The sequence below is a fragment of the Aegilops tauschii genome, chromosome 3 (assembly GCF_002575655.3).
Source record: "Aegilops tauschii subsp. strangulata cultivar AL8/78 chromosome 3, Aet v6.0, whole genome shotgun sequence".
Lineage (NCBI taxonomy): Eukaryota > Viridiplantae > Streptophyta > Magnoliopsida > Poales > Poaceae > Aegilops > Aegilops tauschii.
In genome coordinates this window covers 41913903-41985991 of record NC_053037.3, presented here as the reverse complement: position 1 = coordinate 41985991, position 72089 = coordinate 41913903, and positions in this window count along the sequence as shown.

The following is a 72089-nucleotide window of genomic DNA, read 5'->3' as shown; positions in this document are numbered from 1 at the left end:
AGCCGGCGCGGCCGGCCATCATTCGGCGGGCTTCAGCGATCGCCGACTACACCGACACCAACGCCTTCGCCCCCGAGGTTGACGACAATGGAGTCGCCCAGCCGGAAGATTGGTTCGGGCTGGACCCGGCGTACGGCGAGGACTCGGCGGAGGAAATCGATTCCAGCGACGAGGGCGAAGAGGAGGAGGAGGAGGGTGAAGACGCCGAGCCGGCTGGTGGAGTAGCCGGCCAGCCTGACCGCGCCTCCAGCAATACGTCGCGTGCGAGTGCGTCTCCTGCCGCGGGAGGTGGTCAAGCCGGGACCAGCTAGGCGGCCACTCCTTCAGCCGGCGAGGCCGCCTTTACCGACCAGCTCGGCCTTCCTGTCGCGCCTTAGTCTTCTTTCTTTTGTTTTCCTGTCTTGTTACTTTTGAACAATGTTTGGTTAAGTCTGCACAATTCCACCCACTGGGTGTATTCAAACTCAAGTCTGTTGCCGGCCTGTGGGCGGCTTTATGTATATAAGTTATGCAATCGGTCTTCCCTTGTACTTTTGCTTTTTGTCCTTCTGCTTTTTTCCTTTGCCGCCCTCCCTTGGTTGCCGCCTCCCTAGTCAAACAGTTGCTCTGCAATCTGTAGCCGGGGAGTGCCTGGCCGATTGGGGAGGGGGAAGTACTTTTAGCTCTGCCGGACTTAAGCTAAGTTTTCTAGGAAGCCGGCCAGCCGGCTGTTTTGACAGTCGGCAGGCATATTTGGAGGCCGTCTCTTTGCTATATAGGTTAGTTGTTCCCTAGCCATTTTTCGTGTGGGCGTCCTTTCTGTCGTTCCTCTTGCTAGTTGGACAGTCAGTTCTTTGAGCTGCGACTTTCAACAAGGGAGGACTCGGGAGCCGGCGCACTACTTTGCTGACTTTAGGAAGAACTTTCGATATAGCTCAAGGCGGCCAGTCCCCGGGCCGACTAGTCGGACCCGGTGCCGGACAAAAATTCAAAATGTAATAATACATTCATGGATATGACACTCGTCATTCATAGATAAATAAAAGGCAGTCCCCGAGTACTGTTCGGGGGGCCTGTTGGTTTTTACTTGATACAAAAAGGGGAACGTGATACATACTGCTTTTCAGCTGTAAAATCGTCTTAGGAGGTTTGCGTTCCATGGTCGCTGCGACTCCTTGCCGGAGTCGTCTCTCTTGCGTGCTCTTGGTTTTTGCGCGTCGATCAAGTAGTAGGAGTCGTTGCCGAGTGCCTTGCTGACGACGAAAGGGCCTTCCCAAGGGGCCGAGAGCTTGTGCTGGCCGGCTGTTCGCTGGATCAGCCGGAGCACAAGGTCGCCCTCTTGGAAGGATCTTGGCTTGACCTTGCGGTTGTAGTAGCGGCGCAGGCCTTGCTGGTAGATGGCGGACCGGCTGAGGGCTAACAGCCGGCCTTCTTCCAGTAGGTCGACGCCGTCTTCTCTTGCTTCTTTGGCTTCCTCCTCCGTGTGCATGGTGATCCGAGGCGAGTCGAACTTGATGTCTGTTGGGATGACGGCCTCGGCACCGTACACAAGGAAGAATGGAGTGAAGCCGGTTGACTTGTTGGGTGTAGTGCGCAGACTCCAGAGGACAGCCGGCAGCTCTTCGAGCCAGCAGCCGGCCGATCGCTCCAGTGGTACAACTAGTCGGGGCTTGATGCCGGAGAGGATAAGTCCATTTGCTCGCTCGACCTGGCCGTTTGACTACGGGTGGGCAATGGACGCTAAGTCCAGTCGGATGCCATGCGTCGCGCGGAAACGTGCCAGTGCGCCTTTGGCGAAGTTCCTGCCGTTGTCGGTGATGATGCTGTGCGGCACGCCGTACCGAGTAGTGATGTCGGTGATGAATGTCACGGCAGTCGGCCCGTTCAGCTTCTTAATTGGCTTGGCTTCAATCCACTTTGTGAACTTGTGCACCGCAACGAGTAGATGTGTCAAGCCACCGCGGGCTGTCTTGAAAGGGCCCACCATGTCCAGTCCCCAGACGGCAAAAGGCCAGGTGAGGGGAATGGTCTTGAGGGCAGAAGCCGGCAGGTGTTGTTTGGAACTGAAGACTTGACATCCTCTGCAGCTCTTGACTATTTCTTTAGCATCCTCCAAGGCAGTCGGCCAGAAGAACCCATGGCGGAAAGCCTTGGCCACGAGGGATCTTGAGGCGGCGTGATGGCCGCATTCGCCTTGGTGGGTGTCTTTGAGGATTGCCACTCCTTTTTCTGGCTCGACGCAACGCTGGAAGACTCCAGTGACGCTACACTTCACGAGCTCCTTGTTGATTATTGTGTATGCTGCGGCTCGTCGTTGCACTAGTCTTGTTGTGACCTCATCAGCCGGCAGCTCTCTGCTGACTAGGAACTTGAGGATAGGCTGGGCCCATGAGGGAGCTGTGACTTCTTCTGCTGTTAATGTGGCCACCATGACTCGGGTGGGTGGGTTGGGTGTTGCATTGGAGTCGACCACCGCTTCTTGTGTCGTTGCAGTCCCCGGGCCGACTGCTGTAGTCCCCGGGCCGGGTTCTGAAATCCCTGGGCCGGGTGCGACTACGTCAGTCCCCGGGGCAGTCGTCGAAGTCCCCGTGCCGCTTGTGGGGTTTCTTGAGCCGGATCCGGCTGTTTCTGGCGCAGGCGGTACGAAGATGGAATCCGACTCTGGAGACGGCTTGATGGACGGCTTGAGGAGGCGCTGGAGGGAGACGCCAGTCGGTATGGCTTGTCGGGTGGAGCCGATCCGTGCTAGGGCATCTGCTTGGTCGTTGTCGGCCCTTGGCACGTGAAGGAACTCGCACCCTTCGAAGTATCCGCTCATCTGCTGGACGAGGAAACAGTAGCTCGCCATGTTCGCGTCCTTGGCGTCCCAGTCGCCAGATGATTGCTGGATCACCAAGTCTGAGTCACCGTAGCACAGGATCCGGCGTATGCCGAGTTCTTTGGCTAGCCGGAGCCCATGTACGAGCGCCTCGTACTCGGCCACGTTGTTGGAGGCGGCAAAGTGGATCTGCAGCGTGTACTTGAGCTTGTCGCCTTTGGGAGAGGTGAGGACGATGCCGGCTCCCAAGCCGGTGCGCATCTTGGACCCGTCAAAGTGCATCCGCCAATGGGTAGAGTCGGGAGCCGGCGGTAAGTACTGGGTCTCGGCCCAGTCGACGAGGAAGTCGGCCAATGCTTGCGACTTGATGGCGGTGCGGGGTTGATAGAAAATCGTGTAGGGCGCCAAGGCAATGGCCCATTTGGCCACCCGGCCGGATGCATCCCGGCTGCCTATGATCTCGGCGAGCGGGGCAGTGCACACGACCGTGATGGGGTGCTCTTGGAAGTAGGGCTTCAATTTCTTGGCAGCGAAGTACACCCCGTAGCACATCTTCTGGTAGTGCGGGTAGTTTTGCTTTGAGCTGGACAGTACTTCGCTGAGATAGTAGACCGGCCTCTGGACCAGCTGGGCTCGGCCTTCCTCCGGGCGCTGGACCACAACGACAGTGCTGACGACTCGGCTTGTCGTGGCGATGTAGAGGAGCATGGGCTCCTTCTCAGTCGGCGCAGCCAGGACAGGCGGAGTGGTCAACATTTTCTTCAACTCATGGAAGGCTTGGTCGGCTTGATCATTCCACTCAAAGTGAGTGGACTTCTTCATGAGTCGGTACAGAGGGAGAGCCTTCTCTCCTAGTCGGCTGATAAAACGGTTCAGGGAGGCTAAGCAGCCAGTGAACTTCTGCACATCTCGCAGCTTGGCGGGAATCTCCATCCTCTCGATGGCCTTGATCTTGACAGGGTTGCACTCAATGCCGCGTTCGGAGACCAGGAAGCCTAGCAGCTGGCCGGCTGGCACTCCGAACACGCACTTCTCGGGGTTGAGCTTGATCTGGAATCGGCGCAAGTTGGCAAATGTTTCTTTCAGGTCTTCCAGCAAGGTACCGCGCTTCTCTGTCTTCACCACAATGTCGTCTACGTAGACGTGGGCATTTCTGCCGAGTTGTTTCAAGAGACATTTCTGCATGCAACGCTGAAAAGTGGCACCGGCATTTCTCAAGCCGAATGTCATTGTCAGGTAGCAGAAAGCTCCAAAGGGTGTGATGAAGGCAGTCTTCAGGCGGTCAGCTGGGTCCAACTTGATCTGATGATACCCTGAGTATGCATCCAAAAAACTTAACAGCTCGCATCCGGCTGTGGAGTCTATCACTTGGTCAATCCGTGGCAAAGCAAACGGATCCTTTGGGCAGGCCTTGTTCAAACTTGTGTAGTCTATACACATGCGCCACTTGTTATTCTTCTTCAAAACCAGAACTGGATTGGCAAGCCATTCTGGAAAGAACACTTCCATGATGAAGCCGGCTGCAAGGAGCCGGGCTATCTCTTCTCCCACGATTCTTCGCTTCTCTTCTGATAGTCGGCGGAGGGGTTGCTTGACCGGCTTCGCATCAGCTCGGACATGTAATTTGTGCTCGGCGAAATCCTTCGGCACCCCCGGCATGTCCTTTGGGGACCATGCAAAGATGTCTCGATTCTCACGGAGGAAGTCGACGAGATCGCCTTCCTATTTACTGTCCAAGTTCGCCCCAATCACAGCGAACCTCTCCGGGTGCTCCGGGTCTAGAGGTATCTTCTTCGTCTCTTTGGCAGGTTGGAAGGAGCCCTGCGCATCACAGTCCTTGGGGTTGGGGGACAAGGCCGGCTGCTTGCCGGCCATGGCCACAACCCGTTCCAACATCTTCTTCTCTTCCGCCACCACGAGGGACTCGGCCAGCCGGCTGCTGGCCATGGCACACTCGATGGACTTCTTGTAGTCGCCGGCTACCGTGATGATCCCCTTCGAGCTCGGCATCTTCATCTTCAGGTAGGCATAGTGGGGCACAGCCATGAACTTGGCCAAAGCAGGTCGGCCAAGTAGTACATGATAGGGGCTCTCCAAATCCACCACCTCGAACCATATTGCTTCCCGGCGAAAGTGATCTTTGTCTCCGAAGAGAACATCCATCTTGATCTTGCCGATTGGAGAGCAAGATAGGCCGGGTACGATACCATGGAAGACGGTGCGGCTCGGCATGAGCTGCTTTGCTTTGATGTTCAGCTTGTCCATGGTATCGCGGTACAGTATGTTGATACTGCTTCCGCCGTCTATCAGGACGCGGGAAAATCTGGCAGCTCGCCTCTCCGTCACAAGGGTGACGTCCAAGACCATAGCATAGGAGCCAGGCGAAGGCATCACCTCTGGGTGGTCGGCCTGGCTCCAGCTGATGGGCTTTTCCGACCAGTGCATGAACTCGACGGTGCTAGAGGCGACTGCGTTTACTTCTTGGTGCTGCCGGCGTCGGCTGCGCTTGTCGTCGACTTGACTTGTGAAGACGACGTAGGTGTCGTGCGCTTCGGGGAACTCGTCTTGGATGGCGCCGACTACCGGCCGGGCCGCCGGCTGCTGGGGAGCCGGAGGCGGCGGGCCGGGAGGCGGAGGCGGCACCATCCCTTCGCCCTTGGTGATGCGGGTGAGCCAGTGGCATTTCCGTGTTGTATGGTTGGACGGCTTTGCGCCGTTGTGGAACTTGCAGGGAGCATCGAGTGCTTGTTCGTAGGAGAAAGACGGCTGCCAGGGCGGCCGGCCACCCTTCTTCTTGGGAGCGGGCCGCTCTTCGGGCTGCTCGTCTTCAACTGTGCCCACCTGCCGACTGGAGGAAGTCGGCATGGGGCCCTTGCGCTTGTGGTCGTTCTGGTAGGGGCGCCGGTTAGGGTCGCCAGCCGGCTTCTTGGGAGCCGGAGCAATTACTTTCCCCGAGGCGTCTACTCGGAGCTCGGTCTTCATGGAGGAGTCGGCAGTGGCGTACATGTTAGCGATGACTAGTAGCTCGTCGAGGGTAGCCGGCTCGTCGCAGAGGAGTCGGTGCTTGAGGAGGGTGCCCTCTCGGCACCCGGCAGTGAAGTACTCGATGGCCTGGACCTCGTGCACTCCCTCGCAGGAGTTGCGGAGCTCGGCCCATCGCATGAGGTAGTCGCGGGCCGATTCATTGGGCCCCTGGACGCAGAGGGAGAGCTGGCGAGGCTTGGGAGGCCGCTTGTAGGTGCTGGTGAAGTTGCGGACGAAAACTTCGGTAAAGTCCAGCCAACTGTTGATGTTGTAGGGCTTGAGGCTGTTGAGCCATGTGCGCGCCGTGCCCTGCAGCATCAAGGGGACGTACTTCACGGCGACACGCCGATTTCCGTTGGCGATGCTGACAGCTGTGGAGTAGTCGATGAGCCAATCATCCGGCTTCACCGAGCCGTTGTACTTGGGTGTGTCTCTGGGAAGCGAGAACCCTTTGGGGAAGGGCTCATCGCGGATGCGGGGGCCAAAGCATGGCGGGCCGACATCATCTTCTTCTTCTAACGCCAAGGACCGAGCAAGGCGGTTGATCCTGTGGCGGGCGTCATTCTCGCCGACTCCTTCTCGGCGGCCGAGTCGGTCGCCAAGAGTCGGATGTGTGACAGGTGGTGGAGTGAGGCGTCTTTATCTTCGAGGCGGGGGAGGGGGCAAGTTTCCCTGGTGCTCTACAGCTCGAGGGCGGCCATCTGCGTCGCGCTCGATGGTAATGCGAGTCCGGCTGCAGCTGGCAGCCGGCTCCTTGTCTTTCTTCTGGCGCGCGCCGCTCACAGTCGGCGAGCGGGACGTCGCGGCGTGCTCCCAGCGCGGGGGATGGCTATCAGCTCGGGCGCCGGCTTCGTGCCGTTCTGCAGCCGCGTCGATCAGCTGCTGGATCCGTCTTGTCATGTAAGGGAGCTCATCGGCTCCCAGCCCATTGAGCTCCTCTGCAGCCGCCTGAGCGGCTCGCAGATTCTCGAGCGGGGTGGCGTAGACGGCGCGATCTGCGCCCAGCATGCTGGCAACGGCTGCGCCGCGCTTCTGGACGAAGCCGGCTCGGCTCGGGCCGCTAGGCGGCGGCGTCCCGAAGGCGGCGCGGTCGACTTCGCGCTGGTGGGCCTCGGTGAGGCATCTCATCGAGGCTATCTTCTTGCCCTCCACGATGAGGGCAAGGTGGCATGCCTCCAGGGTCTCGGTGTCGGCGTCGGCCGGGATGGGGACGGAGAGGTCGTGCATCGCTGCTTGCTGAACGTCGTGGGCATTCTCGCCCGAGTTGGAGACGTGGCTGATGACCAGCACTTCGGGGACAGCGCTGCTGCCGCTGTCAGCTCGAGGGAGGGGGTCATCGAAGACCACCACGTCGGAGGGGTAGGCGTCGAGCGACGCGGTGTCGGAGTCGATGAGTATCAGGTCGGTGGAGCCGACCGACTCCATGTCCGCAGCGGGCTCGCTGGAGACGTGAAGTTGGTCGAGGAGGCTGACGAGGCGGCTCTCGGGGTAGTCGGTGCCTGCGTCGGACGCAGGCTCGTCGGAGATGCGAGTCTCACCAAGCAGATCGGCGAGACGGCTCGCTGCGCAGGCGTCGTCGACGCCTTGCAGCGCGTCGAGGCAAACGCCATCGGGCGCAGTAGGCTGGCTGCGCTCGTGGGGGAGGAAGAGGGTTCCCGTCCAGAACAGGTCTCCGGACGACGGTGCACCTGGCCCCACGGTGGGTGCCAAATGTCGGGTGGTTGGTGCGACATATGCCAAGGGATGGCTTATCATTGTGGGAGGCAATAAAACGTCGCCGGTGCCCGGAAACGGGATGAGGCGAAGATATGCACGCCGGCGAATCTTACCCAGGTTCGGGGCTCTCCGAGGAGATAACACCCCTAGTCCTGCTTTGCGGGGTCTCCACATGATCACTAGATCGATAAAGGGTAGCTACAATCACTCCTAGAGCTGTTGAGGTCAAGGGAGAAGAAGAGCAAGGCTAGCTCCTGCTTCTCTCTATCTATGGTGTGTGTGCTATGCTTGGGTCGAACCTAGAAGCGAACCCTTTGCATGGGTGCTCCGGGGGGTTTATATAGGACTACCCCCCGGGGGTACGATGGTAATCCGACTGGGAACTGGTCCCAGCCGTCAGTGTCTACGCTCGCCGGCTTCTCCGCCGGCTGCTGGGTCCCGCCGGCTGCTGGGTCCCGCCGGCTACCGGCTACTTGGTCGACAGGCCGGTCCCACCGTCTAGGGTCTTGTCGGCGGCTGCTTACTGTAGCCGCGCCTCTGATGATGAGGGCTTTGTCGAGGTGAGCGTGGCTACAGTGGGCCGCCTCGGGGGCTATCACTGTAGCCTCACCTCGTCTTGTCTCCTTAATGGGGCTCCTGCTTCGAGGAAGAGAGTAGCCGGCTTCTGGAGGCCGGCTATACTCTTGGCCGACTAGGAAAAGCCGGGCCGCCTTCACGCCTCTCTCTGGCGGAAAGGGCCCGCAGTCCTTGGGCCGTACAGGAGTGGGTCGTGGATGACGTCGAGGCTAGCGTGGCTACAGTGCCGAGCCGCACGGGAGACGTCCACCCCGTACGGCCTCCTGTAGCCATGCCCGCCTCGGGCTTCGGGGGTCGTGGACCGCACTGTGGCCTCACCCCGTCGCGTCGCCGTTATGTGGGAGTGGTTGCGGTCTTGGCCGGCTCCTAGGAGTCGGCTTCTTGGCCGGCTTCTTGGAGTCGGCCACCCTGTAGTCGCCCTAGGGAGGAGTCGGTGAGGCTGGGTCGTCTTCCGGGAGTCGGATTTAGTAGTAGCCGGCCAGGGAAGGCGGCCCAAATGCTTGAAGTGCTTGAAGGCCCAAAGGCCTGATAAATTTTTCGAAGAGCCAGGGGTAGTCGGTTAGGCTACCCGTGGCCACTTACTCCGACACAGATGCAATTCAACATAATCAGAAGCAATACAAACTAGACATCATACGAAAAACGCAACCACGTATAACAGTTCCAAGTATGAGCAAGCACCTGTGATGGTGGAGTAGGGGAGATGTGCTCATCATGTACACGTATGTTCTAGAAACAGGAACACGTGTCATATTCACAGGCATTATGTGTAAAGTAAGTAGATGCAATTCAAGTTAGAAGCAATACAAGGTAGACATCATATGCAACATGCAACCACATATAATAGTGTCAAGTTAGAGCAAGCACCTGTGATGGTGGAGTAGGGGAGATGTGCTCATCATCTACACAGCTACGTTGACTGTCCAGCCTTGTGTTGTCTTGCGAATCTTGTTGGGAGGATGGCGGAGTAGAATCTGTAGAGACCCCCTGTTTGAGTTGCTCCGAAGGACCACCATCATCCACTGCCGGACTAATTTCCTTCAGCTGTAATGATTTTGCATTGTGAAGTCAAACCGATAAGAAAAAGGAATAAAATTCGCTCTTCAGAACTCATTCATGCATGATACTGACGAACACTACTCGGATGAAAGGCAAACACATGATGCGAGGATGGAATATGTATGAAAAACATGATGGTGTGACATATTCACACCTATGATGTGGTAACTAAGCAGAAGGCATTTCAACAAATTAGAAGCACTACAAGCTAGACACCATATGAAAGATGCAACCAATATCACTCTGCCAAGTTCAAACTGTATGGCGTTTCAACAAATTAGAAGCAGTAGATGCTAGAAATCATATGCAAGACACAACCAATATCACAGTGGCGACTTAAAGGTGCCTTATCATAAGTGACTGATGCGGGATATGCAAGAATAGTAGTCTGATGTAGAAACAGGAACACATGTCATATTCACAGGCATTATGTGTAAAGTAAGCAGATGCAATTCAACAAAGTTAGAAGCAATACAAGCTAGACATCATACGCAACATGCAACCACATATAATAGTGCCAAGTTAGAGCAAGCACCTGTGATGGTGGAGTAGGGGAGATGTGATCATCATCTACACAGCTACGTTGACTGTCTAGCCTTGCGTTGTCTTGCGAATCTTGTTGGGAGGATGGCGGAGTAGAATCTATAGAGAACCTCCGTTTCAGTTGCTCGGAAGGACCACCATCATCCAATGCCTTGCCAATTTCCTTCAGCTTTATTGATTTTGCATTGTGAGGTCATACCGACAAGAAAAAGGAATATCATTCACTCTTCAGAACTCATTCATGCATGATACTGACGAACACTACTCTGATGAAAGGCAAAGTCATGATACGAGGATGGAATATGTACGAAAAAATGGACGGCTTGACATATTCACACCTATGATGTGGTAACTAAGCAGAAGGCACTTCAACAAATTAGAAACACTGCAAGACACCATTTGGAAGGTGCAATCAATATCACTCTGCCAAGTTAAAATTGTCTCGTCATAGGTGGCGTTCATCAAACTAGAAGCAATACATGCTAGAAATCATATTCAAGACGCAAACCAATATCACACTGCCAACTTAAAGGTGTCCCATCATAAGTGACTGATGCAGGATACACAAGATGAGTAGTTTCATGTAAGAACATGGTGTGATAGACAGATATAGTATGTACCAAAAACAGGAAAGCGTGTCATATTCACATGTATCATGTGTAAGCTAAGCAGATGCAGTTTACACTAATTAGGAGCAATACGAGCTAGACACCATATGCAACATGCAACCAGATATTACACTGCCAAGTTAGACCAAGCACCTTGGATGGTGGAGTAGGGGAGCGGAGACTTGGACCTTGTAATGCACTATCAGTACAAGGAGAATCGGTACAGATGCTCCGTTTACGTTGCTGCAGAGGAACACCATCATCGCCTTCCTTCCTCTTTTCCTTCCTTTTTCTTGATTTTGCCTTGTCAAGTCAAACCCACAAGAAAAAAGGAATAAAATTTGCTCTTCAGAACTCATTGATGCATGATACTGACGAACACTACTTTCATGTAAGGCAGCTGCATGATACGAGGATGGAATATATATGAAAAACAGGACGGTGTGACATATTGACATGTATGATGTATAAAGTGTAAACTAAGCACAAGGTGCTTGAACTTGTTAGAATCGATGCAAGCTAGAAACCATATGAAAGATGAAACCAATATCACTCTGCCAAATTAAAAGGGTGCCCTAACAAATGTATTTGACCAAATTAGAAGCAATACATGGCAACAGGCTAGAAATAATATGCAATATGCAACGAATAAAGGTGACTCCTCGTAAGTGATTGATGCAGGATATAGAAGAGAGGTAGTTTCATGTAAGAACAAGGTTAACACATAGATGTAGTGTGTACCAAAAATAGGAAGGCATGTCATATTCACAGGTATAGTATGTAAACTAAGCATATGCAATTTACCCTAATTAGAAGCATTACAAGCTAGACACCGTATGCAACATGCAACCACATATCACACTGCGAAGTTAGAGCAAGCACCTGTGATGGTGGTGTAGGGGAAGTGCGGTCTTCAGGTACAGAGCTACATTCAATATCTTCATTTAGGCTTGCTGTTTCTTGAGAATCATGTGGAGAGGATGAAATTGCATTCTTTATAAGAGTATTGCGTCTCATATTAACCCACGCGCGTGACTGTCTCATCATAAGCGATAGACGTAGGATACACAAGAACAGTAGTTTGATGTAAGAACATGGTGTGATAGGCAAATGTAGTATGTACCAAAAACAGGAAGGCGTGTCATATTCACATGTATAATGTGTAAGCTAAGGAGATGCAATTTAACAAATTAGGAGCACTGATGAGGGATACACAAGAAAAGTAGTTTGATGTAAGAACATGGTTAATAGAAAGATGTAGTATGTACCAAAAACAGGAAGGCATGTCATACTCACAGGTATAATGTGTTAACTAAGCAGATGCAATTTACCCTACTTAGAAGCATTACAAGGTAGACACCATATGCAACATGCAACCACATATCACACTGCCAAGTAAGAGCAAGCACCTGCGATGGTGGTGTGGGGGAATTGCGGTGATCAACTAGAGAGCTACGTTGACTATCTTCATTTAGCCTTGCTATTTCTTGAGAATCATGTGGGGAGGATGACACTGCACTCTTTAAACGAGTAGGGCGTCTCACAGTAACCCACTCGGGTGACTGTCTCATCATAAGTGATTGACGAGGGATACAAAAGAGCATTAGTTTGATGTACGAACATGGTTAATAGACATATGTAGTATGTATCAAAACCAGGAAGGCATGTCATTATCAAAGGTATAATGTGTAAAGTAAGCAGATGCAATTTAACCAAATTGGAAGCAATACAAGCTAGACACCATATGCAACATGCAACCACATTTGACAGTGCGAAGTTAAAGCAAGCACCTGGGATGGTTGTGTGTGGCAATTGAGATCATCAACTGTAGAGCTACGTTTACTGTCTCCAACTGCTGACACTGCACCCATTAGAGCGCTGAAACGCTTAGTGCTTATCTTCGAATTACACTGGAGCGACTTCTGTCTTTTCTTTTCTGCATTCATCAACACTGCGTCAGAGTCTGAAATACCCATGCATAAAAAAACAATAGTGTGAGTATGGGTGAAGTGTGTGCACAATTAGTACAGTGTAAAGGTAGCAGATAGCAGGTCGGTGAGAAATAAATGACGGGAGACATATGATAGCTCTACAACATGCATGGCACACTAAATTAGTACAGGATTCTATGAAAATAACAGTCGACTGAAAGCAAATAGGTCAGTCCATTTTTGCTGCACTGTCCGATGTACAAAGAACGGGCAGATCGCCTTCATCTACCTCCAGCCAGTCAGTGTTGGCGATCTTCCTCGAAACGCCAGCGACCACCGGCCCAGTATTCCTCCCCTGCCTCCGCCCTCCCCTCGACCTCACCGCACCGCCGTGCTTGGCAGTGCCCCCCCCCCCCGCCATCCATTCAAGCCCCGCCGACCTCCAGATCGGGCGCAAGCAGCTCCTGCACCCCACACCCCTATGATAGACACCGATGCGCCGCTTCCCCGGGGAACAGGTGTACTAGGTGCTCCGCGCGCCTAAGCGGGTGCTGCTTCTTTTAATTGCGGTTCGACTGACCCTGAATTGAAATCCAGGCGGGCTAGTGACCTCTAGCAAAGGTGAAATAGTAAAAGGGAGGAAACCTTGTGCATTTAGTATCACGAAGAAGATGCAGTAAGAAGCGCTCTACTAGTTTCTTTCATGGGATGAATACGGTGTGAGCGAAGAAGTAAGATTTGCACGAATAAGGGAAGAGGAGTACCTCTTTCTGCTGGCAGTGCTGTGTCCTCCTTCTGTTTTTCCGACGATCTTCTTGTGTTTCGCCGGAAACCAGAAGTTGTGGAGGACGGTGCAGCCTTGGAAGAACCCATGGCCAAGTTGTTGAGTGTGGTGCGGTGGTCGTCTGTCGGCGGCGGGGAAGCAGATCCAAGGCGGCGAACGACGGTGTAGCGGGAACAGCTCCGGTGCGGTGGACGGTTGCGACAGTGGAGCCGCAGCAGTGAGGCGCAGGACGGCGTGGTCGGAGTGGTTCTGGTACGGCGCACGTCGGCGTCAGCGTCGTGGAGGCAGCTCTGCCTCGGCTTCAGCTGCTAAGTCCTTGAGGGCGTTGCGGTTGCGTTGGACGATGATGTCAGGGTACCGGCTCCGGCGTGATGGAGGAGGCGGCGGTGGATTGGCCGCTAAGGGGTGGAGGACGAAGGAGGCTGGGGTTTCGCCGCTGGTGGAGAGGGCGTTTTCGCGCCCACGGAGTATGAATGGGGAAACGGAGGGAGGCGGGGAACTAAGGGGGAACAATGTTTCAGTTTGAGACGCGCTTGTTTGAAATTTGGGGAAAGTTACAAACTTTGCCCCCATCTAAAATTTCGGACATATTGCGGGTTGGGGGTAGGATAGTCATGTCAGGTGTCCCAAATGTGGGCGGGATATATTTCAGCCGAGCGCATGGGTAGGCGCCCACGGCATATGAATGCTTCTCGGAGGCAGTTGAGACTGGCGTCTTGGTGAAGTTACAAACCTACCCTGGTTTAGACCTTTGAAAATCGGGCCGATAGGCTACACGGGCCAGAGTCAGGACGGTAATTTCCTACCACCAAAACATTAGTCTCGCGCGGTTTCGGGTGACCAGAGGCCTATTTGGCGCTTCGTTCAATATTTGGGAGCAGAAGCATTAACGTTTTCGGTTCTCTGGAATTGAACTTTCAGGATTTGTCAAACTTCACAAATCTTTACTCTTGAAAATCCTAAAGCTACGATTATTTTGGAATGGAGGGGTACATTTGAATATACATTGTACACGAGTATATATTAAAAAATATGCAACTTACCTCAGTTCATGCATGGTTCCAGATATAATCTCCTTGGTTGCAAAAAAAAAAGTTAGATATGCGTATGAATATATATAGCATGTTCAAACTCACAACAAAGATTGATGCGCCCTTTTACATCTGATTTACAAATGCCATTATCTTGGGTTCAAATAGATGAATGCACTTCCTATGAATTCGAATCTTCAAAACCCCCTTTATGTTGAATTCGACATGTATTCTATTTCGTAGCTAGCAATTTGGAATGTATCCATGCAAGTGACAAATGTATAAAGTGCTTCACACTAACAACATGGAGTGCACTAATTAATGTTTATATATGAATTGCAAAAGCATCCATTGCCTGTATTTCAAACCGCTCTCACTCTATGGATCGATAATATGAAATAAACACATGCACATACTAGAATTCAATAGAGTATGGGTGTCTGATAAACCAATTTTCGTCCATACGCAATTTGCAAAATTCATGATCTCATCCAAAAATAATAATGCCATTTATATTTTAATTTAATGCGTAGAACCGCCTTTTACACGTAGATGCACTATGCCTCGCCCCGTTCTCACAAACGCGTTATATATCTCTCTATCTAACGCATAAGTGCACACACTTTATATGCATCGGCATTTCTCTTTCACACATGCTCACAATCTCTCTCAGGGTGTCGGGGTGTCTCACGCACATGCTCTCTCTGTTTCTCTCTCTCTCTTTCTGACTACGATGTACCACTCTTTTCACTAATCTCAGTTGGAAAACACTATTTCTCTCACATGCATATATACACATGCACGGTCTCTACTAGCCCTCTATACGCACATATATGTGCCTACGTGTCTCCCGCACGCACATTATCTTTAGGCCTCTCTCGCACACATTGCCCCCCCCCCCCCGACACACCTCTCTCTTAGTAGTTGGCAGATATGATTTCATCATATCATTCGGTAGGATATCCCTGGCTGTTAGGCTGGATGGTAATACGAGGTTAAGTTTTACCCTAGTTCGGATCGGACCCTTGCAGTTGAAGAAAGAGCCTACTCCTGGTACTGTATATTAGTGATAGGGGTGTGTACAAAGTACACGTGAATACCAGGCATTGTGCGTGTGTGTATACTATCGACGAACTAGCCCCCAAGCTTGTATAACATACTAAGGGCCTAGGGTTACAAATCATATATAGTCGGCTTATCACCAGTGGGGATAGAGTCCTCTGCGACTCTAGTAGCTTCGTGTTGTACGCCGAGTCCTCCACATGGGTCTTCGTATAACACGTCTCGGTCCAACCTATATGTGGCGCAGGATGGAACCGACCCATGAGTCTTCATGTTGACCCACCACAACTAGAAATGATGTGCCCACCACACCACACACGCAATCGGCCACTAAGAAAATAAGCATATACAATAGTACAACGGTATCTAGCTCACGATACGTCTCCATATTTTGTTGATGACACTGACGGACTTTGCATTTGATGCGTGCTCCGTATTTTGTTGACGACACTTACGGTCATTGTATTTGAAGCGAAAGCACGATATGGTCACTGGACTTCAGAATAAGCTCATCACGGTCACCACATACATTTTGCCGTGCTAACCAACATGTGGTTGGATGGTTAGAGGACAGTGGTTTCTCGAGCTCACCAAGGTTAAAGTCCCGGTGCTCGCATTTATCTTGTGTTAATTTCAGTATTTTCCGGCGATGTACGTTCAGTGGGAGGAGACGTTCCACTCGACTACGAGGCACCTATGGTGACTTCGTAAAATCTCAAGATCATATATGCTGGCCCACTCTCTCGAAGGTGCTCATAGGGGTAGGGTTCGCGTGTGTGCGCTTATAGCGGTGAGTGCTTGCACGTATATATGAGCGCTTGCGTCTGTACCGTGTTAAACAAATACATATCATGATTATACGGTCACTGGCTCACCCGCACAACTCCATATTTTGTTGATGACACAATCAATTAACCAGTCAAACATTCCACGCGGCGCAACTAGTGTTGCATCACCGGGGCGCGTAACCGTGGGGCCCACCTGTCAGCTCGTATATGAAAGAAAGAAATGGTAGTTTGAGTCTGTACTGTGTTAGTAAAATAGGAGTATATTTTAGGGTGATCATACGGTCACTGGCTCACCATACAGCTCCGTAATTTGTTGATAACACGATCAATTGACCAGTCAAACGGTCCACATTCTGCAGCGCACATTACCATAGGGCCCACCCGTCAGCGCGTATATGAAGGACAGAAATGGTAATAAATTAGTGGTCGGTGGGTATTCGAAGTCGTTAGACCTCTGGTTGGCACTCACCGGTGGTTGGGGGGGCGTTCATTGGGCGGTGGGGTGGGGATCCCCGGAGAAAAAGCTCGGCGGGGGGGTGGGGGGCTACAGGCATGGCCGGTGCGGCGGCGGACCGGCGGTGGGGAGTGGTTTCGGGGAGGGCGGGCCGGCCGCGGGCGGCAGGGGCTGGTGGTTCGGCCGGTGGTTGCTGGCGGCTCAGGGGGGTGGAGTTTGATGATAAACTGGAGGCCCTTGATTTCGTATCCAACGGCTGGAAAATCTAATGACCAGAGATGAAAAAGTCAGTCGACTGACGTGTAGCCTCACCCCGCACGTACACATGCACGCACGCAAGACACGCACGCATGTAGGCATGCAACACTGACACGTACACACGCACGCATGCTGGCGTGCAACACTGACACGTACACATGCACTCACGAACACACACACGTACGCACCCATGCACGCAACACTAAAATGTACCCTTGCACGCATGCAACACTCGCACGCCTGCATGCACACAACACACGACGCAAGACACACGCTCAACCTATACGTGCATGCACCCTTTGTTAAGGACATGGATTGTTACGGGTATTAATCAATCTTATCTGTGATAAGCAGAACATTGATATTTGCAGCGGTCTTTATGAATCACAACATATCGAACGGGCTATCAACATAGTAGGCTTATCTACATGAAAAAGATGACGTCACACTCAATGAACAATCATCGGTTTATGAAATGCCCGCTTCTGACCGCCCTGGCCCACCAAAGGTTCCTCTGCTGTGCGCTGCCTGCGTTGGGTCACTGACATGCAGGCCATGCACCCAAAGAGCCCACACGTCAGTGGAAGAACGGCGCGGTGTCCTAGGTCAGAGTCGAGGGCGCCACTCGCGGCACGCCCGGCTGAACACGCCTCCGTGCCGCATTCAAACGCCTCCATGAAACCCGCCCGTGTGGAAGCCGAGAAACCCACTCTGGACACACGTCCGTTCATGACCGGGCCGGCGTTAAACGCAACGCCTGACGAGCTCCTCCCGTTTGCCGTCTATTTAATCTCCTATTTAAACGAGGCCAAACGCCGGCCAAGAATCGCACACCTCCGCCGCTCCCCTATCTCCTCCACCATTTTGTCCACTCTTACAATGCCTTACGAAGAGTAGTTATTCCACATCCAAGCCGGCTGGGTAGCCCGCCGGATACGAGCTATGCAGCTCGCTGATCCACCTCCCTCCCCTCGCCCGACGGAGCCAGTTGCCGCCCCAAGCCGGCGCGCGGTTCAGCAACTCGCCGCTCCAGGCCAGCTCGACGAGGAGCGGCGCACGGGCGTCGTTGCTGTCGTCCATGCCGCCGCCTCGTACCGCGTCTCCCGTTTCTGTGGCCGAGACTCCCATGCCGGCGGCCGCGCCATGCAAGCAGCAACAGAAGCCGGGTGCGCGGAGAGCGACGAGTCGGTGGCCAGCGCCTCCGCGTCCGCCGCCATCATCGAGGAGAAGTAGAACATGGGAGGCCGCCGCCGCTTGGGTCCCATGAAGGCCACCGGGGAGGCGACGCCGGCGTACACAGCAAGTGTCTTGCCAGATCCATTTATTGCGAGGACCTTCGTCGACCCCGCATGGGCTCCACGGAAGAGGGGAATGTTAGGATGAACTTGAGCCGGTGCCGGCCATGGCGAAGTAGTGGCCGGTGATGAACTCGAACCGGTGCCGGCCACCATCATCTTCTGCACCAGCCAATGTTATCAGTTGGGCAGTGGGGAAGCGAGCCGTCCTTTGCGCTGAAGCATATACCTCAGGGGCTCCCGGCAGTCCGGTGATCGTGCTGCCGGACATGAGGAACACAAATCAATCGGCGGGCGACCATTTAGGCCAGGTATTATATACCTGTGCTGTCCAGAACTAGCACCACGTAGTTCATTTGAATGTAATGAAATCCGTCATGTTTGTATGAAAATGCGGTATTTTATATGATTTCCGTCATTGTTTATATGAAATATCAGTTTGTCTATGTGTTTGCGTGAATTTCGTCTGGTTGGTTGAGTTGCTGTCATAATGTGTGCGGCTACGGTTGGTTGGCATAATTTGTGGGTCGCCGGTCGGTCTGCGGGCGGCTCGGGCGGCGTTGTGGGACAAAAAAACACAGCTCGTGCGAGCTCGTCTCCAACGTGCGCGCTGGAGGATGCATGACAGCATGAGCACCCGAGCCATTCCTCGTTCATCGGTGGCAAAGGCACCGGTGGACAAAAGGGTCGCCAATATTTTGGCTACCCCGGGCAAGATCCAAATAGCCCCTCCCAACTGATTCAAATCCCTCGTTCGCCGTGGAATTTTGCCATGTGTTTTTTTCATGGACTATCAAGATGCCCGTGCATTGCATGGAACATCAAGATGCATTTTTTTACAAACTCCCGCATGCATGCAAGGGATAATTAATGTCCTCCTTTGCTAGTACCACGAGGCAGACACCATTAATATTGCATCGATTAGTGTTAGTGGCCTTGTATATCTGCAAATTGTAATTTTGATAGTGGCCCCTTGTATATAAAAATGGAGGGAGAAAGATGAGAGATAAGGTGAGGAGGAGTGGGGCGTGGTGGTGATTGGTGGTCGGACTAGGCGGAGGCATGGGGATGGATGGTGCATTATGTCTAGGTTTGTATCTCTCACACACACACCCACGTAGGTGGGGGACATGCACGAAGAGAAGAGGTGCACGCACGGCGCATGTACTCCCGTCTCTTTCCAACCACACACGCGCGGGTACACGGTGGAGCTCATTTCTGTACGAAAAAGGCAGCCCACGTGGTAATTTGGCACGTGTACTGGTTGTCCACTTGGTGGAGGGAGGATCGTCTACCACGGGTGAACAAACAAATTGCGACTTGACGTGTTATGTTACATTAAAAAAAGAGGCAAACCATGTGGGGCCTACCTTAGAGGCAAGGCTCTATACACTGGAGTACTTTTGATGTGTCCCGTCAACTCGCAGAACGAGGAGAAGCTTGCTTAGTATGCCGTCTCCCCCGCCCACGGGCGCGGTGGCTCACAGGATGAGGTGAAGCTTGCTTACGAGTAGTAGTAGTAGTAGTACTACTACTGTACGCCTTTACGCCCGCTCCCTCGCCCACGCGCGCGGTGGCTCGTAGCACGAGGAGAAAATTTTACTACTCCCTCCGTTTACTCCTTGTCCCTACTACGTACTTTGGTTAGTACTCCCTCCATTTACTTATACAAGGCCACTATAAAAAAAATACATTTTGCATCTATACAAGGCCACAAATAGTAATCGAGAGAAAAGTTACTACTCCCTCCTTTCCAGTTTATGGCTCAATTTCAAAATCTCTCCAACCAAGGTAGACGGTGAGTGGTCGAATTAATTTCGTAGTTTGCACAAGTAATTAGTACACTCGTTTTTCTCAAGAAGTTATGTTTACCGAGGCATTAATTAGAACGAATGCATGAATGGCCACTAAATTTCCATGAACTTGTACATGCATTGGTTAGTTTCCTCTTGACACTGCTTGCGTCGGGTGATCTAACGCACCTCGAAATCCAACATGTAATGGTACTACTACTAGTATAGTAGAATTGAGACTTATCAAACGGAAAAACGAATGTTTTTTTAGATGAGCCCTATAAACCCTAGTGGTTACGTACTCCGTAAAAACAGATTTTTCCAAAACTAAGTCGCTCCCTTTCATGAATTCTGTAGTATACTCCTCCGTCGACGCTCCCTTTCATGAATTCTGTACTTCCTGTCGCCGACATGTGGGACATATAGCAACCGGGTCGACGTGTCAAGCACCAAAAAACAGTGCAGAACAGCAGGGGGACGCACCCCACTCGTACCGGCCTAGTAGTAGTAATGAGCAATGAGACGTCAAATCACAATGCCGCACCTTCCCAGACGGACGAAGCAACCATTATTTCACACTTCGGTTCGCCATCATCTCAAACCACGTAGTATTGCTTCTGCCTCAAGAGGGACACGCGCATCGCCTTGGTACATCATGACACGTGGGACCGCATGACAGGCCATGCTCCCCGCCGATCGCTCGGTAAAATCACCTCATTTTTACTATACTTCCTCCATATCGGTTTACTACATGGCATGCACGTCGTTCTAGGTTGAGAATTTAACTGGCTATATATGTGATGAACAGTACTCTAGCCTTTTAAAAAACTGTATACTTTTGTACAGTAGTACTATCGATGGATTGCGCCATGGAGCAAAAATTGAAATTAAAAAAAAGGTGGTACATATAGAGAGCGCTCGTCGCCAAATTATGCATATAGTACTATTAAAAAAGCTAGTACGTGCTTAATTGGGGTGCTAAATTCTATTAAAGAAATACTAGTAGTATGTACATACTGAAGAGTTAAAGTAATGAGAAGAAACATAACACAGTTCTGCTGGGGGCTCAGCACAACACACTCCTCACATTAAACTAAGCACACCTGAAATTAAACTATGCAACTAATCCGGTAGACACTGCATTAGAAGTTTAGAACCACCATGAGCAACGACACTGCCACCTTACTCGGAGTCCTCGTCCACGTCCTCGACTTCGTCCTTGTCCCTCTTCCTCTTGGCCGATACTTCTTTGCTTGAACCGCACACTTGGCTATTGCTCTTCATCCAACCCTTGTAGATATTGAAACAAAGGTAGCCATCCATTGCAGCGTAGTGGATGTGGTCTATATCTAGTACATTCCGCTGCCATGCATGACGATGAAACGTGTAATGAGGTTTCTCCAGTTTACGGTACGAAGGATGAACCATGGCTCCTGCCAGGGTCAGCATTGAAGGCTGACAAGAGGGCACCAGCCGATTCTTCTGGAGGTCGAAGGGGTTGCCTACAACGAGGCCTATCCGACCCAGGACTTCTTTGTCGTTCTTAAAGTCTACAGTAACGAATTTCACTGTTTTGTCCTTGAGGAAGTTCTTAAAATCCTGGCACTCAACGTCGGCATGGCATATGTGGTAGACCAAGCAAACGTTATGTACGCAAACCTGGATCACGGCGGGCTTCTTCCTCTCTTCGTCCTTTAGATCCTTCTCTCGTCCCAGGACTGTGGTGTACTCAACATCTAGCCCAGCGACCCACTCATCATCTGAGTTTTCAAACATGCATCTGAAGCAAGAAAGGCATCCTTTCACCGTCGCGGAAGAACGGGTGTAGATGACGTCGAACTCATCGCCGGTGATGGTTCTAACCTTGTACTCACCGCCGATCATGGAGATTTGGGACGCCATGGATTTGGGAGGAGGGTTAGGATTAGTGGAACTGCCGCAATGTGAATGGACGGGACGACTAGGAGCGAACCTCCGTAGTATTGAAGGACGTGCGGGGACGAGTAGGAGCGAACTGCCAGCGTGCGAACGGCAGGGTAGTGGCTTTCCATTCTCCCATGATACGGGCTTCCGAGAGCCCTTTGATCTGAGATCGAACGGTTGCATGGCGTGATTCTAGACCTATGGGTGAATATCCTATCCTGGAGGGTTATTCTGCAAATTTTCAGCAACTTAGCATGCGACCGTTTGATCTCAGATCCAAGGGCTGCCAGCAGCCCGTATCATGGTCGCGCCTACCACGACCGTCGCGTCACTCGCGCGGTCGCGCCCTTGGAGATTTAACACGGTGCGTTAGGCTATCTGATGTTGGCATGTCATACATAGTCATCACTTAGTCACTCATACTACAACAAGGTTGGCTATAAGGTTGGCTATAAGTGTAACTTTTTTTACTCCTCTCTATCTCTTTCTTCGTACTCCCTCCGTCCCATAATATAAGAACGTTTTTGACACTAGTGTAGTGCCAAAAACGTTCTTATATTATGGGACACAGGGAGTACTAGTATTTATTGCATTTGCCAAGGAGTGACCTCTTCCAATGAAATGGTGTTGCTAAGTTTGCTTCATTTAATTAGCTATAGACTCAAAATTGTCTTTTCACCTAGGTACACGCGCTTAGCACCATTTCTTCCTTGGGTCACCAAACTAGTCTCTCTCTTCTTGATTAACTTGCCACATCAGACTTTATGCCTATGTGGCAAGCTTAAGCACCTGTAGGAGCAAGTAAAACTAAGTACAATAGTGCACTTTACATGGCATTTTTGCATATGTGGAGGAAAGAGAGGCAAGGAAAAAGTGGAGAAGTGGGCTCTCATGCAAGAGCCAGCCTCTACTACATGGTGGAGCATTGGGAGAGGCACCTGTATGGAGGTGGTCAGGAATCGGGAGACTCACGCCGGTCGTAGCGCCGCAGTTAAAATGATAATGGCAAGTCAAATCACGGGGCCCCACCTGTCTAGCAGTAACTCGCTGTCAAATCACACAGCCCTATGTTTGCAGCAGCCTACTCCCTTGTCCTCTCGCGTCTCTGTCGAACCGACTAGGCGGAACTGCCCCGCCCACCGCGCAGGAAAAGCCCCGCCCTCGACTTTTAAATACAACTACATCCGCTTAAGAATCCAATGATATACTTTTTGTGACATAGTAACTCATATTTAGTTAGTCAAATGGATGACCTAGAACTACGTGCAGGCCCTATAAACCGAGACGCCTAAAAATAAAAATAAAAACGAGACGGAGAGGGTAGTTCAGCATGTATCTTTTTAGATCAATATAGTCGGGATTCACCAAGGAGCAAAACCAAGTGGTAGGTTGCTCCTGTCGTGTTGGCGTAGTAACTCAAGTAGGGTCAGTCCGCACACGAAATGGCGACACACTTAACAGGACCCCTTTGGCCGACATGTGGCACATCCACCATCTTGTTCCACGTGCGGTGCACCAAATTACAGTTTGGAGCAGCGGTTGGAATTGGAGGCACCCCGGTCGTAGCGCCGCAGTAGTAGAAAATGAGCGATGAGGGGTCAAATCACAAAGCCCCACCTTTCCCGCATTAAGCTGGACGGACGAAGCAACCATCATTTCACTCTAGGGCGCAAGAGTATAAAGAAAAGAGAAAACAATGATGCGTGCGGCAGCTACCTAGGGCACCCTCGGGTAGGGGTCTCCACTACAAATCCTTTTTTTAAAGCGCCTCCACTACAAATCGGCTTCTCCCTCGTCCTCTTGAAGAAAACCGATGATGAGTGCGGCGGTAGGGTTTGTAGGAGTACTACGGCGTGCGGGGCCATGTCGTAGTAAACGGGTTCGAGTCGACGCCTTAAATATGTGTGGGCCGCTTGGTTTTACGGGAACGAGGCAGCATTTTGGGTTCGGGGACCAGTGGAGATATAGTACGTACAAAACATTGTGGGCGTAGGTTCGACCGAAAGGCAATGATGCATGGGCCCTGCATTTTGATATACCCGGGGCCGCGTGAAATTTGCTACTCTACTCAAAACTAGTAAGGTACACATGTATTGAACGCATGAGATTTTGAAACCAAATTACAAATAAATACACACTATAGCATGTAAAGCTTTGAGTCATATATGCATGATGTAGATGTTCGTTTAGTTCTTATAGTTCATCTCATTCAAAATCAATTAGTTTTATAAAAATGTTAAGATTCATGGGGTTGTGCAATGTAAATCATAAAGTAAAAAACAAATAATGGCAATTCATTTAAAAAATAATCAATTATGATACAGAAGATTCTAGAACAAAGGAGAAGTGCTTGTGTTTTGAGGTTTGTGCATTATGCTTAAGTTCAACCATGGAGTCTTCTAAATTGTACATGTGGCAGATCTGGTGGAATGTTGATGATATCCAACGGCCAGTAGTGCTCGAATTTGCCTATCTCTGCATTGTCGGGTTAGCTTCATCCAGCGACCATCTTTCAAAGTTATTGGCACACTATATAGGTCTTGTGCCATAGTTGCATGTTTTGGAAAAAAGCTACTAGTGGGTTGTACTATCTATTTAGGAATAGAAGATGTATACATGGAAGTTGTAGGGAAAGAGATGACATGGAGCATCTCAATTCCTATGAGTAGGGATTGGAAAAGAGATGTCATTTGGTTCACATCATAGGAACTTTTCTATTGAATCTAGAGATGACATGTATCTCAATTCCTATGAGGAGGGATTAGAAAAGAGATGTAATTTGGTTCATATCATAGGAACTTTTCTATTGAATATACGCTAATGTTTATTTTCCTTTGAAATTAAGGGAGTATAGGAATCCATTCATATGAACCAAGTGGCTCTAAAGCTATAGAAATGATATCATGTTTATTTCCTTTGAAATGTGGAGTATATGAATCTATTCCTATGAACCAATTGGCTCTAAAGGAAAAAAATCCTATAAAAATCATATCATATAGAGTTCCTATGATATTCCTCGACACTAAAGGATGCTTGAAATTGCTGCGGGTGATACGATGGTCTTTCTTTGTAGACTCCTCACCCATCTTTATAGTTACCTCTCGAAGATGAATGAAATGATATATACATGGTATTCTACATGTGCAATTTGGTACACGAAAACTCGGTAAAAGTTAGCGAGGTTCAAATTTTCAATAAAGCTATATGCACTGCATTTCGGAACGGAGGGAGCATACGGCAGTTGCTAACACTCACGTGGAAGATTTGTGTGTAGGAGGAGTGGCTGTTCTGTTAAATGACATGGCAAAACTGACATTGTCGGATGCCGATCTAACGGTTCTTACGGCGTTCGTCAGGAAAAGGCTTGTGGCGAACGTTTGTCGGATAATGATTTACGGACACATGCATTGCATTGATACGTGCCCCCCTCTCTCTCACGCACACGCACCCTCACGAGTCACGACTCTCCCGAGTCCTCTCGCAGACTCGCACGTCGCACTCACCGTCTATCTGCAGGTAGACATCACGCACATATGTGCCCTTCACACCCTACCCTCAGAACTTCTAAAAAACAAAAGACGGCACGCACATTTTATTTTAGCTCACACGTCACACACTTATACTATTACTCTTGCGGCGAACGTTCTTTGGGCATAGTATATTGTACTCTCACGAAGAGAAGCGGTGCACGCACGCACTAGTTCTCTCACACCCACTCGCGGGTACACGTAGGAGCGCATTTTTTGAAGCTGGTACAACAAAATCACTCCACTATATATAAAAGCAGGAGCCTTAGCGCTTGCTTTACTAGGGTTCCTCTCGTTCACTCTCTCATGCTCTCCAGATCTAAGCAACACATAGGCGGCCACACTCGCTCTCTCAGCTCACGGCTGGTCACAAATCCGGCCGGACAACCTCGACCGGGGCAGGGGTGTAGGTGCATCGTTCACGCTGTCGGCAGCGGCGAGGGAGGAGACCAATGGCTGCCCGCGCGTCCCGATCGGCGGTCGTGCCGTTCTCTCCGAGAGAGCGCCGGCTCGGGAGGGCCTCCGACCCCTTCTTCCTCCCTGCGGTATTGTGGCCAAGATGCGGCCTCCCAACGCCGTATTTGCCACATGCCGACGACCCTCAGGTATATATTCCTTCGAAACCTGCCTTGCTCTACTGCCCCAGCTCCCTTCGTGTGGATCCTTTTCTACTTCCGTCCGCTGTTCCAAAGCCACCTAGACTTCTACTATTATTAGAAGTAAAGCTAGTTCATACAGTCGACTCAAAGCGTTGGTTCCAACAGGGAAGAAAGTGGGAAAGCTGTAGCATGAATCTAGGACTTGGTTCTAAGAGGAAACGGGGGAAAGTAGTAATATCTGTCACTATTTAAATAACCATATTTCGTATTTGCGCAAACAGGGATGTCTGTCTCCGTATCGTTTCTATCCGCGCAATCAAAAGCACACACCTCAGTTTTAGTACAACTGCGCAAAATGAGATGGCTATCCCTCGTTGCCGTCGTCTAACCTCCCGTCTTGAAGGTATCCCTACATTGGTAGTAACTAAGGTAGAATGACCAACGCAATCTAAAAGAAGCCGATTCGTACGTTTTACTTCCTGATTGCAGTGCAGGGATGAGCAAAAACAACTGCATCCTAGTCCGGAATGCACTTTCTACCAGTTCATCCATGGACCGAGGACTAGCTGGCACGCCTGCATGGCGGTTTTTTGGACAGGTGCGGGAACAAGAGGCATTATGGTCTGCTTATTTCTGCAAATAGCGGTGCTTAAATTTAGTGGAATGCACAAGCATTTCAGCTGGTCAGTACACTGCATGGTTCAGTTCAGCATTCCAGCTGAGACCACAATTATAATTGGTTATTCTGGAATGAGAGAACCTAACCCTGAATGGTGGCAACAAGAAAAAACCAGAGTGAACTCCAGGAAATTTAAGCCTGCCGGGAGGCCCTTTGCTCAGAGAAGCCTTGCTTGTTTTTTCCTTATTTGTAAACCTTCTCACAACTTTGTCTTTTGCTGTGAACTAGTATATGTTTGTTATGTTCTATGAATCATTGAGATGTATAAAAATGATTAACTTATGCTTTTCAAGTTTTTTTATGAAGACAAGTTTAATGTGAGTGTTCCACATGAGCGCTGGACTAGCGTGTGAACGTTTGGAATTTATTACATTGTGGCCTCAATTAACTGCATGAACCACTGTAACAAGATACATAGTTGATTATATGTCAGACAGCAGATTGTTGATTGTTAGCTGGTCGATAGCCTAGTGTTGAAGCGAGCTGAGCCAATGTGCCGTGTTTTGCACAACTGCTTACAAGTGGGGTAGCACCAACAGTGTTTACAAGTACTTATGTATACGTCGGCGCATGGTTCTCGAATGAGTGCTCTATTTCATCAAAACACACACTGCTCGTATGATAAACCGTGACAACTTATGTCTTCCCATGACATATTCATGAAAAAACTAGTGAGGACGCATCTGTTTCGGCAACAATTACGATGGTTCTCACATGATTCATGGGCACACAAAAGTAGTAGCAGTTCCCATAGATGGATTCAAACAGAGTACTAGCCCCAGAGGGGTCGATAACAGGCAAGGTTCGGATAATTAGACACAATCCAAACTTCTATTAAACACTAGCTGGGGCAACTATTTCATGCCTCGATCTAATTTGGGCTGGACACAAGACGGACCTTGCCATGAACATCATCGAGGACGTCCCGCAGCCGCTCAATCTTGTGAACCTTCATGAAGACAACCTTGTGGCCTTGCCACTGATAAACTTGTTTGTGGAGGCATGCCACGTCATCTTCCTGCGTAAGCTTGACAAGAACAGTATGCCTCACAAACGAAGGAGTAGCTTTGAACTTCTTGTGCTTCAGTACACCCTGGACAACACGCCTGACAACAGTGAGGCTGGAATACAACTCTTCATTGGTATAACCGCAAATGGCTTCCAGGATCCAACAGCCTAAGAACTCTGTTTTCCCAGTGCGTATATTCAGGTCGTCCGCCTCATAGCGAGTGACATGTACAACCACACAATCCTTGTCTGCATCAGGGCTCTAATTGAAACAGAAACAAATTCTGAATTACTTTTCAGTATAAGAAACACAATTTATTTAAACCACTATGTATAGCATGGCATCGAAGCTAATAAAATTTTGCATTATTAATCACCACATACTTCCTTTTCTAAAAAAAATTACCACATACTTAGATGAAAAACCACAATCGAGATCGGCAAAGAAGGAAATCACCTTGGGCAGCTCAGCGGGGGGGACACATCCTCGAAGGGGGGAAACTGCCCCTGCAGTGCCACGGGGGCTGTAACCTCAAACGGGGCGTTGACCATCTCAGTAGTGGCCGTGAGCGTATCTGGGGTCAACTCGGTGGTTGCCTCCATCTTCTTGGAGCTCTTTGTCTCATGGGGATCAGCCTCCCGCGTCTGCTCCAATATCGGCAGATCTTTGCCAGGTTCTCCTTGGTCCATCATGAAACTGACGAATACTAGGAGACCACTGCAGATGGACTTTTGGAGTCTCTTGATTACGAATCATTTGACACGTGCGAACCATGCCTCATGGGTAAGATGACCAAGACTCCGTTCTCCGGAACAATGGAGCGAGCAACCAATTTATTGGAAATCATACATACCGATGTGTGCGGTCCAATGAGTGTTGAGGCTCGTGGAGGATATCGTTATGTTCTCACTCTCACCGATGACTTAAGTAGATATGGGTATGTCTACCTAATGAAACACAAGTCTGAAACCTTTGAAAAGTTCAAGGAATTTCAGAATGAGGTTGAGAATCAACGTGACAGAAAAATAAAGTTCTTACGATCAGATCGTGGTGGAGAATATTTAAGTCACGAATTTGGTACGCACTTAAAGAAATGTGGAATCGTTTCACAACTCACGCCGCCTGGAACACCTCAGCGAAATGGTGTGTCCGAATGTCGTAATCGCACTCTATTGGATATGGTGCGATCTATGATGTCTCTTACCGATCTACTGCTCTCATTTTGGGGCTATGCTTTAGAGACTGCCGCATTCACTTTAAATAGGGCTCCGTCGAAATCCGTTGAGACGACACCGTATGAATTATGGTTTGGGAAGAAACCTAAGCTGTCGTTTCTAAAAGTTTGGGGATGTGATGCTTATGTCAAGAAACTTCAACCTGAAAAGCTCGAACCCAAGTCGGAAAAATGCGTCTTCATAGGATACCCCAAGGAAACTATTGGGTATACCTTCTACCTCAGATCCGAAGGCAAGATCTTTGTTGCCAAGAACGGGTCCTTTCTGGAGAAAGAGTTTCTCTCGAAAGAATTGAGTGGGAGGAAAGTGGAACTTGATGAGGTGATAGTCACCCCTTCCGAACCGGAAAGTAGCGCAGCGCGGGAAGATGTTCCTGTGGTGCCTACACCGACTGGGGAGGAAGTTAATGATGATGATCATGAAGCTTCGGAACAAGTTACTGCTGAACTTCGTAGGTCCACAAGGACACGTTCCGCACCAGAGTGGCACGGCAACCCTGTCCTGGAAATCATGTTGTTAGACAACGGTGAACCTTCGAACTATGAAGACGCGATGGCGGGCCCGGATTCCGACAAATGGCTAGAAGCCATGAAATCCGAGATAGGGTCCATGTATGAAAACGAAGTATGGACTTTGACTGACTTGCCCGATGATCGGCGAGCCATAGAAAATAAATGGATCTTTAAGAAGAAGACATACGCAGATGGTAACGTGACCATCTATAAGGCTCGACTTCTCGCTAAGGGTTATCGACAAGTTCAAGGGGTTGACTACGATGAGACTTTCTCACCCGTAGCGAAGCTGAAGTCCGTCCGAATCATGTTAGCAATTGCCACATTCTATGATTATGAGATATGGCAAATGGACGTCAAAACGGCATTCCTTAACGGCTTTCTTAAGGAAGAATTGTATATGATGCAGCCGGAAGGTTTTGTCGATCCTAAGAATGCTAACAAGATATGCAAGCTCCAGCGCTCCATCTATGGGCTGGTGCAAGCATCTCGGAGTTGGAACATTCGTTTTGATGAGATGATCAAAGCGTTTGGGTTTACACAGACTTATGGAGAAGCCTGTGTTTACAAGAAAGTGAGTGGGAGCTCTGTAGCATTTCTCTTATTATATGTGGATGGCATACTATTGATGGGAAATGATATAGAATTCTTGGAAAGTATAAAGGCCTACTTGAATAAGTGTTTTTCAATGAAGGACCTTGGAGAAGCTGCTTATATATTAGGCATCAAGATCTATAGAGATAGATCAAGACGCCTCATTGGTCTTTCACAGAGTACGTACCTTGACAAGATATTGAAGAAGTTCAATATGGATCAGTCCAAGAAGGGGTTCTTGCCTGTATTGCAAGGTGTGCAATTGAGCACGGCTCAATGCCCGACCACGGCAGAAGATAGAGAAAAGATGAGTGTCGTCCCCTATGCCTCGGCCATAGGGTCTATTATGTATGCCATGCTGTGTACCAGACCTGATGTAGACCTTGCCGTAAGTTTGATAGGAAGGTACCAAAGTAATCCCGGCATGAAACACTGGACAGCGGTCAAGAATATCCTGAAGTACGTGAAGAGGACTAAGGATATGTTTCTCGTTTATGTGGGTGACGAAGAGCTCGTCATAAAGGGTTACGTCGACGCTAGCTTCGACACAGATCTGGTTGACTCGAAGTCACAAACCGGATACGTGTATATTTTGAATGGAGGGGCAGTAAGCTGGTGCAGTTGCAAGCAAAGCGTCATGGTGGGATCTACATGTGAAGCGGAGTACATGGCAGCCTCAGAGGCAGCGCAAGAAGCAATCTGGATGAAGGAGTTCATTACCGACCTAGGGGTGATTCCCAATGCGTCGGGCCCGATGACTCTCTTCTGTGACAACACTGGAGCTATTGCCCTTGCCAAGGAGCCCAGGTTTCACAGGAAGACCAGGCATATCAAGCGTCGCTTCAACTCCATTCGTGAAAGTGTTCAGAATGGAGACATAGATATTTGTAAAGTACATACGGACCTGAATGTAGCAGATCCGGTGACAAAACCTCTCCCTAGAGCAAAACATGATCAACACCAGAACTCTATGGGTGTTCGATTCATCACAATGTAACTAGATTATTGACTCTAGTGCAAGTGGGAGACTGTTGGAAATATGCCCTAGAGGCAATAATAAAATGGTTATTATTATATTTCCTTGTTCATGATAATTGTCTATTATTCATGCTATAATTGTGTTATCCGGAAATCGTAATACATGTGTGAATACATAGACCACAACATGTCCCTAGTGAGCCTCTAGTTGACTAGCTCGTTGATCAACGGATAGTCATGGTTTCCTGACTATGGACATTGGATGTCATTGATAACGGGATCACATCATTAGGAGAATGATGTGATGGACAAGACCCAATCCTAAGCATAGCACAAAGATCGTGTAGTTCGTTTTCTAGAGCTTTTTCAATGTCAAGTATCATTTCCTTAGACCATGAGATCGTGCAACTCCCGGATGCCGTAGGAGTGCTTTGGGTGTGCCAAACGTCACAACGTAACTGGGTGACTATAAAGGTGCACTACGGGTATCTCCGAAAGTGTCTGTTGGGTTGGCACGGATCGAGACTGGGATTTGTCACTCCGTATGACGGAGAGGTATCTCTAGGCCCACTCGGTAATGCATCATCACAATGAGCTCCATGTGACTAAGGAGTTAGTCACGGGATCATGCATTACGATACGAATAAAGTGACTTGCCGGTAACGAGATTGAACAAGGTATTGGGATACCGATGATCGAATCTCGGGCAAGTAACGTACCGATTGACAAAGGGAATTGTATACGGGATTGATTGAATCGTTCGACATCGTGGTTCATCCGATGAGATCATCATGGAACATGTGGGAGCCAACATGGGTATCCAGATCCCACTGCTGGTTATTGACCGGAGAGGCGTCTCGGTCATGTCTCCATGTCTCCCGAACCCGTAGGGTCTACACACTTAAGGTTCGGTGACGCTAGGGTTGTAGAGATATTAGTATGAGGAAACCCGAAAGTTGTTCGGAGTCCCGGATGAGATCCCGGACATCACGAGGAGTTCCGGAATGGTCCGGAGGTGAAGAATTATATATAGGAAGTCCAGTTTCGGCCACCAAGAAAGTTTCGGGGGTTATCGGTATTATACCGGGACCACCGGAAGGGTCCCGGGGGTCCACCGGGTGGGGCCACCTATCCCGGAGGGCCCCATGGGCTGAAATGGGAGGGGAACCAGCCCCTGGTGGGCTGGGGCGCCCCCCTTGGGCCCCCCTGCGCCTAGGGTTGGAAACCCTAGGGGTGGGGGGCGCCCCACTTGGCTTGGGGGGCAAGCCACCCCCCTTGGCCGCCCCGCCCCCCCCCCCCCTCAGATGGGATCTCCAGGGCCCCCCCCCAGGACCCCTATATATGGTGGGGGGAGGGAGGGCTGCTGTACCCTAGCCCCTGGCGCCTCCCTCTCCCTCCCGTGACACCTCTCTCTCCCGCTTGCGCTTGGCGAAGCCCTGCCGAGATCCCCGCAACTTCCACCACCATGCCGTCGTGCTGCTGGATCTCCATCAACCTCTCCTTTCCCCTTGCTGGATCAAGAAGGAGGAGACGTCGCTGCTCCGTACGTGTGTTGAACGCGGAGGTGCCGTCCGTTCGGCACTCGGTCATCGGTGATTTGGATCACGGCGAGTACGACTCCATCAACCCCGTTCATTAGAACGCTTCCGCTCGCGATCTACAAGGGTATGTAGATGCACTCCTTTCCCCTCGTTGCTAGTATACTCCATAGATGGATCTTGGTGATGCGTAGGAAATTTTAAAATTCTGCTACGATCCCCAACAATCATCTCCTCCCACCAGGGCTCCGTTCAAAGCCTCTACATCCCGTCATGCTACCTGAGCAAGCATACAATGCCCTGCATGGTGGACGCCTGGCTGAAATCGCCTGAATTCACAGAACTACAGCTGCTTGAGTTCTACTATTCCCCTGGAAATCACATACCACATACCGAACGCCATGAACTTGTGCCCTCAGCACCGATGTCCATCTCGCGGTTTTCGTCCTCTCTCCACACCGCCACCTTTGCGCTGTGCTACCTACCAGACAATCTGGTACTAAACCTTCGACTCCCATTTCTCAAGAAACTTTCACTTGTGCGGGTTCGTATATCGGAGGCCTCATTGCATAGCATCATCCACTCCAGGTGCTCTGCGCTGGAGTGCTTGGTGCTTGTTTTCACAGTTAGAATCGGTTGTCTCCAAATAAAGTCGCCTAACCTTGTAAGAATTGGAATTTCTTTTGACGGAAGGCAGCTCATCATCCAAGATGCCCCTTCACTTCAAAGGTTGATCCTTGATTCTAGTTACTCACCGTTGCAAATAACCATCCTCTCTGCGCCTAAACTGGAGACCTTGGGTGTAATACATGATCTCTGTGCTCATTTCAATATGGTGTTTGGCTCCACAGTTCTTCAGGTACTTTATATTATCATCTACACTTGTAACCATAAGCTGCATTTTAAATTTCTGCACATAATTTATATATCATCTTGGAGTACATATTTTGTACTAATATTATGTTCTATGCTCAATGAAGAGTTTCTCCATGGATGGCCTATCAATGGTGCTGGATTCTGTCAAGATCTTATATATCCAAATGAATAGTTTTGATCTGAACAAGATTATTGGCTTGCTGCAATGCTTTCCATGTCTGGAGAAGTTGTATATAAAGGTGATAATTTCACGCACATTGGAAGCCCGCATATAGTGTACTAGAATTAACCGTTCAGCTGTTGCTCTTTCGACACTCTTCTTTTAGACCTTAACTGTTTTCAATCTTCATGTCTATTTAGGCAACAGGACGGGGTAAGAAAGTTATAACCAATCGGTGGATTCGTAAGCATCGGGATTTTCTCACTTCTCATGAGATTCGATTGAAGACAATAACGCTAGAACGATATGTAGCCAACCGTGCAAACACAAGATTTGTCATATTCTTCCTGCTGAATGCGAGGTTACTATTGTCCATCAGGCTTAAGTTTATCAGCAGCATGGTTTTGACGGATGGGTATGTCGAAGAGCAAAAAAAAGGAGTTTCAGGTGGGCAAAAGAGCTTCTGAACGTGACGGGCTTCTATTTACAACATATTGTGGTCATAATCTAGTAAATTTTACGACCCAGGATGTTCATTCTATGGACCTGACCGATCTATTTGACTGTGACTGCCGAAAACAGTGCTGGAGTTAGATGTTGTTGCCCTTTTCAATCTGGTTGTTTTTGTAAACCTGATGAACAATTAACCCTCGTGCTTTTGTACAGTTTGTAAGCTGGAGTTAGATGTTCCTGCCCTTTTCAACTCGGCTGTGACTGTCATATTTTCTTTGAAACAAGGCAAATTGCTTGCCATTCGTTTAATTTAGAGTGAAATATTGTAACAAATCCCAACCAAGGGAAATAACATCACTCTCGTCGGCTGCTTGAGCTCACTGTGCATTACAGAAGCCAAGTGATTAGCCCCCACCAGCACCCACAAACTTATTTCGAACTAGCACATCAAATGGGCTGTAAATTTTCATAGGAAAGGCTGCATGACCGTGATAGATTTGGATTCTGACATTTGGGACCCGCGAGGAAATAGCCTATCCAAGGTGGTGTCGACTTACTAGCCAGTCAACAAACGATTCTGCCTACTAGCCGTTGGATTGACATCCAACATCTGTCGTGTATCTTCTATCTCTTGTCTTCTTCTTCCTCCAGCCGCCCAAACCAAACCACCCCGTCGGCTCCGCCTGCTCCCGCCTCCCATGGCTGGCTGCGCCTCCGCCGCCCTACCGTACGTACCCTCCAACGTTGGCCAGTCCCTCCCTCTATTCCCCCACACGTCATGTTATTCTCCGGCGACGTCAGCCCCAACACGCACCCGCGCCCGAACCAGTCAACCCTCGTACTCCCCTCAGCCTGCGACTAGACCGGTGCATCTTCAACGGCTCCTGTTCGTTCCGTCCGAGGCCTCGTCGTCATCCTCCGCCTTGCGGCCTTGGTTCGCTCGCCGTGCGCGGTGCGCCGCCCTCTTGCGTTGTCAACGTCGTCAACAACCGAGAGGAACAAGGAGATGACTGTACGTGGAGAGGATGACAGTAGGGACCCACCAGCGTCATGGCAGTACGCAAGCAAGTGCCTCTATAGTACAAGCCCAAAAATATGGTTCCTCCTAATGGTTGGACATCTGGGGCTCACGCCATTGTCAACGTAGTCAATAAACGAGAGAATTACACTACGAGCGGCTGACACCAGGGACCCAGCAAGTCGCGCAGTTTTTTTTTTTTGAGGAACAAGCAGTTGTTATTTATACTAGTTTTAGCGACGGATCAGGGTAACAACGGGGCTGTGCCGGGGCTGTGGCCCGTCTAGCCAGGGTTTTATTTATGTTTACCACATCATGAGCCCAGTTGTGTTTTTTTCATGCTGAAAATGGCTAGCCCAGTTCTATTTTTTTAAGAAATACCCAAACAAGGCCTACTTGCTTTATCGGCCCTGCTGGGCTGCAAATCTTTCAAGACGAGGAGAGTTTCATTCGGTTTGCCCAGAAATGGGTTGTACATTTTTAAAACACATCAAACCGGGAATTAGTTTCGATTTTTTTCATTACAAGATCTTAAATTCCATTGATTTTTATGCGTGGACAATTATTTGGATTTTATATTTACATAAATTATTTTTCAAAATAGTTTGAATGTGAATCGATATTTCTGGATTAAAAACAGTTGACCGCACCGAAATATGCAAAATGTCGTATACTTTTTAACCGTGGCCACAATATGGGGTGTAATGCTAACAAAAAGAAGATGGGCTCCAAAAAAATTCTTAAGAATTAGCAAATGGGCTGTACATTATTAGAAATAATGGCAGATGGGCTGTATGCTGTTTTCCACAGATTTGAGGCTAACTTGTGCGCCTACTACAGGTTGACGCGTATGCTTTCATAAAAAAAAGGTTGACGCACACGCAACGCCCTGTCAACTTAGTCAACACACGAGAGCAGTGACTATTGGATTTCCATCCAACGGCTGTCGTGCTTCTTCAATCTCTGCTCTTCATGCTCCAGCCGCTCAAACAAGCGCCGGCGGGACTGCCTACTCCCTCCTCCCGCGGCCGGCTATGCTGCCGCGCAGGCCTCACGGCCCCACCGTACTCCCATCACTGGCCTAGCCATCCCTCTACTCACCCATACATGCTATTATTCTCCGGCGACGGCAGACGAACTAGTAAACCCTCGTACTCCTCCGCGTGGGAAACAACTGCCGAGTATTCCCTGGCTCCGTGTCGTTCCCTTATTAGGCCTCGCCTTCGTCCACCGCCCTGGTGCTCTCAGCGTGGCCTGGTCAACGTGGTCAATGAACGACATCCATCGGAAGTGGACTGTACGCGGAGAGGCTGACAGTTGGGTCCACGGCCGCACGCAAGGAAATGCCTCCTTATTACGCGCAAAATAATGATTCCTCCACCTGACAGCTAGGACCCACAGGAAGGGCCTCTATATTTCACGAAAAAAACGTTCCCCCGCTGACAGGTCAGACCCACCAGTTATATCTTCGCACGCAAGGAAGTGCCTCCTTATTACGCCCAAAAAATGAATACCCCCTGCTAGCTGGGACCCACCATATTGTTGGGCTGACTTGTGGGCCTACTAAGTTGACGGGGACGGAGGGCTTTGTCAACTTAGTCAATACTCCAGTGACCGTATGATGTCCATGTTGGGGAATGTAGTAATTTCAAAAAAATTCTACGCACACGCAAGATCATGGTGATGCATAGCAACGAGAGGGGAGAGTGTTGTCCACGTACCCTCGTAGACCGAAAGCGGAAGCGTTAACACAACGCGGTTGATGTAGTCGTACGTCTTCACGATCCGACCGATCAAGTACCGAACGCACGGCACCTCCGAGTTCAGCACACGTTCAGCTCGATGACGTCCCTCGAACTCCGATCCAGCCGAGTGTTGAGGGAGAGTTTCGTCAGCACGACGGCGTGGTGACGATGATGATGTTCTACCGACGCAGGGCTTCGCCTAAGCACCGCTACGATATTATCGAGGTGTAATATGGTGGAGGGGGGCACCGCACACGGCTAAGAGATCAATGATCAATTGTTGTGTCTATGGGGTGCCCCCCTGCCCCCGTATATAAAGGAGCAAGGGGGAGGAGGGCGCGCCAAGGGGGGAGTCCTACTCCCACCGGGAGTAGGACTCCTCCTTTCCTTGTTGGAGTAGGAAAAGGGAAGGGAGAAGCAGAAAGAAGGAAGGGGGCGCCCCCCTTCCCTAGTCCAATTCGGACTAGTCCATGGGGAGGGGTGCGGCCTCCCATTGGGGCCTTTCTCTCCTTTCCCGTATGGCCCATTAAGGCCCAATACGAATTCCCGTAACTCTCCGGTACTATGAAAAATACCCGAATCACTCGGAACCTTTCGAAGTCCGAATATAGTCGTCCAATATATCGCTGTTTACGTCTCGGCCATTTTGAGACTCCTCGTCATGTCCCCGATCTCATCCGGGACTCCGAACTCCTTCGGTACATCAAAATACATAAACTCATAATAAAACTGTCATCATAACGTTAAGCGTGCGGACCCTACGGGTTCGAGAACTATGTAGACATGACCGAGACACCTCTCCGGTCAATAACCAATAGCGGAACCTGGATGCTCATATTGGTTCCCACATATTCTACGAAGATCTTTATCGGTCAGACCGCATAACAACATACGTTGTTCCCTTTGTCATCGGTATGTTACTTGCCCGAGATTCGATCGTCGGTATCTCGATACCTAGTTCAATCTCGTTACCGGCAAGTCTCTTTACTCGTTCCGTAATACATCATCCCGCAACTAACTCATTAGTCACAATGCTTGCAAGGCTAATAGTGATGTGTATTACTGAGTGGGCCCAGAGATACCTCTCCGACACTCGGAGTGACAAATCCTAATCTCGAAATACGCCAACCCAACAAGTACCTTTGGAGACACCTGTAGAGCACCTTTATAATCACCCAGTTACGTTGTGACGTTTGGTAGCACACAAAGTGTTCCTCCGGTAAACGGGAGTTGCATAATCTCATAGTCATAGGAACATGTATAAGTCATGAAGAAAGCAATAGCAACATACTAAACGATCGAGTGCTAAGCTAACGGAATGGGTCAAGTCAATCACATCATTCTCCTAATGATGTGATCCCGTTAATCAAATGACAACTCATGTCTATGGCTAGGAAACATAACCATCTTTGATCAACGAGCTAGTCAAGTAGAGGCATACTACTGACACTCTGTTTGTCTAGGTATTCACACATGTATCAAGTTTCCGGTTAATACAATTCTAGCATGAATAATAAACATTTATCATGATATAAGGAAATAAATAATAACTTCATTATTGCCTCTAGGGCATATTTCCTTCAGTCTCCCACTTGCACTAGAGTCAATAATCTAGTTCACATCGCCATGTGATTTAACATCAATAGTTCACATCACCATGTGATTAACACCCATAGTTCACATCGTCATGTGACCATCACCCAAAGGGTTTACTAGAGTCAATAATCTAGTTCACATCGCTATGTGATTAACACCCAAAGAGTACTAAGGTGTGATTATGTTTTGCTTGTGAGATAATTTTAGTCAACGCGTCTGTCATATTCAGATCCGTAAGTATTTTGCAAATTTCTATGTCTACAATGCTCTGGACGGAGCTACTCTAGCTAATTGCTCCCACTTTCAATATGTATCTAGACTGAGACTTAGAGTCATCTAGATTAGTGTCAAAACTTGCATCGACGTAACCCTTTACGACGAACCTTTTCTCACTTCCATAATTGAGAAACATATTCTTATTCCAGTAAGGATAATTTTGACCGATGTCCAGTGATCTACTCCTAGATCACTATTGTACTCCCTTGCCAAAATCAGTGTAGGGTATACAATAGATCTGGTACGCAGCATGGCATACTTTATAGAACCTATGGCCGAGGCATAGGGAATGACTATGACTTTCATTCTCTTTCTATCTTCTGCCGTGGTCGGGCTTTGAGTCTTACTCAATTTCACACCTTGCAACACAGGCAAGAACTCTTTCTTTGAACTATTTCATTTTCAACTATTTCAAAATCTTGTTAAGGTATGTACTCATTTTGACTTCCATTTTGAACTATTTCAAAATCTTGTTAAGGTATGTACTCATTGAAAAAACTTATCAAGCGTCTTGATCTATCTCTATCGATCTTGATGCTCAATATGTAAGCAGCTTCACCGAGGTCTTTCTTTGAAAAACTCCTTTCAAACACTCCTTTATGCTTTGCAGAATAATTCTACATTATTTCCGATCAACAATATGTCATTCACATATACTTATCAGAAATGTTGTAGTGCTCCCACTCATTTTCTTGTAAATACAAGCTTCACCGCAAGTCTGTATAAAACTATATGCTTTGATCAACTTATCAAAGCGTATATTCCAACTCCGAGATGTTTGCACCAGTCCATAGATGGATCGCTGGAGCTTGCATATTTTGTTAGTACTTTTAGGATTGACAAAACCTTCTGGTTGCATCATATACAACTCTTCTTTAATAAATCCATTAAGGAATGCAGTTTTGTTTATCCATTTGCCAGATTTCATAAAATGCGGCAATTGCTAACATGATTCGGACAGACTTAAGCATAGATACGAGTGAGAAACTCTCATCATAGTCAACACCTTGAACTTGTCGAAAACCTTTTTGCGACAATTCTTAGCTTTGTAGATAGTAACACTACTATCAGCGTCCGTCTTCCTCTTGAAGATCCATTTATTTTCTATGGCTTGCCGATCATCGGGCATGTCAACCAAAGTCCATACTTTGTTCTCATACATGGATCCTATCTCAGATTTTATGGCCTCAAACCATTTTGCGCAATCTGGGCTCATCATCACTTCCTCATAGTTTGTAGGTTCGTCATGGTCAAGTAACATGACCTCCAGAACAGGATTACTGTACCACTCTGGTGCGGATCTCACTCTGGTTTACCTACGAGGTTCGGTAGTAACTTGATCTGAAGTTACATGATCATCATCATTAGCTTCCTCACTAATTGGTGTAGTAGTCACAGGAACAGTTTTCTGCGATGAACTACTTTCCAATAAAGGAGCAGGTACAGTTACCTCATCAAGTTCTACTTTCCTCCCACTCACTTCTTTCAAGAGAAACTCCTTCTCTAGAAAGGATCCATTCTTAGCAACGAATATCTTGCCTTCGGATCTGTGATAGAAGGTGTACCCAATTGTCTCCTTTGGGTATCCTATGAAGACACATTTCTCCGATTTGGGTTTGAGCTTATCAGGATGAAACTTTTTCTTATAAGCATCGCAACCCCAAACTTTAAGAAACGACAACTTTGGTTTCTAGCCAAACCACAGTTCATACGGTGTCGTCTCAAACGGATTTAGATGGTGCCCTTTTTCTACGTGAATGTAGTTGTCTCTAATGCATAACCCCAAAACTATAGTGGTAAATCGGTAAGAAACATCATAGGTTGCACTATATCCAATAAAGTACGGTTATGACATTCGGACACACCATTATGCTGTGGTGTTCCAGGTGGCACGAATTTGTGAAACTATTCCACATTGTTTTAATTGAAGACCAAACTCGTAACTCAAATATTTGTCTCTGCGATCAAATCATAGAAACCTTATTTTCTTGTCACGATGATTTTCTACTTCACTCTGAAATTCTTTGAACTTTTCAAATGCTTCAGACTTATGTTTCATCAAGTAGATATACCCATATCTGCTCAAACCATCTGTGAAGGTCAGAAAATAACGATATCCATTACGAGCCTCAATATTCATCGGACCACATACATCTGTATGTATGATTTCCAACAAATCAGTTGCTCTCTCCATAGTTCCGGAGAACGGTGTTTTAGTCATCTTGCCCATGAGACACGGTTCGCAAGCATCAAGTGATTCATAATCAAGTGATTCCAAAATCCCATCTGTATGGAGTTTCTTCATGCGCTTTACACCAATATGACCTAAACGGCAGTGCCACAAATAAGTTGCACTATCATTATTAACTTTGCATCTTTTGGCTTCATTATTATGAATATGTGTATCACTACGATCGAGATCCAACAAATCATTTTATTGGGTGTATGACCATAGAAGGTTTTATTCATGTAAACAGAACAACAATTATTCTCTAATTTAAATGAATAACTGTATTGCAACAAACATGATCAAATCAAATTCATGCTCAACGCAAACACCAAATAACACTTATTTAGTTTCAACACTAATCCCGAAAGTATAGGGAGTGTGCGATGATGATCATATCAATCTTGGAACTACTTCCAACACACATCGTCACCTCATCCTTAACTAGTTTCTGTTCACTATGCAACTCCCGTTTCGAGTTAGTACTCTTTAGCAACTGAGCCAGTATCAAATACCGAGGGGTTGCTATAAACACTAGTAAAGTACACGTCAATAACATGTATATCCAATATACCTTTGTTCACTTTGCCATCCTTCTTATCCACCAAATATTTGGGGTAGTTCCGCTTCCAGTGACCAGTCCCTTTGCAGTAGAAGCACTTAGTCTCAGGCTTAGGACCAGACTTAGGCTTCTTCACTTGAGCAGCAACTTGCTTGCCGTTCTTCTTCAAGTTCCCCTTCTTCCCTTTACCCTTTTCTTGAAACTAGTGGTCTCGTCAACCATCAACACTTGATGTTTTTTCTTGATTTCTACCTTCGTCGATTTCAGCATCACGAAGAGCTCGGGAATTACTTTCGTCATCCCTTGCATACTATAGTTCATCACGAAGTTCTACTACCTTGGTGATGGTGACTAGAGAATTCTGTCAATCACTATTTTATCTGGAAGATTAACTCCCACTTGATTCAAGCGATTGTAGTACCCAGACAATCTGAGCACATGCTCACTGCTTGAGCTATTCTCCTCCATCTTTTAGCTATAGAACTTGTTGGAGACTTCATATCTCTCAACTCGGGTATATGCTTGAAATATTAACTTCAACTCCTGGAACATCTCATATGGTCCATGACGTTCAAAACGTCTTTGAAGTCCCTATTCTAAGCCGTTAAGCATGGTGCACTAAACTTATCAACTAGTCATCATATTGAGCTAGCCAAACGTTCATAATGTCTGCATCTGCTCCTGCAATAGGTCTGTCACCTAGCGGTGCATCAAGGACATAATTCTTCTATGCAGCAATGAGGATAATCCTCAGATCACGGATCCAATCCGCATCTTTGCTACTAACATCTTTCAACATAATTTTTCTCTAGGAACATATCAAGAATAAACACAGGGAAGCAACAACGCGAGCTATTGATCTACAACATAATTTGCAAAATACTATCAGGACTAAGTTCATGATAAATTTAAGTTCAATTAATCATATTACTTAAGAACTCCCACTTAGATAGACATCCCTCTAATCCTCTAAGTGATCACGTGATCCATATCAACTAAACCATAACCGATCATCACGTGAAATGGAGTAGCTTTCAATGGTGAACATCACTATGTTGATCATATCTACTATATGATTCACGCTCGACCTTTCGGTCTCCGTGTTCCGAGGCCATATCTGCATATGCTAGGCTCGTCAAGTTTAACCTGAGTATTCCGCGTGTGCAACTGTTTTGCACCCGTTGTATTTGAACGTAGAGCCTATCACACCCGATCATCACGTGGTGTCTCAGCACGAAGAACTTTCGCAACGGTGCATACTCAGGGAGAACACTTTTATCTTGAAATTTTAGTGAGAGATCATCTTATAATGCTACCGTCAATCAAAGCAAGATAAGATGCATAAAAGATAAACATCACATGCAATCAATATAAGTGATATGATATGGCCATCATCATCTTGTGCTTGTGATCTCCATCTCCGAAGCACCGTCATGATCACCATCGTCACCGGTGCGACACCTTGATCTCCATCGTAGCATCGTTGTTGTCTCGCCAACTATTCCTTTTACGACTATCGCTACCGCTTAGTGATAAAGTAAAACAATTACATGGCGATTGCATTTCATACAATAAAGCGACAACCATATGGCTCCTGCTAGTTGCCGATAACTCGGTTACAAAACATGATCATCTCATACAATAAATTTAGCATCATGCTTTGACCATATCACATCACAACATGCCCTGCAAAAACAAGTTAGACGTCCTCTACTTTGTTGTTGCAAGCTTTACGTGGCTGCTACGGGCTTAGCAAGAACCGTTCTTACCTACGCATCAAAACCACAACGATAGTTTGTCAAGTTCGTGCTGTTTTAACCTTCGCAAGGACCGGGCGTAGCCACACTCGATTCAACTAAAGTGAGAGAGACAGACACCCGCCAGTCACCTTTAAGCAACGAGTGCTCGCAACGGTGAAACCGGTCTCGCGTAAGCGTACGCGTAATGTTGGTCCGGGCCGCTTCATCTCAGAATACCGCTGAACCAAAGTATGACATGCTGGTAAGAAGTATGACTTATATCACCCACAACTCACTTGTGTTCTACTCGTGCATAATATCAACGCATAAAACCAAGCTCGGATGCCACTGTTGGGGAACGTAGTAATTTCAAAAAAATTCTACACACACGCAAGATCATGGTGAAGCATAGCAACGAGAGGGGAGAGTGTTGTCCATGTACCCTCGTAGACCGAAAGCGGAAGCGTTAACACAACGCAGTTGATGTAGTCATACGTCTTCACGATCCGACCGATCAAGTACCGAACGCACGGCACCTCCGAGTTCAGCACAAGTTCAGCTCGATGACGTCCCTCAAACTCCGATCCAGCCGAGTGTTGAGGGAGAGTTTCGTCAGCACGATGGCGTGGTGACGATGATGATGTTCTACCGACGCGGGGCTTCGCCTAAGCACCGCTACGATATTATCGAGGTGTAATATGGTGGAGGGGGGCACCGCACACGGCTAAGAGATCAATGATCAATTGTTGTGTCTATGGGGTGCCCCCCTACCCCCGTATATAAAGGAGCAAGGGGGAGGCGGCCGGCCAAGGAGGAGGGCGCGCCAAGGGGGGAGTCCTACTCCCACCGGGAGTAGGACTCCTTCTTTCCTTGTTGGAGTAGGAAAAGGGAAGGGAGAAGAAGAAAGAAGGAAGGGGGCGCCCCCCTTCCCTAGTCCAATTCGGACTAGTCCATGGGGAGGGGTGCGGCCTCCCTTTGGGGTCTTTCTCTCCTTTCCCGTATGGCCCATTAAGGCCCAATACGAATTCCCGTAACTCTCCGGTACTCCGAAAAATACCCAAATCACTCGGAACCTTTCCGAAGTCCGAATATAGTCGTCCAATATATCGATCTTTATGTCTCGGCCATTTCGAGACTCCTCGTCATGTCCCCGGTCTCATCCGGGACTCCGAACTCCTTCGGTACATCAAAATACATAAACTCATAATAAAACTGTCATCGTAACGTTAAGCGTGCGGACCCTACGGGTTCGAAAACTATGTAGACATGACCGAGATACCTCTCCGGTCAATAACCAATAGTGGAACCTGGATGCTCATATTGGTTCCCACATATTCTACGAAGATCTTTATCGGTCAGACCGCATAACAACATACGTTGTTCCCTTTGTCATCGGTATGTTACTTGCCCGAGATTCGATCGTCGGTATCTTGATACCTAGTTCAATCTCGTTACCGGCAAGTCTCTTTACTCGTTCCGTAATACATCATCCCGCAACTAACTCATTAGTCACAATGCTTGCAAGGCTTATAGTGATGTATTACTGAGTGGGCCCAGAGATACCTCTCCGACACTCGGAGTGACAAATCCTAATCTCGAAATACGCCAACCCAACAAGTACCTTTGGAGACACCTGTAGAGCACCTTTATAATCACCCAGTTACGTTGTGACGTTTGGTAGCACACAAAGTGTTCCTCCGGTAAACGGGAGTTGCATAATCTCATAGTCATAGGAACATGTATAAGTAATGAAGAAAGCAATAGCAACATACTAAACGATCGAGTGCTAAGCTAACGGAATGGGTCAAGTCAATCACATCATTCTCCTAATGATGTGATCCCGTTAATCAAATGACAACTCATGTCTATGGCTAGGAAACATAACCATCTTTGATCAACGAGCTAGTCAAGTAGAGGCATACTAGTGACACTCTGTTTGTCTATGTATTCACATGTATCAAGTTTCCGGTTAATACAATTTTAGCATGAATAATAAACATTTATCATGATATAAGGAAATAAATAATAACTTTATTATTGCCTCTAGGGCATATTTCCTTCAGTCCATCCAACGGCCATAGTGCTTCTTCAACCTCTGGTCTTCTTGCTCCAGCCGCCCAAAGCAGCGCCGGTTGTGCCGCCTGCTCCTGCCTCCCGTGGCCGGCTGTGCTACTGCGGAGGCCTCACCGCCCCCATACTACTCCCACCACTGGCCAGGCCATCCCTCCACTCACCCACACCCCCTGTTATTTTGCGGCGACGGCAGCCTCACACCGCAGCCGAACCAGTGAACGCTCGTACTCCTCTTCGCGTGGGCATCCACTTCTGCATCTTGCCCGGCTCCGCGTCGTCCCCTTCCTAGGCCTCGTTGTCGTCCACCGCCGTGGTGCTCTCGGCGCGGCGTGGTCAATGTGTTCAATGACCGACTTCCATCGGAAGAGTACTGTACGTGGAGAGGCTGACAGCTGGGTCCACGGCAGCCGCAAGGAAGTGCCTCCTTATTACGCGGAAAATAATTATTCCTCCACCTGACAGCGGGGATCCACCGGACGGGCCACCAGTATTTTGCAAAAAAAATCGTTTCCCCCTGACTGCTGAGACCCACCGGACGGGCCACCGTATTTTTCGAAAAAAACGTTCCCCCCGCTGTCAGCTCAGACCCACCAGAAGTGCCTCCTTATTACGCACAAAAAAATGAATACTCCCCCGGCTAGCTGGGACCCACCTTGGTGGGAGGCTGACTTGTGGGCCTACTAAGTTGAAGGGGACGAAGGGCTTTGTCAACTTAGTCAATATGAACGATTCTAGCTCCAGTGACCGTACGATGTCCATCCAACGGCCGTAGTGCTTCTTCAACCTCTGGTCTTCTTTCTCCAGCCGCCCAAAGCAGCGCCGGTCGTGCCGCATGCTCCTGCCTCCCGTGGCCGGCTGTGCTGCCGTAGAGGCCTCACTGCCCCTACTATTCCCACCGCTGGCCAGGCCATGCGGCGACGGCAGCCTCACACCGCAGCCGAACCAGTGAACCCTCGTACTCCTCTCCACGCGGGCTTCCACTGTCGCGTCTTCCCCGGCTCCGCGTAGTCCCCTTCCTAGGCCTCGCCGTCATCCACCGCCGTGGTGCTCTCCGCGCGGCGTGGTCAAGGAACGACTTTCATCGGAAGAGTACTGTACGTGGAGAGGCTGACAGCTGGGTCCACGGCCACAGCCCAGTTTTTTTGTGATTTGCCAAGTAAGTCGCTTTGTCAGGCCTGTTGGGCTGCAAATCTTTCAAGACGAGGAGAGCTTTCATTCGGCTGGCCGAGAAAATGGCCCATCAGTAATGAGAAATGGGTTGTACATTTTTAAAACACATCAAACCGGCAATTAGTTTCAAATATCTTTTTTTCATTTCAAAATTTTAAATTACATTAATTTTTATGCGTAGAGAATTTGTTGGATTTTATATTGATATACATTTATTATTAAAATCAGTTTGAATGTGAGTCGAAATTTCGGGATTAAAAACAGTTCGGACCGCACTGAAATATGCAAAATTTCGTATAATTTTTTAACTGTGGCCACAATATGGGCTGTAATGCTAACAAAAAGAAAATGGGCTCCAAAAAAACCTTAAGAATTATCAAATGGGCTGTAATTTATTAGAAATAATGGCAGATGGGTTGTATGCTGTTTTCCACAGACTTCGGGCTTCCTAAAAAAAAGGTTGACGCACCAGCACTGACTGTTGGATGTCCATCCAACGGCCGTCGTGCTTTTTCAATCTCTGCTCTTCCTGCTCCAGCTGCTCAAACAAGCGTCGGCGGGACTGCCTGCTCCCTCCTTCCCGCGGCCGGCTGTGCTGCCGCGCAGGCCTCACCGCCCCACCGTACTCCCATCGCTGGCCTAGCCATCCCTCTACTCACCCACACCTGTTGTTATTCTCCGGCGACGGCAGACGAACCAGTAAACCCTCGTACAGTCGTACTCCCCTCCGCGTGGGAAACAACTGCCGAGTCTTCCCTGCCTCCGTGTCGTCCCCTTCCTAGGCCTCGCCGTCGTCCACCGCCGTGGTGCTCTCGGCGCGGCGTGGTCAATGTGGTCAACGACCGACTTCCATCGGAAGATTACTGTGCGTGGAGACGCTGACAGCTGGGTCCACGGCCGCAGCAAGGAAGTGCCTCCTTATTACGCGCAAAATAATTAGTTCTCCACCTGACAGCGGGGACCCACCGGACAGGCCACCGTATTTCGCGAAAAAACGTTTCTCCCCTGACTGCTGGGACCCACCAGCTATACCTTCGCATGCAAGGAAGTGCGTCCGGGCAAAAAAAACAAAACGATTCGCCCCCCTGACTATTGGGACCCATCAGCTACATCTTCGCACGCAAGGAAGTGCCTGACAGTCGGGACCCACCTGGTCGAAGCGCACATAGCGTTGTCATTCTGGTCGCGAACGTGTACGTACATATACACTGGTGGATGTAGAGGCGCGCACGTGTCATAGTAGAGGCGCGCACGTAGCATGTACACGTACGTACAGCGGCTAGGGTGCAAGAAAGAAAATACGGCCACGTATGTGTACATACGGGCGGGGTCTCGAATGCCTACTCGCGCATACGTACGGCGAGGGCTCGTTGACATGGCTGGGTCGGAACGGAGAAACAGCGTCGTCGTCGTGTTCATGGGGAGGCAACGAAATGCGTCGTGTTCATGGGGAGGCAACGGAATGCGTCGTGTTCATCGGGAGGCAACGGAACACGTGGGAGCCAACCGGCTGGGTCGGAACGGAATGCGTGGTCGTGTTCATCGGGAGGGCTTGGACGGAACAGGCGATGGAAACGAGGCCTGGCGTACCGCAGAACGGAGGAAACGGCCTTGTGTTCGACCGGCCACGTTCGAAACGGGATCCTGTTCATCGGGAGGGGTCTGGCGTACCGCAAAACGGACGAAACGGACCTCCTATGGTCGAAACAGGGGTCCTGTTGATCGGGAGGGGTGTGGCATACCGCAAAACGGATGAAACGAACCTCCTACGGTCGAAACGGGGGTCCTGTTGATCGGGAGGGGTGTGGCGTACCGCAAAACGGACGAAACGGACCTCCTACGGTCGAAGCGGGGGTCCTGTTCATCGGGAGGGGTGTGGCGTACCGCAAAACGGGACTCCACGGGATACTGTTCATCTCCACCGTCGACCTCCTCCAGCCTCCACGGGCTACCGTCAACCTCCTCCAGCCTCCACGGGCTCCTGTTCATCTAGCCTCCACCGCGCGCTACTCCACCGGCTACTGTTCAACCACCCCTCCACGGGCACCCCTCCACCATCTACTATTCATCCAGCCCTCCACACCACGGGGTCCTGTTCAACCACCCCTCCACGGGCACCCCTCCACCGTCTACTGTTCATCCAGCCCTCCACCACACCACGGGGTCCTGTTCATCCAGAGGCAACGCCACCGCTCACTGTTCATCCAAACCCCCCCCCCCCAAACGCTCACTGTTCATCCCAGAGGCAGCATCGATCGGCTTCAGTTAGCAGCAGTAGCGAAGGAATCGCTCGATCGGGTTCAGTTAACAGCCATCGATCGATCGCTCGGGTTCAGTAACGCGTAGCCTGCAGTGCAATCGCTCGGGTTCAGTTAGAGCCCAACGCCTTGCTCAGGTTCAGTTAGAGCCAACGCCTCGCACATACGCGCGTACGTGTACGAGAGAAACGCGCATCGCTCGGCCCCTGACCTCCCACCGTAACCGGGAACTCCCCGAAATTTTCCTCCCCCTCGCTTCTACCATGGTTTTTTCCGTCATGGACGGCCCAAAGAATGTCATGCAGCTGCGTCTCCGGCCCGCCCAGGACGAAAAGCCCATTTTCTGTCATGATTTTTTGTCATAGAAGTAGGAGCCCACCACATCTATGATGATACTGGGTTTTGTCACAATAATCGTCATAGAAGTGTCATATGTATGACAGAAAAAAAATTCGTTCGGCCCAAAATGTCATGGATGTGTCTTTTTTTTGTAGTGCTTTCTTGTAAACACAGACTTCACCATAAGTCTGTATAAAACCATATGATTTGATTACCTTATCAAAGCATATATTCCAACTCCGAGATGCTTGCACCAGTCCATAGATGGATCGCTGGAGTTTGCATACTTTCTCAGCACCTTTAGGATTGACAAAACCTTCTGGTTGCCTCATGTACAAGAAATCCATTAAGGAATGCAGTTTTGACATCCATTTGCCAGATTTCATAAAATGTGGCAATTGCTAACATGATTCGGACAGAGTTTAAGCATCGCTACGAGTGAGAAAATCTCATCGTAGTCAACACCTTGAACTTGTCGAAAACCTTTTGCGACAAGTCGAGCTTTGTAGATAGTAACACTACCATCAGCGTCCGTCTTCTCTTGAAGATCCATCTATTATCAATGGCTTGCTAATCATTGGGCAAGTCCACCAAAGTTCACACTTTGTTCTCATACATGGATCCTATCTCAGATTTCATGACCTCAAGCCATTTTGCGGAATCTGGGCTCATCATCGCTTCCTCATAGTTCGTAGGTTCGTCATGGTCTAGTAACCTGACTTCCAGAACAGGATTACCGTACCACACTATTGCGGTCCATACTCTGGTTGACCTACGAGGTTCGGTAGTAACTTGATCTGAAGTTTCATGATCATCATCATTAGCTTCCTCACTAATTGGTGTAGGAATCACTGGAACTGATTTCGGTGATGAACTACTTTCCAATTCGGGAGAAGGTACAATTACCTCATCAAGTTCTACTTTCCTCCCACTCACTTCTTTCGAGAGAAACTCCTTCTCTAGAAAGGATCCGTTCTTAGCAACGAATATCTTGCCTTCGGATCTGTGATAGAAGGTGTATGCAACAGTTTCCTTTGGGTATCCTATGAAGACACATTTCTCCGATTTGGGTTCGAGCTTATCAGGTTGAAGCTTATTCACATAAGCATCGCAACCCCAAACTTTAAGAAACGACGGCTTAGGTTTCTTGCCAAACCACAGTTCATATGGTGTCGTCTCAACGGATTCATACGGTGCCCTATTTAACGTGAATGCAGCTGTCTCTAATGCATAACCCCAAAATGATAGTGGTAAATCGGTAAGAGACATCATAGATCGCACCATATCTAATAAAGTACGGTTACGATGTTCGGACACACCATTACGCTGTGGTGTTCCAGGTGGCGTGAGTTGTGAAACTATTCCATATTGTTTTAAATGAATGCCAAACTCATAACTCAAATATTCGCCTCGGCGATCAGATCATCTGTGAAGGTCAGAAAATAATGATACCCGCCGCGAGCCTCAACACTTATTGAACCGCATACATCGGTATGTATTATTTTCAATAATTCAGTGGCTCGCTCCATTGTTCTGGAAACGGAGTCTTAGTCATCTTGCCCATGAGGCATGGTTCGCAAGCATCAAATGATTCATAATCAAGTGATTCCAAAAGTCCATCCGCATGGAGTTTCTTCATGCGCTTTACACCAATATGACCTAAACAGCAGTGCCACAAATATGTTGCACTATCATTATCAACTTTGCATCTTTTGGCATCAATATTATGTATACTAGTCGACAACCCGTGCATCCGCACGGGCTAGCCATATTTTAGAGAGATGTATATGATTTGTAATTCTATTACTCCCAACTATCCATAGTAAGTGTCGTAGTATTGAACTAGGGTTGAACTAACTTTAGTTCAAAACTACGACACTTATTTCGATCGGAGGGAGTAAATTTTTTTGCATCCAATATTTGTTAGGTATGAAACTGAAAATAAGAATTCTAAGGGAATTTCAATTTATTCCAACTAATAACATGCAACAACACATACTTGTTAAATGGTGGAAAAAGGATCTATTCTTTTCAAATTGATCAGATAATCTACAATATGTATGATATACCCATTATGTTACACTACTTGTTTGTGCCGACTTCAATTGTGAAAAGGATAACTTTATATCAATCCTAACTTATTTATATGGAATATAAATTATAAGAAAACTATTGGGTTTTCACAAAACATGGGTACTTTATTTAATTTTTAAATCATGACCAATGTGTTGTACTCGTTTTTTTTTTCTTCTTTTGAATTGCAAAATATTTCCCTAGTTTTGCCTTAGGAATTTGCAAACATCTATGTATTCTGATTTTTTTTAAATACAATTTTACTTTTCAGAAGGGACTACACTTTATGAACATATATTTGCTAAGTTGAGAATCTGACAAAGAATACCATGTTTTTTGTTATGATGCGTACAAACATAGTTTCGCTGCCATAACATCTTAGATGTCATGAAAAATAATCGTATATATTTTCTCTTCCACTTTTTAGAATGTTAGGCATAAAATAGGCTCCGTATTTAGAGTAAAGTTACATGAGCACAGTTAGGTGTATCCTCCTAAGGATAACCTTCATTGCTCATATAACCTTAATCATTAAATTATGATGTGTCTTAATACCGGAGAAGATGTGGATTAACATGGCGAAAGGTACCAAGCCTCGAATTAGTAAATATATAAGAGTCACAATTTGGACGAAGGAAAAAATATGGGTTTATTATACCATACAATAGGACATGCCATAGTGCAAAAGCAAAATCATGAAAACTAATGCATTAGTACAAAAGCATATTTGAAGGAAAAGAACAATCATGTGTGGCTTCGTAGGTAGTGAGTGTGAACATGAAAAATGGAAAGGATAATATAATTCATCATTCAATCATGTGGGAATAAACGAGATAATATTATTTCATTCAATGGCTGATTGGTAGTAAATTGAACACTTAAAATGATGTGTAAGCCGGTGCAAGACACACACAAAAAGAGTTATAATAGTCAGTAGTTAATAATTGCTATTCTAGTTTATCCGTGAGCTCCTTGGTATGCAGAATTATGTGGTTGTTCTTAATTTGTAGTAGAGTACTTCGGGAGTATAGCATTATAAAATGTGTTGGTGAGTGTTTCGACCAAGGAAAACCAATTAATTAAATTTAGACTATATTAAAATGGGTGTATGTTATCATGATGAACCCATAGAAGGACCTTGTTGACATCAAATTGTTGTGCCAACAAAATTAAATGTCACTGGCCTTTATATTCACATAAGTCCCTTGATTACTTCCAGTAGTTCCAATGTTGACCCAAACACTATCAATAATAGTGTGCACTAAATAATTTGAAATAGCAGTGATGTCTAAAATAGAATATAGTGATTTCTTTGCAACATTTATTCGTTTCACCACGTCCACCTTTGATGAACTTACAACTAAACCACAACGTAAAGGCTCGCAACCCCATTCATGTTCACGTGAATTTCTTGATCAGTATACTTCTTAAGTGATAAAAGGAACACCAATTTATTCAAAATGTTTCTGGCATAACAGCCATGGGAAAATACAATATAACAATCGTTAGGTAGAATGAGAAGCAGATGTGTCCAATAGCTCAAAGACTAATCCTGAAGCTGTTAGTGTATAGCGATTTTATTTTTTCTACAGTTTTGTATCCTTTTACTTGGAAGATAACATGCACAGTTTAGCATGTACTCCCTTCGTTTTTATTTACTCTGCATATTAGGTTTGACTGAAGTCAAACTTCGTAAAGTTTGACCAAGTTTATAGGAAAAAATATAAACATTTACCATTACAAATCTATATGATGTGAAAGCGCATTCAATAATGAATCTAATGGCATTGATTTGTTATTGTATATGTTAATATTTTTGTTTATTAACTTTGTCAAAGTTTGCAAAGCTTGACTTTGACCAAAGCTAATACGCAAACTAAATAAAAACAGAGGGAGTACCATATATGTGCAGTACTACTACTGTCCCATTAAGTTAAAAATACAAACTGGAATGGTGCGCAATAATACTTTTCTTAGGGAACTTATACTTTGCATCTAAACTCTAACACAAACGAAATCTTCAGAGCCATGCAATGGCTCAGCCAACTTCAATCGAGATACCAACTGTACCATACAGGAAAAACAAGTTGACTGAACAAAAAAAAGAGTATTTCAATCTGAACCGGGTGATGGAATACCTTTTAGTTCCTGCGGCTAAGGCTAGCATGACAATATTCCACAAAGGGTACCGTCGCTAACGGAGATCCGTTCTTCAGGCTAGCCTCAGATTTGAACTCATTATTGTGGAGGATGTAGCTTGAGATCAACGATGGTTGCAATGACAGTACCATGGAGAAAAAAAATTGATTTCATGTCAAATCAAAATCCTAGAAGGTCCCTAAAAAGGTCTGGACGACCAATAATCAGGTAGTTCAATTGCATCGATCATCACTAAAAGCATTTGTGATCATAACTTTTACAGATTAAATTAATAAATGGAAAGATTGCATTGCTTACCAGAGAATCGGTGAAACTGTTCCAGAGCAGATCAAGGCTGCATGAATGATTTTCATATCTTTTTAACTGGAAGATAGCATAAACAATTTAGCATGTAGTATATATGTGTAAATGTAGAAAGTGCCCAGCTACAAAATATATCATCTGAATAATAATTTAAACTTATTACTCAAGACATATTCCACTTTTCATCAGTTCATACCTTTAAAGGCTTTAGTCAAGCAATGAACTACACCGATTAGCTTGAAAAGAAATTACTAACAAAGAGACAAATCTAAGATAGTGCTACCATCTTTAATAAAATGACAATCCAACACACCATCCGTACAGGAATATAATATGTGACCGGTTTCATTGATAAACAACTACATAGATAATACCAAATACATCTATTGTGAGCGAGTACCTGTCTTTAGTGTCAACCACATCATTCAACATGAATGATGCCATGGCTGGACAAAGCGATACAGCTGTTTCTACCATTGTTTCTCCATGCGTAAATCCTAGCCGCACCAGCAGCCACATATGAACTATTGCTTGTCTTCAGCGGCCAGATAGCAGATGTGTTTACAGCGATCTTGTATGTCCCAGTAAATAAGACTTAGCTCCTGCAGGTATTTGCACACTGCTTGTTTAATAAAAGCTAAGAAGGTCATCATCAGATTTAGACAGTATAGTAAAAACCAAATGTGCACATACCAACCTGATTCTCCAAACAGGTCGATCGATTCAGGCCTGCTAGATAGGCTAGTACGTACAGTGCGTACATGTAACACATATCAATTTCTTTTAGCTGCTAACACACGCACAAGAGCGACACAATTGATTGCAATATAACCATGCTCGTGCTGTCCTGCAGTGTCGGCTTGTGAACGGTGACGAAGCAAGCTCGCTTGATTTTTCCCTCGCGGGATCATGCAGAAGCTCGCTCAGCAAGAAGCCACGTACATAGTCGCTCGACTGAACATGCACGTACACACCTTCATAAAACATGCACCGATCAATCTTTGCAGCTGGAAACCGTGCCCAGACCTCATTAAAGGGTGCAAAATAAAAGAGACGGAGCAGGGTGTGCTGCCCGCGGTGTTAGCAGCTGGCGCCTGCTTCGAATTTTGATAGAAATCGACCGCGGCGTGGCATGGAGACATGGGGAGGAGAGAGATCCGGGAGCAAGGAAAGATCGATAATTTAATGCGGTTCTGGAGTAAAATCTCGTCTGGACCAGGCTGCTCACGCCGGCGCCACCGAAGTAGCGTGTGTAGAATCAGTCGGGAGATGTGATTTGCCGCTGGATCAAATCACTGTCACCAGATGGAAGAAAACATTTGGGGATGTATTTTTCTTTGGAAAGAGAGGAGGAAGCTGATGGATGGGCGAGGGAGAGGAGATGCCTGGAGTTGCGATCAGATTGCTCGTTTTTAGATAGTTGCTTTTTGGGGGTTGAGACCAGATTGCTAATGCGTTTTGCACAAAATATATGATACATAGTTTGTTTTTCTGGGACGCTGCACAGGGAGGTTAGATCTGGACGGTTATTGTTTGTCCCACAACATAGATTTTTGTTATCCTTTGGCTAACTAGTCATAGTGGGGAGTAACTTATAGAGTAGTAACATGCATATGTTATTAGTTTATATTACTACCTTCACAGTGGGTAGTAACATATGTGTTGTGTCATGCATCACATCATTTATTATGTTGTAGACTCATCTTTTCTTAATATCAGTGATGTTACAGTAACTAGCTATGTTACCACATGCCTCTCTTTCTTTATTAATTACATGCCATATCATCTATTTTACCTAGATAAGTGTGATGTTACCACCTATGTTACTCCCACTGTGGGTAGTCTAAAGTGTAAATCTCTAACAGTTAAATCAACACCGTAATAATTCGGTCCCACATCAGATAAACGGCTCCTAGTTACTAATTAACGTGGGAATTTATTGGGAGTCACAAATTAGTATAGGTATAGAATAGATGTGTATCACTACGATCGAGATTCAATAAACCATTTACATTGGGTGTAAACAGAATAATTATTATTCTCTGACTTAAATGAATAATTGTATTGCAATAAATATGATCAAATCATATTCATGCTCAACGTAAACACCAAATAACATTTATTTAGATTCAATACTAATCTCGGAAGTATAGGGAGTGTGCGATGATGATCATATCAATCTTTGAACCACTTTCAAACACATCGTCACTTCGCCCTTAACTAGTCTTTGTTCATTCTGTAACTCCTGTTTCGAGTTACTAATCTTAGCAATTGAACTAGTATCAAATACACAGGGGCTACTATGAACACTAGTAAGGTACACAATAATCTGTATATCAAATATACCTTTGTTCACTTTGTCATCCTTCTTATTCGCCAAGTATTTGGGGCAGTTCCGTTTTTAGTGACCATTCCCTTTGCAGTATAAGCACTTAGTTTCAGGCTTAGGTCCAGTTTTGGGCTTCTTCACGGGAGTGACAACTTGTTTGTTATTCTTCTCGGAGTTCCCTTTCTTTCCCTTGCCTTTTTATTGAAACTAGTGGTCTTGATAACCATCAACATTTGATGCTCTTTCTTGATTTCTACCTTCGTCGATTTCAGCATTGCGAAGAGCTTGGGAATCATTTTCGTCATCCCTTGAATATTATAGTTCATCAAGAAGTTCTAGTAACTTGGTGATAGTGACTAGAGAACTCTGTCAATCACTATCTTACCTGGAAGATTAACTCCCACTTGATTAAAGTGATTGTAGTACCCAGACATTCTGAGTACATGCTCACTGGCTGAGCCATTCTCCTCCATCTTGTAGGCAAAGTACTTGTCAGAGGTCTCATACCTCTCGACATGGGCATGAGTCTGAAATACCAACTTCAACTCTTGGAACATCTTATATGCTCCGTGGAATTCAAAACATTTTTGAAGTCCCGGTTCTAAGCCGTAAAGCATGATGCACTAAACTATCAAGTAGTCATCATACCGAGCTTGTCAAACGTTCATAACGTCTGCATCTGCTTTTACAATAGGTCTGTCACCTAGCGGTGCATCAAGGACATAATTCTTCTGTGCAGCAACGAGGATAATCCTCAGATCACGGACCTAGTCCGCATCATTGCTACTATCATCTTTCAACTTTTCTCTAGGAACATATCAAAAATATATATAGGAGCTATATCACGAGCTATTGATCTACAACATAGATAAGCAAATACTATCAGGACTAAGTTCATGATAAATTAAGTTTAATTAATCATATTACTTAAGAACTCCCACTTAGACAGACATCCCTCAAGTCATCTAAATGATCACGTGATCCATATCAACTAAACAATGTCCGATCATCACGTGAGATGGAGAAGTTTTCAACGGTGAACATCTTTATGTTGATCATATCTACTATATGATTCACGTTCGACCTTTCGGTCTCAGTGTTCCGAGGCCATATCTGCATATGTTAGGCTTGTCAAGTTTAACCCGAGTATTCTGCACATGCAAAACTGTCTTACACCCGTTGTATGTGAACGTAGAGCTTATCACATCCGATCATCACGTGGTGCCTCGGCACGACGAACTGTAGCAACGGTGCATACTCAGGAAGAACGCTTATACCTTGAAATTTAGTGAGGGGTCATCTTATAATGCTACGCCGAACTAAGCAAAATAAGATGCATTGTCGGGGATATACCCTGCGGTATGACCCGGCCAGACTTGGTGACTCACCAGAGACCTGGCCAGACTTGGCGACTCACCAGAGACCTGGCCAGACTTGGCGACTCACCAGAGACCTGGCTAGAGCTTGGCGACTCACTGGTGATCCGCCCGAACATGGCGATTCACAGGTAACCCGCCGGGACATTGTGACTCACTGGAGACCCGGCGGGCGGATCAGACGGACGACAAGGCCCAAGGCCCAGTAGGCTGGCTTATACTCTGGTTGGCCGGCTTAAGGAGAAAGGGATGACGAATATTTCCTTTACGAGGAAGCAAGACCCGGACTTGTATTCAACTTGTAAGAAAAGATAGACTAGTCCTAGTCCTACTAGGACTCCGCATGTAACCCGCCCCTCTAACTTATATAAGGAGGGGCAGGGCACCCCAAAGAGGGACAAGCAACAAGAAACAATCTCTAGGGCTAGACACAAAGAGCCGGCTTACCGGCGACTCTCTCATGAGCATAATGAGACCTAGCCACAAACAGCATGTAGGGCTATTACCGGATGCTGTTTCCCGGGGCCCGAAGCTGTCTAAATCCTTGTCTTGTGTTGCATCTCTCGATTCCGCCCAACCCCTCTCAAGCTACCACATAGATGCGCTGGCCTCGCGACTAAGTCCTGACACTAAGGACATCTGCCGTGACAATTCCACGACATGCATAAAAGATAAACATCACCTGCAATCAAAATATGTGACATGATATGGCCATCATCATCTTGTGCCATTGATCTCCATCTCCAAAGCACCGCCATGATCTCCATCATCACCGGCCTGACACCTTGATCTCCATCGTAGCATCGTTGTCGTCTCGCCAACTATTGCTTCTACGACTATCGCTGCCGCTTAGTGATAAAGTAAAGCAATACATGGCGATTGCATTTCATACAGTAAAGCGACAACCATAAGGCTCCTGCCAGTTGCCGATAACTTTTACAAAACATGATCATCTCATACAATAATTTATATCTCATCACGTCTTGACCATATCACATCACAACATGCCCTGCAAAAACAAGTTAGACGTCCTCTACTTTGTAGTTACAAGTTTTACGTGGCTGCTACGGGCTTCTAGTAAGAACCGTTCTTACCTATGCATCAAAACCACAAAGATTTTTCTTCAAGTGTGTTGTTTTAACCTTCAACAAGGACCGGCCATAGTCAAATTCGATTCAACTAAATTTGGAGAAACAGACACCCGCAAGCCACTTGTGTGCAAAAGCATGTCGGTAGAACCGGTATCATGAATGTGGTCATGTAATGTTGGTCCGGGCTGCTTCATCCAACAATACCGCCGAATCAAAATAAGCCGGTGGTGGTAAGCAGTATGACTATTATCGCCCACAACTCTTTGTGTTCTACTCGTGCATATCATCTACGCATAGACCTGGCTCTGATGCCACTGTTGGGGAACGTAGCATGCAATTTCAAAAAAAATCTATCATCACGCAAGATCTATCTAGGAGATGCATAGCAACGAGATGGGGGGAGTGTGTCCACGTACCCTCGTAGAACGAAAGCGGAAGCGTTAGGTTAACGCGGTTGATGTAGTCGAACATCTTCACGATCCAACCGATCTAGTACCGAACGTACGGCACCTCCGAGTTCAGCACACGTTCATCTCGATGACGTCCCTCGAACTCTTGATCCAGTAGAGGATCGAGGGAGAGTTCCGTCAGCACGATGGTGTAGTGACGGTGATGGTGATGTGATCCGCGCAGGGCTTCGCCTAAGCACTACGACGCTATGACCGGAGGAGTAAACTGTGGAGGGGGCACCGCACACGGCTAAGAGAACAATTGATGTGCTATGGGGTGCCCCCCTGCCCCCGTATATAAAGGAGGGGAGGAGGAGGCCAACCACCAAGGGGCTCACCATTGGGGGGGGTCCTACTAGGACTCCTAGTCCTAGTAGGATTCAGCCCCCCTCTCTTTTCCTTCTCATGGAGGTGGAAAGGGGGAAGGAGAGGGAGTAGGAGAAGGAAAGGGGTGGCGCCCCCTTCCCTAAACCAATTCGGCCTCCTCCCTTGTGGGGGCGCACCAGCCCCTTTTGGGCTGGTTAGCCTCCCTCCTATGACCCATATGGCCCATATCTTTCCCCGGGGGGTTCCGGCAACCCCTCCAATACTCCGGTATGTATCTGATACACTCCGAAACCCTTCCGGTGTCCGAATACTACCTTCCAATATATCAATCTTTACCTCTCGACCATTTCGAGACTCCTTGTCATGTCTGTGATCTCATTCGGGACTCCAAACAAACTTCGGTCACCAAAACACATAACTCATAATACAAATCGTAATCGAACGTTAAGCGTGCGGACCCTATGGGTTCGAGAACTATGTACACATGACCGAGACACATCTCCGGTCAATAACCAACAGCAGAACCTGGATGCTCATATTGATTCCTACATATTCTACGAAGATCTTTATCAGTCAAACCTCAATAATAGTATACATTATTCCCTTTGTCATCGGTATGTTACTTGCCCAAGATTCGATCGTCGGTATCATCATACCTAGTTCATTCTCATTACCGGCAAGTCTCTTTACTCGTTCTGTAATGCATCATCCCGTAACGAACTCATTAGTCACATTGCTTGCAAGGCTTATAGTGATGTGCATTACCGAGAGGGCCCAGAGATACCTCTCCGATACTCGGAGTGACAAATCCTAATCTTGATCTATGCCAACCCAACAAACACCTTCGGAGACACCTGTAGAGCATCTTTATAATCACCCAGTTACGTTGTGACGTCTGATAGCACACCAGGTGTTCCTCCGGTATTCGGGAGTTGCATAATCTCATAGTCAGAGGAATATGTATAAGTCATGAAGAAAGCAATAAAAATAGAACTTAATGATCATTATGCTAAGCAAACAGATGGGTCTTGTCCATCACATTATTCTCTAATGATGTGATCCCATTCATCAAATGACAACACATGTCTATGGTTAGGAAACTTAACCATCTTTGATTAACGAGCTAGTCAAGTAGAGGCATACTAGGGACACTTTGTTTTGTCTATGTATTCACACATGTATCAAGTTTCCGGTTAATACAATTCTAGCATGAATAATAAAAATTTATCATGATATAAGGAAATATAAAATAACAGCTTTATTATTGCCTCTAGGGCATATTTCCTTCATCGTACCCTACAAATAATTTCTTCTTATGTTCTCCGTTAGATAGGAACTTTGGAGTGATTCTTCATCGCACTTTGAGGGATGGTTATATGATCCAATTATATTAGCACCGTTGAGAGATTGCACTAGCGAAAGTACGGACCCTAGGCCTCATTTTCAAGCATTGCAATACCGTTTGTGCTCTGTTTTATCAATTGCTACCTTACTGTTTTTTATTGTTCCTATTACAAAAATCAATATCTAGTATCATTACTACACTTGTATCACCATCTCTTCGCCGAACTAGTGCACCTATATAAATTACCATTGTATTTGGTGTGTTTGGGACACAAGAGACTTTTTATTATTTGGTTGCGGGGTTGTTTCAGAGAGACCATCTTCATCCTACAATTGATAAACCTTAGGTCATCCACTTGAGGGGAAATTGCTATTGTCCTACAAAACTCTGCGTTTGGAGGCCCAACAAAAGTCTACAGGAACAAGTTGCGTAGTAGACATCAGCACCCATCGTGGAGATTGCTGCCATCATGAAAGGCTTCGGCAAACCTAGAACTCCTGCACTAACTGGTATTTTCCTAGGAACAAAATACATGTCGATCCAATGTGAACCTGTGGTTGTCACGGGAGGAAATTAAGCACATCTCTTTTGAAAGAAAACTGTCGTGTTGTGTTTCTCTTTAACACACTAATGTTAGTTTTGCTAGAGAAACTGGATTTATCTATTCTGATGGTACTGATTCTTTTGACAAGAAATAGAATTAATTAATTAATTTTCTTACTGCTTTGCAGCACAACAACACCAGCAGGAGCTCGAGAAGGACCACACACAATACATGCTGGCGCATCATCATTTCAGGATGACAAGGTCGTGCCAGCGACCAACCTGTGGTTTTCGCCCTACAACATTACTCTGTTCAGCGGCCTCGTCATGGTCACGGGTGTGGATATGGCACGACTAGCGTTGGTGCACGGATGTACCAGAGCAATGGCCGGAGGAGCCCCTGTTTTATCTCATGTCATCTTGTGTGATGATTATTAATCAAGATTGAATAATCATTTGATTGATTTGTTGTAAGAAACTAAGAACTGTCATGGTGAATGGGAAAATGTTCCATAGAGAAAACGATGGCAAACTTATTCAATGTTAACCAATTGGCTATATGAGAAAAGCACATGTAATTCCATCCGATACAATTATGAGATTTTTATTGAAATGAGATCTATTTAACCTATGATTATATGGGCCACAATTTGTTAATGAGAGAAATGAATGGCTAATAATACTATTGTGTTTACGATGCGATGCTATTTACTCTTCACTTGAGTGTTCCGAGCACTGGTCCATCGACTACATGTCAAGCTCTTAATGGACTGACTCTTGGTAGAAACAGAACTACCAGCGGTTGAGGCGACCACCGTTCCCCTCTCTACCAATTAGCAATAAGGGAGGCGACCACCGTTCTTCCGGTGTCGGCCGACGAGCCTGGGGGCTCTCTCCTCCTTCGTCCGCTGCTCCGACGACGGGAGGACGGGGGAGCCCTTGGGTTTTGCGTCTGGCCTGTACATACGGATAGATCTAGGCTTTCGGGGGGTGCTAGTGAGGTGTGGGTCATGGCGCCGCGTTGAATAAGGTTTGTGCAACTTATACCCCATCCTGTTGTCACCGAGGAGCTCGCGGCTTTGTTCTCTCTCCGGTCAATCCGGCCGATGGGTCTGGTGTTCCTGGGCTTGGTCAATAGGGCGGTTTTGGTGACCAAGCCAAGGGGATTTTGCTCTCTGGATCATTCCCCGCCATGAAGATGCTTTCTCCAGCGTCGTTCGTCGATCCGGGAGGTTGTACAGGAGTTCGCGGGTGCTCGTTATCTCTGGCGACGATGTCCGCGTGCAGAGGGTGGAGGCGCCTACTTCACATGGCTGGCCGCCGTTTGGTGGCGGATCTGACGTTCTCTAGCGACGACGTCGCCTGGACACGGCGGATCCGGGGCGCGAGTTGCACGGGGTTGTCCCCCGGCCGACGCGCACAGCGAGATGTGCTCCGCCGAGAACGACGGATGCTTTATTCGACTCTCAAAGCTATTATGCGATGGTGCGACGATGGCTCTTTGGCAAGTGGTTTCTGGCTTCTCTTTCCCCCAGCGCCCAGCATGCGCTCCGGCGGCGATGGAGATCGGAAGCGGACGATGGCTTCGTTCGACAATTCACCCCCTTAGGGACCTAGATGCAATGTTCTTTTTCTCGAGGTGTTTTCTGCTATTGTGTTTGGGCTCCTGTGCTCTGTGGTGTGTTCCAGTGTGTTCTACGTGTGATGTACCCTGGATCTTCATATAGATGACACGTGAAATTCTAAAAGAAACATGGTTAGAGAGGGATGAGCCGCGTGACTTACCGTAATACAATTGAAAACCAAAGTGGGGTGGAAGAAGAGTTATTCAAATAAATAAAGGTAAAAGAGAAGTCTACAATGCCACTTCATATGCATGACGATCGTAAAAGTATATGTGAGTGAATTGGTATTAAGCGACCCTGTCGCAACGCACAGGCAATTATCAATTAGATAATTTATAAATAAAAAATTAGAACTACATGTTAGCTCTTTGAAAAATTTATTACATGATTAGAAAGATACAAAAGAATGTTGCCGAATTGATGGGAACTGGGGATCCGATCTTTTGATGAAAGAGGATAGCTACAATTTTTGTAGGACTTGACCCTCACGATCCGACTACCGACCTTACAGGGAGAACCGTACACGACTGATATCTACGACAATCGTTGAACCAACTCCATGGCTTTATCGACCGAGCCAACGGTGCGATCGACCTATCCACGAAGGATTTTTCCTTAAGCAAATCGAAGAACATGCAAGAAAATAATAGCCAAACAATCTGAAATTGCAGATATGCTAGATGGAATAAATCTCACAAGATGAAATTTGGGGTTCCGATAGGATGTCTTACGGTCACACTAGCCGCTACGAGGGAAGACAAATAGAAGTATCTAAAGTTAAACTTTTCTAAACAAAATCTAAGTGTAACCCAAATAATCTCTGTCTATTTATTAAACAAGGCTGCCCTCTCTGAGGCCTACTTTGGTTTAGAGAAATATTGTAGGAATTTCGTAGGATGGGATTTCTATAGGAACAATTCTTTTAGAACTCTTTGGTTTGTAGGAATAGAATCCTATTCTTATGAAGAAATTCTTTCTATCCTCCATATTTCATAGGAAAATAAACATTAGCACTCAATGAAAAAAATCCAATGATGTGAATCAAAGGGCATCTCCTTTCCTATTACTATTCATAGGATTTAAGATACATGTCATCTTATTTCCTATGACCTTTTCTATTCATACAATTTTCCTACCCTAAGAACAAAAAAAAGCCTGACTGTTGGTGTGATGGGTAATCCTGAGCCCATACGGCTTGCTGGTCTAGTTGCTTTGGTGACCCAATGTTACACGGCGGTCCATCCAGAGACCCACGTACATAGTTGTTTTTTTATCCTGGGAGCAAAGTCCAATGCTCATGGTCTTGTGCACTTGAACTTGTGGCCCATGTTGCATGCGTGATGGATGGATGACAAGGCGCACGCAGCGAGTATTTCTTCTTTGGCGTGTTTGGTTGCCGTCGACTATAATACTTATGTTGCATATCTTTCTTCCCTCAGTATGACTCTGAAAAAACAGTTTTATATGGGACATCTGCAAGTTGTTTGGTTGTCTGCATATGAACTTCCTGCATTAGGGGATCAACTTTGGCACGTTGTCTGATTGCCTGCATTGTCTTGGCGCATACAACTACACGCTGTTTGGTTGCCCGCATGGGGTATGATTAAGAGCTAGCACTTGGCACTTAGCACACAGGGTTAAGAGTTAGCAGAGGAAGGAGGAGAAAAAATGCAGTGTGCGCCGGACCATGGCGATTGCCGTGGACAGTGGCCGTGGCGTCGTGTCCGACATGACGAGCATGGAGTCGTGGGCAAGTGACACCGTCGGTGACACAGCGAGCGACACCGTCGGCGAACTAGTTGCGGTGCTCGCGCAAGACAGTGGACAGAGGAGGAGAATGCAGTGCTCGCGCCATGGTATCGTCCGTGCAGTAGGACGAGAGAGGAGGCCGAGATGATCGACGCCGGAAACGACTCCAGTGTAGTGGGACGAGAGAGAGAGGAGGCCGAGATGATTGCCCCTGTTGGCGGCGCGGCAAACTGCAGTGTGCACAGAGGCGGAGGACACAAGAAAGCAGTGTGCGCGACATTGCAGCGTTAGTGCAGTAGGAGGACAACAGAGAGTAGGCCGAGATGACCGACGTCGGAAACGACTCTAGTGTAGTAGGACGCGGGCAAGGAGATCAAAGGGAAGGGCGTCGACGTCCAGAAGGACGAATAGGAGGGCTCTGAGCAGAGGACAGAGGAGCTCGACATGGCGACGTGAGTGCACTAGACTGCTGTTCAAGGAAAGATTAAGCTACGATCGTCGAAACCAAAAACTTACAACACGAATGTTGTGCCAAACTGCGAGATTAGGTTGTTGGTCAAAGGAAATTTCAAACGACCGATCGTGCATGACGAATCTGACAAAATTCGTTCAGAATAGCTCCAAACGGGAACATGAAATAAAGAACTTTCGGCCGACGAAACTATGAACCGATCACTTGAATGGAACCGTAGCATCGAGGTGCATCTTTTTCGTGTAGATCTTACCTCGAATCGAAGAACCGTTGTGTAGATCAGAGGAACAAGGAAGAGAAAGAAATTAGAGAGAAGCTTATTGGAGGTTGAAGAAGACCTCACGTAATCACCTCGCATCCCTCGCGTCTCCACTCATGCAAATGTGACGCCCGGATAATTAAGTTACAGGAACTCCCTGTTAATAATGCCACGTCACCACAATTACTGTTGTTGATCTCGCGTTACTTCGAAACCGATTCAAATTCAAATTTGAATTAAAGGCAGACATCAAAGTTTTCAAACATTAAAAATAAAATGTTCGGGTTGTGTCAAATAATGCATAGGTAATCATGATGTAGAAACCACACTTTTATAAAATGCTTAAATACTCTAAGATGAATAAAACAGTAGCGAAAAACTATTATTTAAATACTTTTAAATAATAAATAATTATGAAACTATTTTACTCTGGGTAGCAAAATTAATGTGGCAGTGGCATAATTGGTGACATCAATTTAGGTGCCACTTTGATATATTGTTAACACTAGAATAAACAATAACTCAAAGAAATAAAGTAAATAAAAGAGAAAAGAAAAGTAAAACAAAATTAAACAAAAGACCCCCCTCCTTTTTGCTGGGCCTCGGCCCAGCCGACCACCCTGCTCGCCTGGCCTATTAAGGCCCCGCTACCCCCCCCCCCCCCCCCCCCCGCCCCCACGTAACCTAATCTCCCACACTATCCCCACTCCTCACACGCCTCTCCTCCTCCTTCCCCGTTCTGGATTTGGGCGGAGCACCCGACCCCGACGTCCCTCGTCCCACCGCGGCCACCATGCGCCCCGCTTCCTAGGAGCTCGTCGCACGCCTCGTCGTCAACCACTTCCTCGCCCCCGACCACGCGTACGAGCCAGGACGCCCCCACGACGTCGCACCGTGCTGGGCTTCCTCCTCGGGCCGCCGCACGCCGCCACCGACTCCGGCCACCCCGAGCCTCCCTCGAGCCTGCTGCCATGCCCTACGGCTCCACTGTGAGCTCCGCCGCGAAATCCTTCTCCCCCGTGCTCGATTCCGCCGCCTAGCCATCATCCCGTTGAGCACCGAGCTCCGGCCGCCGCCATGGGCGACGAGCACCACGCTCCCGAACTCCCCTCGTACTCACCACGCCCGCGCCTTCCGTCCGTGCCCCAGGCGCGCTCGGCAGCGTATGCCCGTGCCTGCTGCTGCTCCTGTTGCTCCCGCCTAGCACCGCGTACTGCACTGCCCGCGCCCTGCGCCGCCCTTGGTCGTCCTCTGCCTATGCCCGCGCGTGCATATGCGTTCGCGCCCCTGCTGCTCTTGCTATTGCCGCTGCGTTGCTGCTCTATCCGATGCTGCTCTTTGCTAGCTGCTAGTTGCTGCTGCCGCTGCAAGCCATGGCCGCCTGCACCCCTGTGCGTGCCCAGCCATGGGGCATGGTCTTTGCATATGGCCGTCCCTAGTTAGCATCGGTTTAGGTTAGTTTAATTCCTAAGTAGTCTAATGTGCAAATGGCATGTGGGGTCCCCTCTGTTTAATAACCTTTTTATGTCAAGTGCCTATTACATGCGGGTCCTATTGATAACTAAATTAATTTAATTAAGGGCTAATTAACTACAGTCGCTAGTAGTGCGGTCCCACTGCTAATTAAACAGAATTAAACAATATGTTAAAACTGGGCCTATGACATGCGGGAGCTACTTGCACTATTCACCGTTGACCGGTCAAATATGGACTGGGTGAACCTATGATGACTGGAACCCAACTGGCCCACTGTCAGCCTCTCAGCCTCTCTGGTTGGGTACAATAGTGGGTACACATAGCCAATTCCCTTTTATTTAATGCGAATTAATAAATCCAGAAAATCATTTAAACTTTGGAAATTCATATAAAATAAACCGTAACTCGGATGAAAATACTTTGTACATGAAAGTTGCTCAGAAAGACAAGACAAACCTGAATACGCGGCCCATTCATCCGCCACACGTCCCTAGCACAGTGAACATGCAACCGTCCCCCTCCATTTCATCTGTCCGAAAATGCCACACACCGGGAACAGTTCCTGGATGTTACCCCCCTTCGTCGGTAGCACCTAGTACTGCGTTAGGTCACCCCTAGCACCGCGTATTGCCTTGTTATGTTTTGTGATGCTGTGTTTGCTCCGTATTTACTGTTTTCTTTCCCCTCTTCTTCTCCAGTAGACTACGAGAGTGACGCCGCCGCTGCCCGATCGACTACGGTGTTGACGACCCCTCCTTCTTGCCGGAGCAACCAGGCAAGCCCCCCCCCCCCCCCCCGATCACCAGATATCGCATATTCCTTCTCTCTACTGCTTGCATTAGAGTAGTGTAGCATGTTACTGCTTTTGGTTAATCCTATCCTGCTGCATAGCCTGTCATTGTTGCTACAGTTGTTACCCTTACCTGCAATCCTAAATGCTTAGTATAGGATGCTAGTATCCCATCAGTGGCCCTACATTCTTGTCCGTCTGCCTTGCTATACTACCGGGCCGTGATCACTCGAGAGGTGATCACGGGTATATACTATATACTTTATACATGATACATGTGGTGACTAAAGTTGGGTCGGCCCGTAGAGTACCCGCAAATGATTCCGATGTCGGGGCTGAAAGGACAGGTGGCTCCATCCCGGTAGAGATGGGCCTGGGTTCCTGATGGCCCCCGACTGTTACTTTGTGGCGGAGCGACAGGGCAGGTTGAGACCACCTAGGAGAGAGGTGGGCCTGGCCCTAGTCGGCGTCCGTGGTTACATCAAAATAATACGCTTAACGAGATCTTCGTATTTGATCAGAGTCTGGCCACTGGCCTATACGCACTAACCAACTACGCGGGAACAGTTATGGGCACTCGACGTCGTGGTATCAGCCGAAGCCTTCTTGACGTCAGTGACTAAGCGGCGCGCGCCGGATTGGACCGTAAGCCTGCGCCTGCATTAAGGGGGCTATGTCTGCTTCCGGACGCGTTCGCAACATGCAGGTGTGCAATGGGCGATGGGCCCAGACTCCTGGGCGCATAGGATTTAGACCGGCGTGCTGACCTCTCTGTTGTGCCTAGGTGGGGCTGCGACGTGTTGATCTTCCGAGGCCGGGCATGACCCAGGAAAGTGTGTCCGGCCAAAGGGGATCGAGCGTGTTGGGTAATGTGGTGCACCCCTGCAGGGAAGTTCATCTATTTGAATAGCCGTGATCCTCGGTAACATGACGACCCGGAGTTCTACCTTGACCTTATGACAACTACACCCGGATACTTAATAAAACACACCCTTCCAAGTGCCAGATATAACCCGGTGATCGCTCTCACACAGGGCGACGGGGAGAGGATCGCCGGGTAGGATTATGCTATGATGCTACTTGGTCAACTTACCATCTACTCTCTTCTACATGCTGCAAGATGGAGGCTGCCAGAAGCGTAGTCTTCGACAGGACTAGCTATCGCCCTCTTATTCTGGCATTCTGCACTTCAGTCCACCGACATTGCCCCTTTACACAGATACCCATGCATATGTAGTGTAGATCCTTACTTGCGGGTACTTTGGATGAGTACTCACGGTTGCTTTGCTCGCCCTTTTCCCCTTTTCCTTTCTTCCTGTTTGTCGCAACCAGATGCTGGAGCCCAGGAGCCAGACGCCACCATCGACGATGACTCCTACTACACCGGAGGTGCCTACTACTACGTGCAGGCCGCTGATGACGACCAGGAGTAGTTTAGGAGGATCCCAGGCAGGAGGCCTGTGCCTCTTTCGATCTGTATCCCAGTTTGTGCCTTCTTAAGGAAAACTTGTTTAACTTATGTCTGTAATCAGATATTGTTGCTTCCGCTGACTCGTCTATGATCAAGCACTTGTATTCGAGCCCTCGAGGCCCCTGGCTTGTATTATGATGCTTGTATGACTTATTTTATTTTTAGAGTTGTGTTGTGATATCTTCCCGTGAGTCCCTGATCTTGATCGTACATGTTTGGTGTATGATTAGTGTACGATTGAATCGGGGGCGTCACAAATTGGTATCAGAGCCGACTGCCTGTAGGAATCCTCCTTCCACACTCTTTGGCCGACATCGAGTCTAGACATTGCAAAACTTTTACTAACATGGCTGTGTGTCTTACGGGCCCACGTCGCCATTGGGGGTATTAGGATCTTTTATTCCTCGTCTATACTCTGGGACTCTAAGCTCTCTTCTATTCGGGTTAAATGATTTTGCTAAAAACAAAACTAACTTTAGGTTCTCGAAAATACTTTCTCCCGGAGAGCCGCTCACTTCAGACGATCGCCTGCTGCACTAGAAGATTCCGAAGATACTCTACGATGTTCTCTCGAGTCTTTGTGCCATCGCATTTGCGATTTCCTTCCACCGTCAACCCCTATGAAAACTACATACACTTTCCATTCATACAATCATTCCCCATTAATCTTGTTATTACAAGATGCCCCGAAATACTCTCTGTTGTTCCGAGAATCCTTTGAACTTACTGCCTTGCAGTTCCTTACCACATGAATACCCCTACGGATAATTCCTCACACGTATCGAGTATCCGTTCATCCACAGTTCATTCCTGTATTTCACAAATGTCTTCAAAATAACATTCGATCTTCCAAAAATCCCCAACAACCTATTGCTCTTAAAATTCTTACTTGCTTGCATTATGATTTACCATAAGTCTGGTAATCTAATTGGCATCCTTTGTCATTATCATTTCGAGTTCCTTGATTCAATATGTTGCGAATGCCCGCAATCATCAGTTGATCCTTATAAAAATATCTTTCCGGCTCAGCCGTCATTTTTAACTGGAGCTGGTTCTCGACCAATCAAATTGCTGTCGATTGTACCCCTAAGCCTACTCGACTTATCCATCCTTTATCAAAGCGTTTGCTTCCCTTGGTGAGAAATCATAATTCCTTTACATTTGAGTTTTGAATTAGTTGGTTGTTTCTATACCCCAATGCCTTTGCATTGTTTCTTCTTCTGATTGTGTGCCGATGCTCACATCAACTCCGTTGTGGACCGTCAGATCCTTTGTTGAATTATCAATCCGATAGTGTCCTTTGTACACAAAAACCTCGAGAAGTTCTTTCCCTAATACATAATGACATTGGTAAATTCTATTCTCTGATATGGCCAACGACGCTCTGCTTTCGAGCTTGAGTTATTTACTTCTGAACTTTGTAGTATATGTTCCTAAGATACCTGATGGGTTGAACCAATGCCTTTCCTAATCTGTGTGAACCCGAAAGATTTCACGGGTCATACTCCTCTGGTAATTCACCAGGTAGTTCTTCACCTTCACTTAATTTTAACAGAGCGGTGAGTGAAAGGTTATGCATTGAAGAAGTGGGAGTCAACCTTGAACTTTGTGTTCATGCCCATAGGCACGATGTAGATCTTATCATGAGAGCTTCTCTTAAAATAAATTGTCCCTTGGTATAAGTTCATCTTATATCCGGGATTTGGTCTTTTGCAACCGTGGTTTCGACCATATTGTTCTTCTTTGATCCCATTTCTTGGACAAGATTAAGTACTTGCCTTCTGCAAATGATTTCACCTGTCCAACCTCTATTCTGCTCTACCTTTGAGTATACCCTCTGGTACCTCGAGAATATCACGGAACTACATAACTTTTTGTGAGTTCTTCATCAACTATTATTCTCGCCGATTCCAATTTTCCACGTGTTCTGAGTTGTTAAACACTCAAGGACACGGATTACTGAATCGGGTCCACGTCGGGATTAAACAACTCTTAGTAATCTTCTTTACTTGTGAGTTTGTACTCGATCACGTCATTCCTAGCCTGATCGGCTATATCATTATCATGATGATTTTGACTGTGCTACCTGGTCCTTATTCTTGGAGCATAGCTTTTGACGATGAGCTAGGATTACGTCGATCTTCCTTGTCCATTTGCTTCACCTTGAAGAGCAAGCTTGATTCTGAGTTGGTGCCATATCCATGGTTCCAGTGACCTTTCGCTGCATCAGTCCTTTTGCTTGATGTAGTCGATGCTCGATTGCTTCTTCGTGGAGCCTCTCGACAAAATTTGTCATGATCATCATCAGCATTCTGAGATCTTCCAGGATATCAATTGCATTCATGATGAGAAATACCATTCTTGCCTTCCCCCAACACAAACTTCTTCATGTTATGGATGCAACTTGCTATCCAGCTTGTATGATGTTCTACCTTGAAGTATTAATGTCTTTTATGAGAATGGTGTTGTGAGGATTGCTCCACCTCTTAAGAATTCTTGGTATAGTGATACTTCTCGCCATCACCATTCTTTTCTTGGTCCCCATGTTGTTTCTAACTGGAATACCAACAAGTGAACAGTGCTGTTTGGATTCTGCACTTCTAGCAACCCTATTGCTTTGAAGTTAATCATTGATAGTTCATTCTTAGCCTATCGGTTATTGAATCACCATTCTAACCATTGATCAGGCTACCGATGCCCATATTTTGGGCGCACCTTCCAACCAATGTTTAATTGTGTATATTTTCCTTGAGCATACCTCATTATATCATTTGATGTGACAAATGTTATCTCCTTGTTCACATAATTGTGGAAATCCATCTTTTGGAAATCTCGATGAATTGTCGCTGAGTTCATCAGCCACCTCCTCATTCTCTCCTTGGTTTAATGATGAACTTTTGTTTTGGAACTCACTTCCATAGTTCATTTCCCGAGAATCTTACAATGTCATCTCGTCAAATTGTGTCGCACATTTTCTTCTGAGGCATCCTGAGTATAAGGTATCCTGACACCAATCAGATCTGAATCTCGGTCAGATATGATGGTTGGAACATATATCCAAGAGTTATATCGTTGGTCTTTATATGACCCGATAAGATGATGTCATGCCTAGCACACCTGGCTGGAGGACCTACTGTTATAGTATCCTCTTTAACAACGTTACCCATTCTTTCATGAGGAAATTGTAAGACTTATTCTATAAGTTGTTCCTGATGAATCCTTTGAGTATCCAAAGTCTGACCTTGCTCGAAGACCATGTCAATGCTATCTCGAAGCATGTCTGTGGTACTCTGATCATCAATAATAACATTTGAAGCATACTGCAAAATTTCCTTTATTAATTACCCCAAACACCGTTGTATGGGTAATGACATGATATTTCTCTCCCCTTTCCTAAAGGGTTTTCTACGTTATATCCTGTCATAGATATCATTTTGTACTTGTCC